Source organism: Hypanus sabinus, chromosome 5 (assembly GCF_030144855.1).
Source record: "Hypanus sabinus isolate sHypSab1 chromosome 5, sHypSab1.hap1, whole genome shotgun sequence".
Taxonomy (NCBI): Eukaryota; Metazoa; Chordata; class Chondrichthyes; order Myliobatiformes; family Dasyatidae; genus Hypanus; species Hypanus sabinus.
This window is the reverse complement of record NC_082710.1, coordinates 74,083,588-74,155,676: the sequence shown is the minus strand read 5'-3', so window position 1 is coordinate 74,155,676 and position 72,089 is coordinate 74,083,588. Positions and strand designations below refer to the sequence as shown.

General features: G+C 44.3%; 1 protein-coding gene across 1 annotated transcript; it reads right to left on the bottom strand.

The window, feature by feature from the left end:
* Nucleotides 1–25,735: 25,735 nt before the first annotated feature.
* Nucleotides 25,736–67,452, bottom strand: mboat4 (membrane bound O-acyltransferase domain containing 4). Its single transcript, XM_059971172.1, has 4 exons — nucleotides 67,325–67,452; nucleotides 62,854–63,078; nucleotides 26,597–26,687; nucleotides 25,736–26,308 (listed from the first exon to the last, which is right to left on the bottom strand). Exons 1-4 carry the CDS (start codon nucleotides 67,450–67,452, stop codon nucleotides 25,736–25,738), a joined length of 1,017 nt encoding a protein of 338 aa, XP_059827155.1.
* Nucleotides 67,453–72,089: the final 4,637 nt, after the last annotated feature.

The window sequence follows — 72,089 nt, the reverse complement described above, 5'->3', positions numbered from 1 at the left end:
TTTCACTTAGCTTATTTTTTATTATTTTTGTTCTTGGGTCCCTAATTCTATGAATTGCATTTTCTGCTATCTTTTCTTTCAGTTTCCATGCCAGTATTTTCATGGATTTCAATCCACTATCATAATGTCTCTGTTTCAGAAACATTATGTTTTTCCTGATTTCTTGCGTAGCCAATTTATTTATTTAATTCCTAATTCTTTTAATTTCCCCTAATTTATCCTGTGCCAAATTCAATTTGTGTTTTTTCTCTACTTCCTTCAGCCTATTTGGTAATTCCTCTAATGTTTTGTTCCTTATATTTTTCTTATATGAAGATATCGCTATAATTTTCCCTCTTAAGACCGCCTTTAGAGTATCCCATAAAATGGAAGGTGAAACCTCTCTATCATCATTAAATTCTAAGTAGAGACCAATTTCTTTTCTAATTTGCTCCTTAAAACACGGATCATTGAGTAGACTTGAATTTAGTTTCCAAAAAGTATTCTTAGATAGTAGGTCAAAATCAACAGATAAATATATAAGTGCATGGTCACTTACATCTATTGTCCCAATTCCACAGGTGTTTATTTTGTGTTTGCCTTTTCCAAATGTTATGAAATAGTCTATTCTTGTATATACAGAATGGGGAGCAGAATAATGAGTGTAATCCCTTCTGTCGGGGAAAAGGTACCTCCATATATCAATTAAACCAACATCCTCAAAAAGTGTATTGACTTTCTTATGTAGAGATTTTGTTTCATAGGTTTTTCTGTTGGAAGAGTCTAAGTTTGGTTGTAATTGTAAATTTAAGTCTCCCCCACATATCAGGAGACCTTCTGTTTCTGTTACCATAATAGTAGTAATTTTCTAAAAGAAAGCAATATCACTTCTCGGGGGTGCGTATATATTCAATAGAGTAACTGATTTTCTGTCTATATTCCCCCTTACCAGAATATATCTCCCATTTCGAATACTTTTTCAAAATTTAGCCTACTTGAGATAAGAATAGCAACTCCTGTCCTATGTCCTGATTTATATGAGGAGAAAAACAGATTAGTGAAGCCCATTCTCTTTAGTTTTTATGCTCATTATCACAAATGAGTTTCCTGTAAATATACTACATGGGCTTGTTCTTTTTTCATTTTGGATAAATTTCTCTTATGTTTGATTGGATTTAATAGCCCATTTACATTAAAAGAAATGAATTTTACCTTGTCCTTAGGTAAATATTTATCTGTCAATGTATCATTGAAATTAGAATAAAACTTAATCAATCTACTCCCTGAACAAATAAGAACCAACAAACGTAAATAGTAACAAAAATGGCAACAAACGTGTGATTCCAAGGGTGAGGTCTCGAGTAGATGACCCTGCATTGAACTAGAGGAAATGTCTAGCTGTGAGGGATAACCCCTCCAATTTGTATATGTGTGTGTATATATATGGGGAAAAAGGAGTAAGTGAGCGAATTGTTACGAACCCCGTAACTGGGTCACTTACCAGTAAAGATAGAGAGAGCCTTTGAAGTTGGATGGTACTATTTTTAACAGTATTTATTGGTAAAAATACACAAAAATAATATCAATGCAAACATACAGATACCATACGTCATCAATACTAAATCTAAAAGTGCAGGTATAATAATAAATAAGAAACAGCTCTATCATTGTCTAGGGGATAATGTATTGTCCGATGGAAATATAAAAGTCACTCAGTTCATTCAGGCTGCAGCCTTTGGTTGGAGTCAAGAGAGATTTTTTTTAGAAACTTGTCAGCTTTTCCTTTTTTTGATTTTGATCCTTCGAGAGTTCCATTGGTGTGGCCTCTCCTTTAGCTAAAGCTGTTCTTCTGTGGCGAGCCCGCCAATTCCCAGGCAAGGGAAAAGGACGCATGCAAGACCCACCAGCTGTCGCTATTAAATGCTGTCATGGGATTTCTAGCGTTTCTCCTGGTGCGTCTGAAGGGGTTGTTCCCCAGACCCTCTTTTATCCTTACTCACGGGGTCTCAGACGTCAGTCAGGTTGGGATGATGCAATCCCTCAACCAGCCCACTCTGGTCATCCCCCGAGGGCTTCACTGAATAATACAGTACTCAATACACAATTCTGTCTCCAAGAGACAATGGCCGTTATCCATGGCTTTGTCTTGCTGAGGTCAGGACACATTCCAAACCTTTGTATTCTGGACGTCTCTCTCTCATTTCCTGGGTCCCAGACCCGAATTACTAGCGATCTTGTGATTCTCAAAAAGGAGGGGGGCTACTTTGTACCCTTCGGCCCCTCAGAGTTGTGGCACATTCGTAACACCCCCTTCCTTCAAAACCTTTTTACCATTGGTAAAAATGAATTAATATGGAGTCTTACAGGATTTTAGAATCTAACACAATACAAAAGAGTTTTTTTTCACTACAGAGTAATACATTCAATTCAGCATCTGAACAGTTAACGATTACATTGTCACTTCCTTTAATATCTTAACATCTTGTACCTTAATAAATTCTTGTAGCATCAGACTCCAATTTAATAACAATCTATTTTTATTCCTTTTCTTCCGCAAACAAATGCTAAAAAGTTGTGACCTTAACTTACGTGTCTACCACAAAAGTTCATGCAAATACTAATCTTTATTGTTACTTTCAAACTTAACAGTCAAACTTCATGGGGGTTGTCTTTATTATTCACATGCTTTGTCGAAATCCCTTCAAACCGGATCCTGTTAGTTAAAATGGCATCCCGTCAACCCTCGCCCCATTTCCAGTTAACTCCCATGTGGTGAGCTGGTGCACCAGTGTGGAATAGGCTTTCGCCCGCTCCTTTCATAGGAGTTATTTTCTCAACAATGTGTTCCAAACTTAGACCATTTTCCGAATTTCCACACAATTCTTTAAGTTTAAGCAAGTTGCTAGTTTTCTCTTCAGGACCCTTCATGCTATTAGTTCTCAATTTAAGATCTGCACGCGATCCCTCTTTGTTCAAACAGCATTTTGAATTCCGCTTTTTCACACCACACTCTTGAATAACAATAGCGTGTGGGGCACCTTCACATTCCAACTCAACCTGTAATTGATTCGCAGGCACTGTGTTACCAAGCCATTGTCTCTGTAGCCTGGTTGCTGCTTCTGACATCAATCCAGACTTTAAAATTTCTTCATTCAATTTAGGAACTACACTTTTCCCTTTTCCTTCGATAATAATATTCACCTCACCACCTTTTATATATAACCATATAACCATATAACAATCACAGCACGGAAACAGGCCATCTTGGCCCTCCTAGTCCGTGCCGAACCCTTAATCTCACCTAGTCCCACCTACCCGCACTCAGCCCATAACCCTCCACTCCTTTCCTGTCCATATACCTATCCAATTTTACCTTAAATGACACAACTGAACTGGCCTCTACTACTTCTACAGGAAGCTCATTCCACACAGCTATCACTCTTTGAGTAAAGAAATACCCCCTCGTGTTTCCCTTAAACTTCTGCCCCCTAACTCTCAAATCATGTCCTCTAGTTTGAATCTCCCCTACTCTCAATGGAAACAGCCTGTTCACGTCAACTCTATCTATCCCTCTCAAAATTTTAAATACCTCGATCAAATCCCCCCTCAACCTTCTACGCTCCAATGAATAGAGACCTAACTTGTTCAACCTTTCTCTGTAACTTAATTGCTGAAACCCAGGTAACATCCTAGTATCTCCTCACTAACTTTTAAACACACCTTCGAGCACAAACACCTGGGAATTCTCACTTCCCACTATTACCAAGGTCAACCCTTTCTTCACTGAACCAAGTCCATCTGACCCACAAGGACTGCATTCCTTTTCAACTGAATCAAATACCTCAGACTTTTTCTGAGCTCCATTACTAGGTTCAGTACCATGTGCGTCCACATCTTGAACACACTGAAATGGGACATTTGCCTCTTCCAGGCTTTCAATACCCGTACCCTTTTCAAATTCTAAATTCCCCTGATCCTCCCAGCTACTCTCTGGGCAACTCCCTTCCGGAGTAAACTCAACCCCGCGGGCTGAAACAACTTCATCTGCCAACCCAGCAGACTTCTTCAAGGTAATGGCATCCTTTTCATCTAGGACTGCCCTCATTTCATTATCGGGAACACCTTTAGAATTTTCAACTTCTTCAAACAGTTCTGCCAAAGCAGACAGATCATCAGTGTCCAACCCTGGACCTTTTAACAGCCTTATCTGTTTCTCATCTTTACTCTGTGCCTCTATAAATTTCCTCCTCACTAAGGGCAGGTCTACCTCCTCGCCCTTACTCTCTTTCACTTTCCTATTCTCCGTTTTACCATCCTCCAACCCCTCTTGGTACAGGGTTGGTAAAAACGTCTCGGCCAAATCGATACTGGCCTGATTTAAACTGGTCTCGTTCTCAGCTGTCTTTCTCGACATGCTGTGAGTGATCGCACATGCGGGATAGATCTTGGAATTTAGGGGCGGGACCTCAACACTCACAGGCTGGCTCGTCAGCTTCATTGCTGACCAAACCGTACCACCGGCTAAATTGTTACCCAGAAGTACGTCCACGTCAGTTCTCGGGAATTCTGATCGCACCCCTATTTCAACTGGTCCAGATACCAGATCACAATTCAGAATGATCCTATGGAAGGGCACCACTTCGGTCCCTTTTCCTATTCCTCTCAAAGCTACCTCTGCAGTCTTGCGACCGAAGTCCAGTACCTTACTGCTGATCAACGACAGCTCAGCTCCCGTGTCTCTCCAGATCTGCACTGGAACTGGTGTGTCTCCCTTTCTCACAGACACGGTTCCCTCTGAAATACATTTCTCAGACCCTTCTCATACTCTGTCTACCTTGGGCTCTCTTGTTGATTTACTGAACACCACAGCACATCCTATAGGGACTGCTGCTTTCCATTTTCCTGTCTCCTTCAAGGCAAGGCACTTGGATGCAATAAGACCCACCTTTCCACAATTAAAACAGGTCAAGCCAGGACCTCTCCTGCCGTCTTGCCTCTCCTCCTCAATTTTACCACTAGCTCCCGGCGGGATCTCTGCCTCAGCCGGTGGGCTTTCTCTACCATTCCCACGGTCTCTCTGGTAGCTTTTATTTGAGGAAAACTTTGCCTTGTGGGTTAGGGCATATTCATCTGCGAACCGAGCAAATTCGGAGATGGACTTATTCGGCTTCTCATTCAAATACATCCGGATATCATCCGAAACACAACCTTTAAATTCCTCAATCAGAATTAACTCCCTGAGACGCCAGAAATCTTCTTCCACTATTTCTGCTGTGCACCAACGATCCAAGAGCACACCCTTCTCATAGGCAAACTCGGTATACGTCTGATTCCACCCTTTCTTTAAATTTCTGAACTTTTGTCTATATGCTTCAGGTACCAATTCGTAGGTCCGAAGAATGGCCTCCTTTACTTTTTCATAATTCTCAGACTCTTCCTCCTCCATGGACAACGCCGCATATGCCCGTTGTGCCTTCCCTTTTAACACGCTTTGTAACAACGCCACCCATTGCTCTTTGGGCCACTTCTGATTCACTGCCACCTTTTCAAAATGCAAGAAATAACTATCAACATCCGTCTCCTCGAACGGAGGTACTAACCTAAACTCCCGACTAACATTAAACCGCTCCTCTCGGTCTGACCCTTGAACTCTTCGCTCTTGCCTTAACTTCCCCATATCCAAGTTATGTTGCCTCTGTTTCTCTGCCTCCCTCTCCTTCTCGGCTCTGTCCTTTTCTTTCTCAGCTCTCTCCCTCTCTTTTTCAGCTGCTTCCAGCTGTTATAACTGAATTTCATGCTCCCTTTGTTTCTCAGCCCTGTCCTGCTCCTTTTCCTTTTCAGCTGATTCCAGCTGTTTCAACTTAATTTCATATTCCAACCTTAATTTCTCCAACTCTAACTGAGCTGTCCCACTAGTGGGTACCTTTTCAGGGATATTTTCCAATACCTCAGCCAAAAACACATTCTTCACAATATAATACTGAGTTATGGCCCTCCGCACCTCCTGCTTTTTCATTGACAACCTCACCTCCGCGAGTTTTAGTCCTTTCGCAATATTCATCAAGTCCGACTTTGCACCTCTAGTGCCTCCAGAGTCGGGTTTTCTATAAATTCCTCCACTTCCATCTTTGCTGGTTTCCTGTCTGGCTACCTGCGCAACCAGATCCAAGTTTGGACTTACAAGCCCGATTCACTGGCCCTCCAATTTGGTATCAAATCTCGAGATGAGGCCCCAAGTTGTTACGAACCCCGTAACTGGGTCACTTACCAGCAAAGATAGAGAGGTCCGTTGAAGTTGGATGGTACTATTTTTAACAGTATTTATTGGCAAAAATACACAAAAATAATATCAATACAAACATACAGATACCATACGTCGTCAATACTAAATCTAAAAGTGTGGGTATAATAATAATCAATAAACAGCTCTATCATTGTCTAGGGCGGGGGTCGGCAACCTGCGGCTCCCGAGCCATTTGTGGCTCTTTCACCTCTGTGCTGCGGCTCCCTGTGGCTTTGGGAAATAATTGGTCAGTATTTAATTAAAATGTATTTTATGTTAGTTTGTTAGCTTTTGAAATGTAATTCTAAATTTGAAGATTATGGTGATCTTGTACAATCTAAGTGTGGCTGGCACATCCGAAACGGCTCACAATTAGCCAGCATTCCGGCTAAGGGAGATAGCCTACGGGGGTTTGTGAGTACGCGTCTTTTGCAGCATCTGCGTCCATGGGGGCTGGGTTGAGGGAGGCTTAAAAGCAAGGCTGTTTAGTTCGAATAAAGCTATCTTTGACTGCAGTTTACTGACACCGCTACAACGTGTTTTTATCGCTGGCTGTCCAGACGGAAGGTGCTGAAACGCTTTGTCGCGTGTCTGGAAGAAGTGAAAACTTTCCTGGGCAGCAAAGGGCTCACCTTTCCTGAGCTGGAACAGCCAGAGTGGCTGGAAAAGCTACACTTCATGGTAGACATGACAGCGCACCTGAACACGCTGAACACAGCTCTTCAGGGGAAAGGACGCACAGCCCTGCACATGTTGGAGGATGTTTTGGCATTCGAGCGCAAGTTGACGTTGCTTGCCAGAGATTTACAGAAAGGCACTTTGTCTCACTTCCCCAATTTGAGAGAGTTCAAACAAGGTCACGCCATGATAATTTCGGAGTATTTACATTCTGCAATCATCGCAATGCAAACATCGTTTGGGAAACGCTTCTGTGAGTTCAGAGAGGAAAAAAACACATTATCCTTCCCGGTCACTCCCTTAAGCATCGATCCTTCCCTACTGAATACGACTGCATTGGCAGGTGTGAGTCAACCTGATCTTGAGATGGAACTGGCCGACATAGCCGACAAAGACATATGGGTGTCCAAGTTTAGACGCTTGACAGCAGACCTTGAAGATGTTGCCCGTCAGAAGGCCGTTCTTGCTCAGAAACACAAATGGAGTGATATTGAAAACCTTCCAAAACCGGACAAACTTGTGTTCGAAACATGGAATGCTATGCCCGACATTTATGTAAACATTAAAAAGTATGCGCTTTGAGTCCTGTCGATCTTTGGATCCACATATGTAAGTGAGCAGGTGTTCTCCAACATGAACTTTATTAAAAACAAACATCGCGCACGCCTCACAGATGACAGCTTGCGATCCTGTGTAAAGATGAAGGTGACGTCATACAGCCCTGATGTGCAGACGCTGTGCGCTGAGGTCCAGGAGCAGAAATCCCATTAACCAAGTATGATAAATATTTTAATTGCCTATTATTTTATGTATATTCATATTTTTTCATTGTTCAGTGAAATAGTCCTTTTATTTTTCAGGCTGACAGCTGGCTGATGTTATTTTTGGTTTGCTGCTGGCGGAAAATTTAAGTTCGGCGTTTTTCATAAATACAAGAAGGACTCAAATAGACGTTGAGTATTTTACTTAAAAGTAACTTTCAACCCAACGTCTTTTTTTCGGAGTTCAAAATGTTTTTGTTGCATGCAGAAATGTAATTTCGTTTTCTCTGCAGGAGTTCATCAATTTCATAAATGCAACACATTATAGTTTGTTTATACATAGCATAAAGGCAAAAAAAAAACGTTGTATGCAGTGTTATTTCATTTTAAATGTCAAACGGGTTTTGCGGCTCCCAGTGTTTTCTTTTCTGTGGGAAACGGGTCCAAGTGGCTCTTTCAGTGGTAAAGGTTGCTGACCCCTGGTCTAGGGGATAATGTATTGTCCGATGGAAATATAAAAGTCACTCAGTTCATTCAGGCTGCAGCCTTTGGTTGGAGTCAAGAGAGAGATTTTTTTTAGAAACTTGCCCGCTTTTCCTTTTTATGATTTTGATCCTTCGAGAGTTCCATTGGTGTGGCCTCTCCTTTAGCTAAAGCTGTTCTTCTGTGGCGAGCCCGCCAATTCCCAGGCAAGGGAAAAGGACGCATGCAAGCCCCACCGGCTGTCGCTATTAAATGCTGTCATGGGATTTCTAGCGTTTCTCCTGGTGCGTCTGAAGGGGTTGTTCCCCAGACCCTCTTTTATCCTTACTCACGGGGTCTCAGACGTCAGTCAGGTTGGGATGATGCAATCCCTCAACCAGCCCACTCTGGTCGTCCCCCGAGGGCTTCACTGAATAGTACAGTACTCAATACACAATTCCGTCTCCAAGAGACAATGGCCATTATCCGTGGCTTTGTCTTGCTGTGGTCAGGACACATTCCAAACCTTGTGTATTCTGGACGTCTCTCTCTCATTTCCTGGGTCCCAGACCCGAATTACTAGCGATCTTGCGATTCTCAAAAAGGAGGGGGCTACTTTGTACCCTTCGGCCCCTCAGAGTTGTGGCACATTCATAACAGAATAAAGAATAACAAGTAAGTAATATAAAATCCACATTATAATAAGTATTTCTCTAGATTGGTATATCACCGTGTACTTTTGCTTCCGTTTAGCTTCTCAACATTTTTAAAGTTAGCCAAACCTTATGGCTCTTCTGAAGGGAGTGAGGACTGTCTTTGCGAAACTCCCAGTCTCTTCCTGAAATTTTTCTCTCGGCCTCCTCCTGTCTCCTGCCTTCTCGATTCTCGCATTATTTCCCAAGCGGAGCGGGATAATTCTTTAGTCAGGCTTTCCCTTGTTTTGGTCATGCTGATGGGCAACCCTTTGGCCTTCATGTCTGTAGTTACCTCTTCCACTGTCTGGTTCAACCGCGTCCCATTGTCATAAAACACTCGAAGTTTAGCAGGGTGCGGAGTTTGAAATCTAATCTTATTTTGCTTTAGTACTCGCTTCGGAGTATTCTTTGCATTTCTGGAGGATTGCGGGGGGGGGGGGGGTAATCTTAGTCGAAATATATTAATTTATCCTCTAAAAACACTCTCTTCTTACCCCAGGCCCTTCATAGAATCTCCACCTTGGTGCAGTACCGAAGGAATTTAATTATTATTGAGCGTGGCTTTCTATCCTGGGTAGGTTTCGGGACTAATGGGGCTATTTCGACTTCCAGCTTCATAGCCGAAGGAAGATCCAGCGCGTCCCGCAGTAACTTTCCCCTAAACTCCATCATAGACGGGCCCTCCGCTCCTTCGGGAACGTTGTAGATTCTGAGTTTTTTTCTGCCGTGATCTTCCCTCCAGGTCAAGCAGTTTACCTTCTTGGTGATGTAATATTTTTATTGTCTTACTCAGTATCCGTTCCACGTTTTGAACGCGATCTTCCACCTTCTCAATTCGAGTCTCTGCCACCGCTATTTTTTGATTAACGCTGGTGAGCTCTACCTTAATATCATAGAGCTGCTGCTTTATATCTTTCTGGACCTCCATTATTTCTTTCAGGATTTCAACGACATTCGCCGCTTCGCCTGAACGAGGCCCAGCAGCCGCCTCGCTAGCACGTGGTCGGGTCAATGATAGATTTTTAATTGTTAAAGGAACAATTTGTAATAGAAAAAATTGCTCTGGTTAGCCTATATGGACCTAATGGAGATGATCCTTCTCTTTGTAAAAAATGTATTTGCTTTACTGCCGGATTTAAATGAATATATGTTGCTAATGGATGGTGATTTCAACTGTTGTTTAAGTCCTTTGATTGACAAGAGTTCAACTAATCAGTGGCTTCCGAGTTGTTCTGCATCACTAATTAACTCTTTTTTAATTGATTTTGGCCTGATTGAAATTTGGAGACTTTTACATTTTCTATGATAGAGATTCTTCTTTTTTTCACATGTTTACAAAAAATATTCGAGAATTGATTACTTTATAGTTGATCCCCGATTTTTGTCGAAAGTCCAGAAATGTGAATATGATGCTATAGCTCTCTCAGATCATAGGCCTTTAAATTTAGTTTTTGAATTGAATAATGTCGTTTTTGTAAATTTGCCTTGGTGTTTTCCAGAAAATTTATTACAAAGTCCAGACTTTGTAAAATTTATTGAGATTCAGATAAAAGATTTTTTTCTTTTTAATAATATGGGAGATGTGTTGAAATTGATTATATGGTATACATTTAAAGCATATTTGCATGGTCAGATCATCTCCTATTCAGCTAAGCTTAAGAAACAGATAAAAACAGAGTTAGGTAAGAATTCCAAACAAATTAAAGACTTGGATAATATTTATGCAATCTCTTCTAACATTGATTTATTTAAACAAAGAGTTGAACTCCAATCACAATATAATTTATAATTAACTTATCCTATTGAAAGAAATTTGCTTAAATTGAAAAGTCAATTTTTTGTGTTTGGAGATAAAAATAATAAGCAATTAGCATCTCAATTAAAAGCAACTAGAGCTAAAAGACAAATTTTAAAAATTCGTAAGAGAGATGATAGCTTAGCATGTAATTATGAAAATATTAACAAAATTTTTCAAGACTTTTATATTGAAATTTATAAATCTCAGTTTCCAGTTGATTCTTCTAAAATGAATGCCTTTTTACAAAAGATCAATTTTCCTCGAATTTCTGCTGAAGATCAACAAACTCTTGAAGCTCGTATTACTGAAAGCAAAATTCAGAAAGCTATTTTTTCAATGCAATCTGGTAAAGCTCCTGAACTGGATGGTTATTCTGTAGGATTTTATAAAAAATTTGAAAAATTGCTCTCTTCATATATGTTGGAGACACTTAAAGATTCTTTTTTGATAGGACAGTTACCTCCCACATTTTATGAAGCTTCTATTTCTTTAATTCTTAAGAAAGATAAGGACTCTACTGACTGTGCTTCATATAGACCTATTTCGTTATTAAATATGGATGCTAAAATTCTTTCAAAAATAATGGCTAATCAGCTGGAGAATATTCTAGCTAAAATTATCTCTCAAGACCAAACAGGTTTTGTAAAGGGCCGTTATTCCTTCTCTAATGTTTGGAGACTGTTAAATGTTATATATTCATCCTTTTCCAAGACCCCACAATGTGTTGTCTCTCTTGAAGCTGAAAAGGCATTTGACAGAGTTGAATGGAATTGCTTATTTAATGTTTTAGAGAAATTTGGCTTTGGTATTAATTTTAATAAGTGAATCAGAATGATATATAAAAGTCCTATTGCTACTGTTATTACTAATAATTGCAGATCTCCTTTTTCTCGGCTTTCACAGGGTACGAGACAAGGATGTCCGTTAGTCCTTTGTTATTTAATTTGGTACTGGAACCCTTGGCTGTTGCACTTCATGAAGTTAAAGATATTCATGGAATTTTCATAAATGGAACTGTTCATAAGATCTCCCTTTATGCTGATGATCTTTTAGTTTATATTTCAAATCCTGAAGAATCCATTCCTAGCTTATTGAAATTATTAAATGATTTTGGAAAGTTTTTGGGATATAAATGTAAAGGGGGTTTCTTTTTTTTTCTTTGTTACTGTTGGGAAAGGGTTTCCTTTTGTTAACTAGCAGGAATGCTAATTTACTGATAACGAGAATGGTATTCCTTTGTAAACCAAATGGGGATTAATGTTCTTTCTTCTGAGTCTGTAAGCTTTTGTTGACGGGCTTTTGGGCAGATCGGCGCGAGGGGGTCGAGAGAGAGGACGCAATGCTCTAAGCTGGGCGAGGATCGGACCCCAAAGGGGGGTCCGAGGCCGGGAGATTCTCCGAGGATGGGGGGGGGGGGGGGATGAAGCTAGATGTGCTTGGTTGACCACTCGGAGGGTCCTGAGCTGTTTGGAGAGTCGAGGAGTTCGGAGGGTCCTGAGCTGCGAGTCGAGGAGTTCGGAGGGGAGCAAATGGTGGCCAGAAGACTTCAGTAATTGAGCTCCAACGGCTGTGCACGAAGTGGTATGGACTTTGATAAGTTTGGCGCCTTTTCTTTATTTTTTTTCTCTTCATATATACTGTATCATTATTAATCACTTAGTTATAGTAACCTTTATAAATTGTACTCATTTAATCGCATATGGTGTACTGTCTGTTTTTGGGCGAGGCGGGGACATCACACAGCATCCACACCAGCTGATTACCCAGTTTGGCGGGGCTGAAGGCTGCTCCCCCTAGACAAGAATGAGCTGAGCGAGCCTGAGGCGACCCAGGGGGTTACATAAACTAAACCTTCATAAAAGTGAATTATTTCCCCTAAATGATTCTGCTTCTATATCTGACGACATTCCTTTTAGAGTTACAGACTCATTTAAATATTTAGGTGTTATTATCACTAAAAATCATAAAGACCTTTATAAAGCTAATTTTGTTCCTTTAGTGGATTTTATGAAGGAATTATTTTGTAGATGGAATCCACTTACACTTTCATTAGTCAGCTGAATTCATGCAGTTAAAATGATGATTTTACCAAAATTTTTATATGTATTTCAAAATATTCCTATTTTTTTAACTAGGAAGTTTTTTGATCAGGTTGACTTTATTATTTCATCTTTTGTTTGGACTAATAAAAGACCAAGAATTTGTAAATAGCATTTACAAAAATTAATAAAAGATGGAGGTCTTGCTTTGCCTAATTTAAGAATGTATTATTGGGCTGTTGATATATGTTATATGTATTTTTGGTTATATTGGGCTGCTAGAAATGAACAACTGCCTTGGGCTGATTTGGAATTGAATGCTGTGAAACAGTTTCATTTAACTTCATTATTAGGAGCTTCTCTACCTGTACAACTGGCCAAAATTACTAATTTAAATTTATAACCTGTGATTATACAGTCATTGCGAATTTGGTTCCAGTTTCGTAATTTTTTTAATCTCAAAAAATTTAAACCTTTTAGTTTAATTTATCAAAGTTATTTAAACCTTCATTAGGTGATCCTACCTTTCTTCTTTGGAGGAATAAAAGAGTTTATTCCTTCACGGATCTGTTTCAAGATGGCTGATTGATGTCTTTTGAGAAATTAGTAACTACTCTCTCTCTTGTATTCACATTTCCTGCAATATCTTCAGGTCAGACACCTCTCAGAAAAATACTTAAGTAATTTTCCATATATTCAAGATACTGACCTTTTAGATATTATTTAAAAAATGAATCCTTTAGTGAAGGGTTTTATTGGGAAAATTTATAATCTATTGTTACAATAGCATAATTACTCTTCACTTAAGATTAAGCAAGATTGGGAGGGAGAGCTTAACATGACCCTGATAACAGAAGATTGGTTGCGGATTTTGAAATTGGTTAACTCTTCTTCGATTTGTGCCAATCACTCTTTATTTCAATTTAAAATTGTACATCGTTACTATTTGACAAAGGAGAGACTATCTAAAATGTTTCCCAATGTTGATAGTCAGTGTGACAGATGTAAAACTGAGACAGCCACATTGACACATATGTTTTGGTTGTATTCTGTGCTGAAACATTTTTGGAAACCTTTTTTTTTACAATTTCTAAAGTTTTAAAAATTAATTTACAACCTAATAAATTGACAGCTTTATTTGGTATAATCACTCAACATATTCATGGTATTTCTCCATCAGACCAACATGTAATTGTATTTGTTGCATTGTTGTTCAGAAGGACTATTTTGTTGAAATGGAAAGATGCTTCTGCTCCTACTTTGATACAATGGTTTTCTCAGGTGATGCTATGTCTTAGTTTGGAGAAAATCAGAAGTCGAACTTTTGATCCTCGATTTGATTTTGAGAAAAGGTGGGGTTCATTCACTCACTACTAACATCTGATTTGAGTTAATTAATATGGTTTCCTTCTGGTTTTTTCTTTAAGTGGATTTGATTTGGCGGATTGATGTTTTTTCTATGGAAGCTTGTATGATGTATAGCTCCGGGGTTGTGCTCCCAATGGGCTTTTATTTTGGTTTTTTTTCAGTTAGTAGGTTTTTTTTAGTTAGTAGGGGTTCTTTTTTTTCCTTAAAAATTTAAAAATTATAAAAGAAAAAAAGAGTGGAGTGACATTTACAATTTTACAGTCCACTGGAATCATTTCAGAATCCTCTGATTCTTGAAAGATCATTATTGATGCCTCCACAATCACTTCAGCTACCTCTTTCAGAACCCTGGGATGTAGTCCATCTAGTCCAGGTGATTTATCTTCAGACCTTTCAGCTTCCCAAGCACCTTCTCCTTAATAATAGTAATGACACTCACTTCTACCCCTGACACTCTTGAATTTCTGGGATACTGCTGATGTCTTCCACAATGAAGACTAATGCAAAATATTTATTGAGTTTGTCCACTATTTCTTTGTCCCCCATTATTACTGCTCCACTGACATTTTCCAGCATTCCCGTATTCACTCTCACCTCTTGAATACTCTTCACATATCTACAAAAACATAATATCTATTCTATATTATTGGCTAGCTTACCTTCATATTTCATCTTTTTTTTCCTTACTGTTTTTTCTAGTTGCCTTCTGTTGAAAAAGTTTCTCAATTCTCAATTCTCTAGCTTCCCTCTAATTTCTACAAAAAGAATTGAAATTTCAAAGTGAATTTATTATCGAAGTACATATATGTCATGATAGACAACCTTGAGAATAGTTTTCTCGTGGGCATACACAGTAAATCCAAGAAACAATAGAATCAATGAAAGACCACATCCAACAGAATGAACAAACAATCAACGTGCACAAGACAACATATTGCACAAATACAAAATGTTAAAAAAGCAATAAATATCATAAGATGAAATGTCCTTGAAAGTGAGTCCACATTGTGGGAACATTCGCTGACAGGGTGAGTGATGGTCAGTGAATTTATTCCCTCTGGTTCAAGAGCCTGATGGTTGACAGGTAATGATCCTGGGGGTGTGGATCCTGAGTACCCTCTTCCTGATAGCAGTAATGAGAAGAGAGCATGACCAGGGTGGTGGGCTCTCTTTTGCTCTCACTATGCTATTATGCTATTTTGCTATTATGCTGTCTTTGACTTCCCTTGTCAGCCATTGTTGCCTCATTCTCTCTTTACAATACTTCACCTTCTGAATTGCTGCTGAAAACTTCAGCCATTGTTGTTCTGGCATCATCCCTTTTGGTGTCCCTTCCAATCAACTGTTGCCAACCCTTTTCTTATGCCTCTGTAATCCCTCTATAACACAGTAATATTGATTCATCTGACCTCAGCTTCTCCCTCTCCAACTGCAGAGTGAATTCTATCAAATTAGGATCAATGTCTCCTAAGAGTTCCTTTATGTTAAGAGGGTGCCTCTGGCACAGCATTGACTACCCTACTGTCTTACAACACTTCACCCATTGCTAATAATGGTGCAAATACTCAGCTAGGATTCCCATAATTTGCTCACTAGCTTCCCATAGTGTTACTGAGGCCCTGAAGATTTGACTAACTTCATATATTCTAAGACAGTCAAAATGTCCTCTGCTATAATGCAGACAATTCCAAGACCTCTCCATTAACTATTTCAAGATCTGGTTTATATGTTTCTCCACAGAAGAAGCACCAGAAGTATTCATTGAGACATTCTCCTCTTAATTTTTAAAATATGCCTCTTATGATATTCAAGTTGCTGTTGTAAAATGCTAAACTATTTTTCAGAATTTTAGCAAGTGTAGGATATGTTGTTTTGATATTATCTTTTTAAATTTCTTTAGAGGAGTGTACAAATGTGAAACACCAGAGAAAAGGCACAAACCAAGGTGCCACAAAGAGCAATGAGGTACTTCTCCTCACATGTGGAGATATTGTCAGAGGGAGATCTGAAGCAGCAACAGCACTGGATTTCTTTGAATAGTGCAATGGAACTTCACCTAGATTGTGAATTTAATGGATGAGGTTGCCCTGAAAAGCTACCAACTAACTATTATTGAATGCATCAGCATATTCTACACTTCAGTATTGCAGTGGAAAACTACTAAAGACTGTAGGAATCACAGAAACAGGCCAGTCAGCTCACCACATCTACTCTGGCCAGCAGGAATCCATCCATACTAGTACCTTCTTCTGGCACATGGCACATGGAATGGCAGCTCCTATGCCTTGGTGATAGAAATGCTCACCTGAAAATACATCACAGACTTGTAAGAGATGTTTGATAGGCACATGGATGTAAGGAAGATGGAGTGATACGGACATGGTATAGGTAGGTAGGAGGGATGAGTGTTTGGGTGTTTTTTGATTTGCTTTTTAGCTGGCTCAGCTCAACACTGTGGGCCGAATGGCCTGTTCCTCAGCTGTACTCTTCTATGTTCTATGTATTTCCTCTCATTCTCTTACACACCAGTGAATAAAGTCATAAACTATTAAACCTTTCACTATAACTGTGTCCTCAAGTCTTGGCAACATCTATTAAAATTTTCTCTGTACCCTTTCAAACTTATTGATATCTTTCCTGTAACATGGCATCTCATCAACTCCTATACACAATACACTAATTTATGGTCAAGGTACCAAAGCTCTCTTTACAGTCCCATCTATCTGTGACACCACTTTCAAAGAAGTATGGATGTGTATTCCTTGTTCTCTTTGTTCTACCATATTCCCTGGTGCCTTGGGATTCACTGTGTATGTCCTAGCCTAGTTTGTCATCTCAACATCAACACCTCACACTTGTCTGCATTAAATTCCGTTATTTTCAGCCCAGATTTCAAAGTTTAAAGTAAATGTATTATCTAAGTATATGCAAGTTTAAAGAAACACAATAGAATCAATGAAAGACTACGCAGAAACAAAGACAGACAAACGACCAATGTGCAAAGGACAACAAAATATACAAACACAAAAAGAAACACATAATAATAATAATAACAATAATAATAATATAGGTAAATAATATATAAAAGTGAGAACAAGAGTTGTAGAGTCCTTGAAAATGAGTCCAAATGTTTTGGGATCAGTTCAGTGTAGAGGTGAGTATCCTCTCTGGTTGAGGGGTAGTTGTCTCTGAATCTGGTGGTGTGGGACCTAAGGCTCTTGTACATATGGGTGGTAATGACATATGTAGGAAAAGAGAGGAAGTGCTAAAGAGAGAATATTGGGAGTTAGGTAGAAAGCCGAGAAGCAGGACCTCCAGAATAGTAACCTCTGGATTGCTGCCTCTGCCATGCACCAGTGAAGGTAAAAATAGGATGATTTGGAAGATGAATGCATGGCTGAGGAACTGGTGCAAGGGTAAGTGGCTTCAGATTTCTGGATCAACCTCGAACATTGCTTTTAGTTCCTGTCCTTATATATGGGCTTAACATCTACTTTCCACACAACCACTTCACTAGCTGCCCTGGGACTCTCGTTTACACTACTCTGCAACTCAAGTTTATACCCCTTACTGCTGCACCAGCAAATCTTCCCATGAGGATATTGGTGCTCCTGCTGTTCAGGTGCAAACCTTCCCATCTGCACAGATCCCACTTTCCCTGGAAAAGAACCCTCCCTCCAGCACCATCTCCTTAGTTTCATGTTCAACTGTATTATTTTCCTATTTCTAGCCTCACTAGCATGTGGCACAGGTAGCAGTCCTGAAGTCACCATCCTGCAAGTCCTGCCCTTTAATTTAGCAGCTGACTCCCTGAACTCACTTTGCAGGACCTCATCACCCTTTCTGCCTGTATCATTGTTACGGATGTGGATCACAATCCACATTACTCTCTCCTTTTAGAATGTTGTAGTCTTGAACCAAGATGTCCCTGACCCTGGAACCTAGGAGGCAACATAGCATCTGGGAATCTTGTACCTGTCCACAGAACATCCTGTCTGTTCCCCTAACCAGTGAATCCCCTGTCACCACTGCTCACCTCTTGTCTCCAATTCCCTCTGTATCACATATCCAGACTCTGTGCCAAAGACCTGGTCACAGCAGGCTCCCCAGTAGCTTGTGCTCCCCTTACAACAGTATCCTTATATATGGGCTTAATATCTACTTTCCTCACAACCACTTCAGTAGCTGCCTTGGGACTCTCATATGCATTATTGGTATACAAGTGGTGTACTTATTATTGAGGGGAATGACCACAGGGGTACTGTGTCCTATCTGCTGTTATCTTTCCTGACAATCAGACAAGGAGGTTGTTACCTGCTTCCTGCAACTTAGTTGTAACTACCACCCTGTAGCTCCTCCTTAGTCTCTTGAATAATGCAGACTTCATACAGACCCAGCTCCAGTTCCCTAATGGAGTCAGTAAGAAGCTGCTGCTGGATACACTTCTTGTAGATGTAGTCATCAGCGATACTGAAAGTCTCCTTGTCTTCCTACATCTTGCAAGAGGAGCACTACACTGCCATGACAGTCATTCCCAATCCTGTAACTGTGCAATAAGCAAGAAAGAAGGAGAAGCCTGACAGGAGCCCTCAAACAGTCCTTCCAGGTGAGGCAACACTTCACTTGTGAGTCTGTTTGAGTTGTCTATTGCATCTGGTGCTCCCGTTTGCGGCCTCCTCTACATCGGCGAGACCCGACGCATATTGGGGAACCGCTTTGTCAAGCCACAACAGACAGGATCTCCCAGTTGCCACTCACTTCAACTCTCCTTCACATTCCCATTCAGATATGTTCATACATGGCCTCCTCTACTGCCATGATGAGGCCAAACTTCAGTTGGAGGAACAACATCTCATATACTGTCTGGGTAGTCTCCAGCCCCTTGCTATGAACATTGAATTCTCCAACTTCTGGTAATTTCCTCCCTCTCCCTTCCCCATCCCACCTCTACTCTGTCTCCTCTTCTAGCTGCCTATCACCTCTCATGACTCTGCCTTCTTCTACTACCCATAGTGCTTTCCCCTTAGATTCCTTCTTCACCTCTCCTGCCTATCCCCTCCCTGCTTCCCCTCCTCCACCCCTTGATCTTTCCTCTGATTGGTTTTCCACCCTCTCCCCACCTTCTTTAAAGGGCCCCTGCCCCCTCCTTAGTCCTGACGAAGGGTTTCGACCCGAAACGTTGACTGCTTCTTTCAACGGATGCTGCCCGACCTGCTGAGTTCATCCAGCTTTTTTGTACTCTCTAGTCTCTGCCTCTTCATGCCGAATCTGCTTGAGTCAATGACTCAGTTTCCCACTTTGCCCCTGACCAACTCCAACAATGGCTTTTCTTACACTGGCCGATCCATTTAAACCTAACTTCTTTTTTTAGCCCTTGCCAATTGCCTAATAAGCTAAATACTCTCAAGCTCAGCCCTGCTGAGTTGTGACAGGCCCCACTCTCTTTTTAAAACTGGTGCTTAAACTCCAACAAGCAACTGTCTCCAACTGTCTCCCCATCACATGTGCTGTAGAAATTCCCAAGAGGGCCAGTTTGCTTTTTAAAACTGGCAATTAAACTCCACAAGCAACTGCCTCCAATTCTCTCTGTGATCTCAAGTAGATAAAAAGGCAGTCAGGGCACTGGAATTCTCTTCCTGCAAGATGTGTAAGTTAGGGAATCCTCAGAAAGAAGTGACACAGGATTGGAAGATATAGAATGGTTGTGGGTAGAGCTAAGAAACTGCAGAGCTCCAAACAGTAGCCAGGATGTGTGCTACTAATTACAATAGGAGATAGAAAAGGCATGTCAAAGGACAATGTTATAATAATCATGGGGAATTTCACTATGCAGGTAAATTGCAAAAATCAAGTTGGTGCTGGATCCCAAGATAGGGAATTTGTCGAATGCCTACAAGATGGCTTTTTAGAGCAGATCGAGGTTGAGCCCAATAGAGGATCAACTATTCTGGGGTGGGTGATATGCAATGACCCGGAATTGATTAAAGAGCTTAAGGTAAACTCCACTGGCTCCCTTAGGGGCCAGTGATCATAATTGAATAGAATTCACCTTACAATTTGAGAGAGAGAAGCTAAAGTCAGATGTATCGGTATCACCATGGAGCTAAGGGAATTTCAGAGGCTTGAGAGAAGAGCTGGTCAAAGCTGATTGGAAGAGGATACTGGCAGGGATGATGTGAGAGCAGCAATGCTGCCATTTCTGGGAGCACTCAGAAGCTGCAGGATCTATACATCAAAGTCAAAGAGGTATTCTAAAGTGACACAACTATGGCTGTCAAGAGAAGTCAAAGCCAACACAACAACCAAAAAAAGGGTATATAATGGAACCAAAATCAGTGGGATGCTAGACAATTGGGAAAACCAACAGAAGGCAACTAAAAAAGTCATAAAGAGGGAAAAGATGGAATATGAAGGAATGCTGGCCAATAATATTAAAAAGGATACCAAAAGTTTCTTCAGATTTATAAAGGGTAAAAGAGAGGTGAGAGTAAATATCAGACTGCTGGAAAATGATGCTGGAGCAGTAGTAATGGGGGACAATGAAACTGCGGATGAACTGAATAAGTATTTTTCATCTGTGGAAGTCTCTAGCAGTATGCTGAAAGATCGAATGTGTCAGGGGAAGAAGAGAGTGAAGTTGGCATTATTAGGGAGAAGGTTCTTGGGAATCTGAAAAGTCTAAAGATAGATTATTCGCCTGGACCAGATGGAATGCACCCCATGGCTCTGAAGGAGGTGGCTGAAGAGATTGTAGTGGTATTAGTAATGACCTATTGAAAATCACTAGATTCTTGACTGATTCCAGAATACTGGAAAATTGCAAATATCACTCCACTCTTCAAGAAGTGAGGGAGGCAGAAGAAAGGGAATTATAGTGTGTGTGTGTGTGTGTGTGTGTGTGTGTGTGTGTGTGTGTGTGTGTGTGTGTGTGTGTGTGTGTGTGTGTGTGTGTGTGTGTGTGTGTGTGTGTGTGTGTGTGTGTGTGTGGGTAGGGCTAGGAGGGATATGAATTATGAATGAAGGTGGAAATTTAATATAAAATGTATAAAGTGGCATCAAGGTCAGCACAAAATCATGGGTGAAATGACCTGACTGGTGCTGTACTGTTCAACGTTAATTCCTCCACTCCAGAGAAACAGACCTAGACTCTCCAGTCCGTCCTTGTAGCTGAAACGCTCCATCCCAGGCAACATCCTGGTAAATTTCTTCTGCACGTTCTCCAGCACAATAACATCCTTCCTATACATTGCTGACAATAACTGCATAGATGTGCTGTACTCTGAGATTTGTACAATGTTTTATGAATTTGGATTATAACCGCCCTGCTCTTGTATCCAGTGACCCTACTGAAGATGTGTGGCATTCTGTATGCCTTCCAGCTCTGCCACCTTCAGAAACCTTTGGACTTGTATGCCAAAGGTCTCATGTTTCTCAATAGTCCTTAATAACCTCTTGTTCATGGTATAGTGTATGTTCATTAGAACTTCAAATTCCATCACCTTACATTTATCAGGATTAAATTCTACTTGGTACAGTTCTTACTTCCTACAAAGGAAAACCAAATAGCATGAATGGCAGTGCTGCTTCACTACCAGATATGCCTGCTTTGAAAGGGAGAATGTAACTACAGCTATGAAGATCCCTGTGACCCGGTGACCCAGTGACTCTGTGATCTCTGTCTCGGAGGTCAATGTTAGGCAGTCTTTAAGGAGGATGACCCCTCGCAGAGTGAAAGGCCCTGATGGAGTACCTAGTAAGGCTCTGAAAACCTGTGCCATCCAACTAGCAGGAGTATTCAAGGACATTTTCAACCTCTCACTGCTTTAGTCGAAAGTTCCCACCTGCTTCAAAAAGGCAACAATTATACCAGTGCCTAAGAAATGTAGTGTGAGCTGCCTTAATGACTATCACCCAGTAGCACTTATATCTATGGTGATGAGGTGCTTTGAGAGGATGGTCATGGCTGGAATGAACTCCTGCCTCAGCAAGGATGTGGACCCACTGCAATTTGCCTATCGCCACAATAGGTCTATAGCTCTTCATGTGGTCTTATACCACCTGCACAATACAAACACCTATGTCAGGACTTTAACACCATCGTTCCCATAATCCCAATTGACAAGTTGCAGAACCTGGGCCTCTGTACCTCCCTCTGCAATTGGATCCTTGACTTCCTAACTGGAAGACCACAATCTATGCTGATTGGTGATAACATCTCCTCCTTGCTGACGATCAACCTCAGGGGTGTGTGCTTAGCCCATTGCTTTACTCTCTCTTTACCCATGACTGTGCGACTAGATCAAGAGTGTGATATACCAGCTAAATGCATGGTGTTGCAGCAACAACCTTGTACTCAACATCAGTAAGAGCTGATTGTTGACTTCAGGAAGGATAAGATGAAGGAGCACGCACTAATCCTCATAGAAGGATCAGAAGTGGAGAGAGTGAGCAGTTTCAAGTTCCTGGGTTTTAAGATCTCTGAGGATCTAACCAGGTCCGAACCAGGCTATAAAGAAGGCAAGGTAGTGGCTATATTTCATTGGGAGTTTGAAGAGATGTGGTTTATCAACTACAACACTTGAAAACTTCTATAGGTGCACTGTGGAGAGCATTCTGACAGGCTGCATCACTGTCTGGTACAGGGAGGGGGGAGGGCAGGCTACTGCACAGGACCGAAAGAAGCTACAGAAATCTGTAAAATTAGTCAGCTCCATCTTGCATACTAGCTTCTGTGGTACCCAGAACATCTTCAAGGAGAAGTGTATCAGAAAGGCAACATCCATTATTAAGGACCCCCAGCACCCAGGACATGCCCTCTTCTCATTGTTACTGGCAGGTAGAATATACAGAAGCCTGAAGGCACACACTCAGTGGTTCAGGAACAGCTCCTTCCCCTCTGCTAGCTGATTCCCAAATGGACATTGAAACATGAAAACTACCTCACTTTTTAAATATATATTATTTCTGTTTTTGCACTGTTTTAATCTGTTTAATATACACACTATATATTAAACAGATTAAAAAACAGTGCAAAGACAGAAATAATATATAAAAAAGTAAATCAATTACATTGTGTGTGTGATATATATATATATCACACACACAATGTAATTGATTTACTTTTTTTCTATATTGTCATGTATGGCATTGAACTGTTGGTGTTAACAGATTTCACAGTACATGCTGGTGATAATAAACCTGATTAAATGCTATTTTTCAGCTCATTTCAACTAATGCATCGATGTCAGCCTGACGCCTCTGTTCAATTGACAATTCCACCAACCTTCAAGCCATCTGTAAACTTAATGATCAAACCACCTACATCCACATACAAACTATTCAAATTAATCGCAAACAGCAAGAATCCTAGCACTGATACCTGGGGAACACCATGAGCTACAGGCATTAAATCATAATGCAAACCTCCACCACCACCCTCTGTCAGTTAGCTTAGGAGAAAATTTACCAACTTGCCTGGGATCCCATGGACAAAGTTTGAACAAGTTGCCCATTTTGGATAATAGCTAAAGGGCTTGACTTAGAGGGGTATAAACATGTTGAACAAACTGCCACAGGAAGTGGTGGATGTGGGTTCAATTTCAACATTTAAGACAAATTTGGATAGGTAGATTGGTGGGAAAGATATAAAGAGCTATGTTCCCAGTGTAGGGTAATGGGATGATGCAGAATAATAGTTCAGCATGGACTAGATGGGCTGAAGGGTCTGTTGCTGTGCATTATTGTTCTGAAACTATGAGCCCCAGTATTGGGGGTCCCAATACTGACCCCTGAGGAACACCACTAGTCACTGTTAGTCAACCAGAAAAGGTCTCCTTAATTCCCACTAGCTGCCTGCTGTCTGTCAGCCATTCCTCTATCCAAGCTGCTTTCTTTCCTGTAACACCGTAGGGTTTTATCTTGTTAAGCAGCATTATCATATATTTCCCAAACTGTATTCCATTCACCATTTTTGTCCAGTTTTCCAATTTCTATAAGTCCTCCTGCTATCGCATTGCTTCCTTAGCACTACCTACCCCTCTACCGATCTTCGTATCATCCACAAACTTTGCCACAAAGCCATCAATTCTATTATCTAAATCTTTGACAAACAATATGAAAAGTAGTGGTTCCAATACTGACCCCTGAGGAACACCTTTAGTCACTGGCAGCCAACCAGAAAAGGCTCCTTTTATTCCCACTCACTGCCTCCTGCCTGTCAGCCATTCTGCTATCCATGCCAGTATCTTCCCTGTATTGCCATAGGATTTTAGCTTGTTAAACAGTCTCATGTGTGGCACCTTATCAAACACCTTCTGAAAATCCAAGTAAATGACATCCACTACCTCTCCTTTGTCCGCCCTGCTTGTTACTACATCGAGGAACTCTAAAAGATCTGTCAGAAAAGGTTTCCTTTGACAGAAACCATGCTGACTTTGACTTATTTTATCATTAGTTTCCAAGTACCCTAAAACTTCATCCTTCATAATGGACTCCAACACTTTCCCAACCTCTGAGGTTAGGCTAACTGGCCTATAATTTCCTTCCTCCCTTCTAAAGGAGTGGAGGGACATTTGCAATCTTCCAGTCCTCTGAGACCATGCCAGAATCAAATGATTCTTGAAAGATCGTGACTAATACTTCTGTTATCTCTTCAGCAACCCTTCTCAGGACACTGAGATGTAGTCCATCTGGTCCAGATGACTTATCCACCTGAAGTCCCTCGAGTTTGCCTTGCAATTTTTCCTTTGTAATAGCAATGGCAGTCACTCCTGCTCCCTGACACTCACGAACTTTTGGCACACTGCTAGTGTCTTCCACAATGAAGACTGATTTAAAGTACCCATTAATTTCATCTGCCATCTGCCATTTTTCTTGACCCCATTGCTACCTCAGTAGCATAATTTTCCAGTGGTCCAATATCAACTCTCACCTCTCTTTTGAATAACTGAAAAAACATTTAGTTCCTGCTTTATGTTATCAGCTAGTTTTCCCTCATACTTTATCTTTTCCTTTCATTTAGCTTTTTTTAGTTGCCCTTTTAAAAGCTTCCTAATCATTCAACTTTCAATCACTTTTGCTACCTTATATGCCCTTTCCTTGGTTTTTTATACAGTCCTTAACTTCCCTTGTCAGCCACCGTTGCCTAACCCTGTCATTTGAGAACTTCTTCCTCTGTGGGACACATCTATCTTGCATCTTGTGAACTATTTCCCAGAAACTTCAGGCACCTCTGCTCTGCTGTCATCCCTGCCAGTATCCTCCTCTAATCTACCTGCGCAGGCTCCTCTCTTCTCATTTCCTTTATTCCATTGTGAGACTGATACATGCAACTTCTGCTTCTCCCTCTCAAATTGCAGTATGAATTCAGTCATATTATCATCACTGCCTCCTAGGGGTTCCTTTATCTTAAGTTCCTTAATAAGATTTGGATTATTACACAACACACGATCTAAGATAACCTTTCCCTGAGTAGACTCAAGTGTAAGCTGCTCCAAAAAAACATCTCATTGGCATTGGAGGAAATTTGTTGAATGCCTATCTGATTTTCCCAATCTCCTTGCATATTGAAGTCCCCCATTACAATTGTGACAGATTATTTAAAAGCAGGAAGTCACACTATCAGATTCAGGTGAGAAATAACGGAGAAGCATGTGATAAATTGATAATGACCTTTATTTTTTGTTTGCCAAGTAAATTAGCAATAGCACATACAGTAAAGGGGAGACTGCACATGCAGACTTGCATAGGATTAACACACAAGAAAAACTTCGTAGCTCCACAGCTACCAAAATATATGCAGTAATCAGCTGGGTTTGCACCCACATCAGAGGTTTATAGAAAAATCTCAGAAACCTAGATCTCACAGTAACAGAATTCAAATATTGATGAATATAATAGTCTGCTTGAACTGTGATAGCCCACAGGATAAATCCGAAGATCTGTCCTGGGTGAAGACCATGCCACCAAGCTGAAAAGGCAAACGTTGACAGCAGAGGCTGGACTTTGCTGCGTTGAAACACCATCCTTCTCAACCAAAGAGCTGTAGTTTTGTTCCAAGCTCGAGCAATCTCAGAAATCTTATCGGTTGTTTCAAGTGTCCAGATATCAGTATCAGAGAGTGTAGCTTTTTCAGTCTTGTTTTCCAGTCCCAAGCCAATTAAATTCATAAGAGATTCATTGAGAAACCATTGGGAATAATATGCTAACCTGAATGTTAAAGCTGTAATCCAGATTAATAAAATATCCTTAGGAGCATTCCACTGAAGGGGCCCTTGGTTAAGGATGTAGTTTCTAATACATATTCTCAAGCATGACAAGAAAAAAAATGACATGCACTTTTTAAAAAATGGCCACAAAGGACTGCTGATGCACTTCAGATCAGTTCTTACAAGATTTTCAACATGAATTTTGAATATTTTAAAAGTACACAAAGGCCCTCCAAATAGTGCAGGAAAATGCAGCATATAGCTCAGATGTAATAGAAAACTATGGAGCATTTCAGAATCGAGGAGGTTTTTCTGCATAATTCTAACTGGAACTGTGATTTCTCCTTCGTGAACATCCAATGACGTTGATGTTATTCTTTGTGTTAACAGCATCAGAGCTGACAGTGCTATTAAGAATCTGGAAGTGAAATAAAGCAGAGATCTCTCAAATGGGTGTATTACATTCATCTTTTACGATGGAAATTCAACTTTTGATGGAATAATGAATGAAAACAGAATGCACAAATACAAACACCAGAAGGAACGTTATTGTCAGGTGATTTTGCTTCAGTGTTGGTCTCTTAGCCCAAGCAGTCTGTCTATACATATGCACAATATGAAGAACAGATTATTCCCATCTGTGTACAGTACAGATAGGGAGGTCATTCAACCCACCTGATTCTCCATTTATCCTTAGCATTTGAGTACAGAAGCAACGTGTTGACGACCAATTTAGAGGCCAGGGCTGATGGACGAGGGATATGTACCAACGAGTATATGTAGCTGCCAGCACTATATGAATTTAGTAAAATGTTATTTATTTTATTGAGATAGCATGGAATAGGGCCTTCCAGCAATAGGAGCCACATCAGCCAGCAACCCCCATTTAACCCTGCACTAATCCTGGGACAATTTTTTACAATGAACAATTAACCTAGAAATCGGTATGTCTTTGGACTGTGGGGGAAACAAAAACCTTACAAACAATGGGGGGAATAGAACCTGGATCACTGGTACTGTAAAGCACTGTGCTGACTGCTATACTATCATGCCAATTTTCAAAATTAAATGGCTAGTGTCAACAAGAGTGGCCTTGTGGAGAGTAAATACACCAGACTTAAAAAGTGGAAGGGGTCTGTCAGGACTTTCCACAGAGCTTGAGATCGTTTGGGTTTTTGGTGTTTGGCAAGGGGCAATAAAAAAGTTAGGTTTGAGTGGAACAGCAACTGTGGGGGTGGGCCTGGATTAGAGAGGCAAGCTGAGGCTTTGGCTCAAGAGATGGAGACCAGGGTAGACTTCCTTCATTCCTTTCTCCCTCCCTTCCATCCGTCTCGCTTCCTTTCCTTTCCTATTGGAAAGCAATGAGATTGACAGTCAGTATAGTGGAGTGCTCCTCTTGCAGGATATGGGAAGACAGGCAGATCTCCAGTATCCGTGACAACTAAACAGTGCTTCCTGCCACAGCTTCTTACCAGCAGCATTAAGGAACTAGAGCTGGAAGTAAAAAATCCTCAGGTTATTAGAGAGATAGAGTGGTTGATATAGAGGAGATACAGGGATACAGTTATACCTAAAGTACAGCACACAAGTAACTGGGAAACCATCGGGAGAGGCAAAGGGGTTAGGCAGCCAGTGCAGTTCTCCTCAATAGCAAATATACTGCTTTGGATACTGTTGTGGGGTGGGTAATCTACCAGGGTAAACTGCAACAATCAGATCTTTCAAATGTCATTAGACATCTTTCAAATGTCATTAGAAACAGGGATGGTGCCGGAGGATTGGCGTATTGCTCATGTGGTTCCATTGTTTAAAAAGGGTTCTAATAGTAAACCTAGCAATTATAGGCCTGTCAGTTTGACATCAGTGGCGGGTAAATTAATGGAAAGTACTCTTAGAGATGGTATATATAGTTATCTGGATAGATAGGTTCTGATTAGGAACAGTCAACATGGATTTGTGTGTGGCAGGTCATGTTTGACAAATCTTATTGAATTGTTTGATAAAGGTTACAAGGAAAGTTGATGAGGGTAAAGCAGTGGATGTTGTCTATATGGACTTCAGTAAGGCCTTTGACAAGGTTCCACATGGAAGGTTAATTAGGAAGGTTCAATCATTGGGTATTAATATTGAAGTAGTAAAATGGATTCAACAGTGGCTGGATGGGAGATGCCAGAGAGTAGTGGTGGATAACTGTTTGTCTGGTTGGAGGCCTGTGACTAGTGGTGTGCCTCAGGGATCTGTACTGGGTCCAATGTTGTTTGTCATTTACATTAATGATCTGGATGATGGGGTGGTAAATTGGATTAGTAAGAATGCAGGTGAAACTAAGGTAGTGTCATGGTCCGGATTGGTTCCCCTTTAAATTCAGTTAGGCTGCGATCCTCACCATTGACGCCTTGTTCCCTTCTAATTCTGTTTCACATGTCCCTTGAGCTTGGCAATCAAGGTAATCTACCTGTGACCCGATCCGGCAGCTTATAAGCCCCAGGCTTTAGCCGTTCAGGGCGAGAGTGTTAAGAAGCCTTCGCAAGTCACCGCTGCTACAAGCCAGAGTGATCCAGCCCGCATCAGAGTACCAGCAATTTGCCTTCCGTCGCCAGACTGGGTCCGGGCAAGGTCAATCTACCAGGGGTGAGTTGAAAGTGGAGTCCTGACTCGACGTTTATGCCCCTTGTTTGTGTCTACCCCGAAGAAGAGACCCAGCTCCGTGCCTGAGCTGAAGGTGGAGTCCCGGCTCCATGTCATGCCCAGTGTCTGTGTCTACCCCCTGAAGTAGAGTCCCGGCGCGGTGCCTGAGTGGAAGGCGGAGTCCTGACCCGATGTTCCTGCCCGTTGTCTCCGTCGGGCAGGTCCGGCGGGACTGCCGCTGCCCAGTGGGGGTTCCTCCCTTTCTACCCATTGCTCCCCAAGGGCTGTGGCAGTCCCAGTCCCCAGGGTCCAAGTCCAAGGTCCGTGGCTGTCCACGTTCCCTCGTCCAAGTCCAAGGTCCGTGGCTGTCCACGTTCCCTCGTCCAAGTCCAAGGTCCGTGGCTGTCCACGTTCCCTCGTCCAAGTCCAAGGTCCAGGGCTGTCCACGTTCCCTCGTCCAAGTCCAAGGTCCAGGGCTGTCCACGTTCCCCCGTCCAAGTCCAAGGTCCAGGGCTGTCCATGTTCCCCCGTCCAAGTCCAAGGTCCAGGGCTGTCCACGTTCCCTCGTCCAAGTCCAAGGTCCAGGGCTGTCCACGTTCCCCCGTCCAAGTCCAAGGTCCGTGGCTGTCCACGTTCCCCCGTCCAAGTCCAAGGTCCAGGGCTGTCCATGTTCCCCCGTCCAAGTCCAAGGTCCAGGGCTGTCCACGTTCCCTCGTCCAAGTCCAAGGTCCAGGGCTGTCCACGTTCCCCCGTCCAAGTCCAAGGTCCGTGGCTGTCCACGTTCCCCCGTCCAAGTCCAAGGTCCAGGGCTGTCCATGTTCCCCCGTCCAAGTCCAAGGTCCAGGGCTGTCCATGTTCCCCCGTCCAAGTCCAAGATCCAGGGCTGTCCACGTTCCCTCGTCCAAGTCCAAGGTCAGTGGCTGTCCACGTTCCCCCGTCCAAGTCCAAGGTCCAGGGCTGTCCATGTTCCCCCGTCCAAGTCCAAGGTCCAGGGCTGTCCACGTTCCCTCGTCCAAGTCCAAGGTCCAGGGCTGTCCACGTTCCCCCATCCAAGTCCAAGGTCAGTGGCTGTCCATGTTCCCCCGTCCAAGTCCAAGGTCCAGGGCTGTCCATGTTCCCCCGTCCAAGTCCAAGGTCCAGGGCTGTCCACGTTCCCTCGTCCAAGTCCAAGGTCCAGGGCTGTCCACGTTCCCCCGTCCAAGTCCAAGGTCCAGGGCTGTCCACGTTCCCCCGTCCAAGTCCAAGGTCCAGGGCTGTCCACGTTCCCTCGTCCAAGTCCAAGGTCCAGGGCTGTCCATGTTCCCCCGTCCAAGTCCAAGGTCCAGGGCTGTCCACGTTCCCCCGTCCAAGTCCAAGGTCCAGGGCTGTCCATGTTCCCCCGTCCAAGTCCAAGATCCAGGGCTGTCCATGTTCCCCCGTCCAAGTCCAAGATCCAGGGCTGTCCACGTTCCCCCGTCCAAGTCCAAGGTCCAGGGCTGTCCATGTTCCCCCGTCCAAGTCCAAGGTCCAGGGCTGTCCACGTTCCCTCGTCCAAGTCCAAGGTCCGTGGCTGTCCACGTTCCCTCGTCCAAGTCCAAGGTCCAGGGCTGTCCACGTTCCCCCGTCCAAGTCCAAGGTCCAGGGCTGTCCACGTTCCCCCGTCCAAGGTCCAGGGCTGTCCACGTTCCCTCGTCCAAGTCCAAGGTCCGTGGCTGTCCACGTTCCCCCGTCCAAGTCCAAGGTCCAGGGCTGTCCACGTTCCCCCGTCCAAGTCCAAGGTCCGTGGCTGTCCATGTTCCCCCGTCCAAGTCCAAGGTCCAGGGCTGTCCACGTTCCCCCGTCCAAGTCCAAGGTCCAGGGCTGTCCATGTTCCCCCGTCCAAGTCCAAGGTCCAGGGCTGTCCATGTTCCCCCGTCCAAGTCCAAGGTCCAGGGCTGTCCATGTTCCCCCGTCCAAGTCCAAGGTCCGTGGCTGTCCATGTTCCCCCGTCCAAGTCCAAGGTCCAGGGCTGTCCACGTTCCCTCGTCCAAGTCCAAGGTCTGTGGCTGTCCATGTTCCCCCATCCAAGTCCAAGGTCCAGGGCTGTCCATGTTCCCTCGTCCAAGTCCAAGGTCCAGGGCTGTCCATGTTCCCCCGTCCAAGTCCAAGGTCCGTGGCTGTCCACGTTCCCCCGTCCAAGTCCAAGGTCCAGGGCTGTCCACGTTCCCCCGTCCAAGTCCAAGATCCAGGGCTGTCCATGTTCCCCCGTCCAAGTCCAAGGTCCAGGGCTGTCCACGTTCCCTCGTCCAAGTCCAAGGTCCAGGGCTGTCCACGTTCCCCCGTCCAAGTCCAAGGTCCGTGGCTGTCCACGTTCCCTCGTCCAAGTCCAAGGTCCAGGGCTGTCCATGTTCCCCCGTCCAAGTCCAAGGTCCAGGGCTGTCCATGTTCCCCCATCCAAGTCCAAGGTCCAGGGCTGTCCATGTTCCCCCGTCCAAGTCCAAGGTCCAGGGCTGTCCACGTTCCCTCGTCCAAGTCCAAGGTCAGTGGCTGTCCATGTTCCCCCGTCCAAGTCCAAGGTCCAGGGCTGTCCATGTTCCCTCGTCCAAGTCCAAGATCCAGGGCTGTCCATGTTCCCCCGTCCAAGTCCAAGGTCCAGGGCTGTCCATGTTCCCTCGTCCAAGTCCAAGGTCCAGGGCTGTCCATGTTCCCCCGTCCAAGTCCAAGGTCAGTGGCTGTCCATGTTCCCCCGTCCAAGTCCAAGGTCCAGGGCTGTCCATGTTCCCCCGTCCAAGTCCAAGGTCCGTGGCTGTCCATGTTCCCCCGTCCAAGTCCAAGGTCCAGGGCTGTCCACGTTCCCTCGTCCAAGTCCAAGGTCCAGGGCTGTCCATGTTCCCCCGTCCAAGTCCAAGGTCCAGGGCTGTCCACGTTCCCTCGTCCAAGTCCAAGATCCAGGGCTGTCCATGTTCCCCCGTCCAAGTCCAAGGTCCGTGGCTGTCCACGTTCCCTCGTCCAAGTCCAAGATCCAGGGCTGTCCATGTTCCCCCGTCCAAGTCCAAGTTTCTAGTCCACTAGTCCGAGGTTTGTGTTTCTCTTCGTCCTCGATTTCCCGATCTTCTGTGTAACGAGTAATAAATGCTATTTTATTATACCTAAGAAAGACGTGTTTGTGTCCCGCGTGTGGGTCCTCTCCCAGCACCCTTGTCCCCACCTCGTGACAGGTAGGTGGCGTTGTGGATAATGAAGTAGGTTTTCAAAGCTTGTAGAGAGATTTAGGCCAGTTAGAAGAGTGGGCTGAACGATGGCAGATGGAGTTTAATGCTGTTAAGTGTGAGGTGCTACATTTTGGTAGGAATAATCCAATTAGGACATACATGGTAAATGGTAAGGCATTGAGGAATGCAGTAGAACAGAGTGATCTAGGAATAATGGGGCATAGTTCCCTGAAGGTGGAATCTCAGGTGGATAGGGTGGTGAAGAAAGCTTTTGGTATGCTGGCCTTTATAAATCAGAGCATTGAGTACAGGAGTTGGGATATAATGTTAAGATTGTACAAGGCATTGGTAAGGCCGAATTTGGAGAAATGTGTACAGTTCTGGTCATCGAATTATCGGAAAGATGTCAACAAAATAGAGAGAGCACAGAGAAAATTTACTAGAATGTTACCTGCATTTCAGCACCCAAGTTACAGGGAAAGGTTGAACAAGTTAGGTCTTTATTCTTCGAAGCGTATAAGGTTGAGGGGGGACTTGATAGAGGTATTTAAAATTATGAGGGGGGTAGATAGAGTTGACGTGGATAGGCTTTTTCCATTGAGAGTTGGGGAGATTCAAACAAGAGGACATGAGTTGAGAGTTAGGGGGCAAAAGTTTAAGGGTAACTCAAGGGGGAATTTCTTTATTCAGAGAATGGTCGTTGTGTGGAATGAGCTTCCAGTAGAAGTGGTAGAGACAGGTTCGGTATTGTCATTTAAAGTAAAATTGGATAGGTATATGGACAGGAAAGGAATGGAGGATTATGGGCTGAGTGTGGGCCAGTGGGACTAGGTGAGAGTAAATGTTCGGCATGGACTAGAAGGGCCGAGATGGCCTGTTTCTGTGCTGTAATTGTTATATGGTTATATATCTTTGGGATGGAGTCAGGCTCTGTGAATCAGAAGGGAAAGGGGGAAAAAGACAAGTTGCAGTGACAGGGGATTCATACATCAGGCAAACAGAGAGGAGGTTCTGTTGTTAAGAGTGAGATTCCTAGATGGAATGTTGCCACCCAGGTGCCAAGGTCAGGAATGTCTTGGATCGAGTCCATAGCATTCTTAAGAAGGAAGGTGAACAGCCATTTGTTGCATTGGTGAAATAAGCTGGAAAATAGCAGGTAGAATTTAATCCTGATAAATGTAAGGTGATGGAATTTGAAGTTCTAATGAACATACACTATACCATGAACAAGAGGTTATTAAGGACTATTGAGAAACATGAGACCTTTGGCATACAAGTCCAAAGGTTTCTGAAGGTGGCAGAGCTGGAAGGCATACAGAATGCCACACATCTTCAGTAGGGTCACTGGATACAAGAGCAGGGCGGTTATAATCCAAATTCATAAAACATTGTACAAATCTCAGAGTACAGCACATCTATGCAGTTATTGTCAGCAATGTATAAGAAGGATGTTATTGTGCTGGAGAACGTGCAGAAGAAATTTACCAGGATGTTGCGTGGGATGGAGCGTTTCAGCTATAAATGGACTGGAGAATCTAGGTCTGTTTCTCTGGAGTGGAGGAAGTTAAGATGCGATATGATTAACGTTGAAGAGTACAGCACTGGTCAGGTCATTTCACCCATGATGTTGTGCTGATCTTGATGCCACTTTATATTAAATTTCCACCATTCATATCCCTCCTAGCCCTTTATATATATATGAATCCACAAAAACAGAGTTCATTATAACCACTGATAACCCATTCCTGGCATCTGCAGCCCTTTGTGTAAAAACAATTTGTCACCTTTAGCCTCCCCTCTTCTGACTTCAGGTGTTTGACATTTTTATCCTGTAGAGCTAATTCTGACTCCACCCTATCTACGCCTCTCATAGTTTTGAAAACCACTACTGGGTGTCCACTCAGCTTGAAGGAGAGCAACCCAAGTTTACCCTATCTACCCTTTAGCTCAGACCTTCCAATCCAGGAAACATCCTGGAAAACACATACCGCACCTTTTCCACAATCCCACAGTAATGGTGCATGGGAACAGCACACAATATTCCATTTGCAGTCTGACTAAAGTTTTATGTAAGGGCAGCATGACCTCTAATCCTACATGCAACAACCTTACCAATGAAGACAAGTGTTCATATGCCTTCACTGCCACCTTACCTACTTGCATATTTCTAAATAAAATAAATACATTATATCACAATCATAGGGATCCTCGCAAAACGCTACAAGTCACAGCCCTCCAGCCAGAAAAGCAGTCTTTCACCCCTACAATCAGTCTTCTATGAACGAGCCAGCTCTGCGTCTAAACAGGCAACTTACAGGATCTTATACATCTTTATACTGCACATCATAATGGACCCTGTCAAATGCATTAATAAAGTCCATGTAGACCATTGCTTAACCCTTATTAACCTCCTCTGCCATTTCCTCAAAAAACATGACCTGCCCCACACAAAGCCATGCTGACTGTCCTTAAACAGGCCATGCCTTTCCAAATGTGCGTAAATCTTACTCATTATTATCCTCTCCAATGACTTCCCTATCACTGTTGTGAGCCTCTCTGTCTTATAATGACCAGGATTATCCCTATTTCCTTTCCTGAACAAAGGCACAATACTTGCTACTCTCCAGTTCTCCTAGACCTCGCTTGTGGGAACACAAAGGTCACTGTCAAAGCCCAAACAGCCTCCTCACTTGCTTTGATCAATATTCTGGGATATAGGCTTCAGACCCTGGGCACATCCACCTGAATGCTTTTCAGAAGATGTTGCACTACCTCCTCCCTATTCTCAAAATGTCCCAGCACATTAGCATTCTTGAATCTGTTTCACTATCCTCTAACCTCTTCTCCTCAGTAAGTACTGACAATAAGTGTTCATCACTGGCTCTGACTCCAATCACAGATTCCTCCATTATTCTTCAGTGCACATAACTTCTTTTTAGTTATCTTCTTTTTCTTCGGCCTTGCTCTACAAGGTCATTTTGTGATCCCAAAGGTTACTAGGAAGCTGATGAAGGAAAGACAGCGGACATTGTCTACAAGGACTTTACCAAGGTTTTTGGCAAGATCTCACATGGGAGGCCGGATCAAAAGGTTCAGTTGCTTGTCATCATTATTCCCTGGAGTGTAGGAGAGTGAGGGAAGATTTGTTTGAGGCATACAAAATTACGAGGGGCATAGATAGGGTAAGTGCAAGCAGACTTTTTTCACTGAGGTTGTGAGAGACTAGAAATAGAGGTCAGAGGTTTAGGGTGAAGGGTGAAATAGGTTAGGGTAAACCTGTGTGAGAATATCTTCCTTTAGCGAGTGTGGATATTGTGGAATAATCTGCCAATGAAAATGGTAAATACAGGCTGGATTGCAGCATTTAAGTCAACCTAACATTCATCTGAGAAGGACATAAGAGCAAGAGTAGGACAACTGGGCTGTCGAGCCTCCTCCCTCTAATGGCCAACATTCCTCTACCTTCTTAATAGCCTATTGCACTTGCTAACCAATGATTGAAGTCGGGTCACTGGGCCATGAGGCTGCAGTTCTACCAGCCATGTCACTGACCCACCACTGTCCTTTGGTGAAGAAAATTTTAACTACACTTATCCCCAGTGTGACATCTGCTGAATTGGACCATTAGCTGCTCGATTTAAGGGTAATTAAATGCTGACACTTCCTATCAATACCCTTCTCCACCTAGTCAACAAAGCACATTCCAAGCACTAAATTGTCCCTGTAGTATGAGCTTCCTGTGTAGACTTCCTTATCAAGGAGAATCATAGAATGATTCTACACAGGAAACAATTTGACCTACCTTACTTACATCAGCAATTTAGTATTCTTCAGTTAATTACCCTTGTTCTTTCCCTACGGCTCTATTTAGCTCTTCAAGTATATATCACCTTTTCACATGAATGTTCCATTTTAACCTGTGTAACACTTGCCCAACAGGCTGGTATATGTCTAGGGGAAAAGGAGATCCAGCCACACACCAATCCCACCGCCCGTACACGCAGGTGCTGTGAGAATCGAGTTTATGCCTCGCGCCTGCCCACAGCATCAAACCCACAACGAATACCATTATGAAATACACTTTAAAGAGTTTACTAAAATTAAAAGAGTATTAGGCAATACAATATATATGCAAGGTAAACAAACAAAAAGGCGCCAACTTATCAAGGTTCAGTCAGTTTAGTGCATATCGTTGGAGCTCAAACATCGAACCATTCGACCGCTCGTCGCTTGCCTCCGACCTCCATGTCTTCGCACCTAGGACCACGCCCGATGGTCTTCCGAGCAGTGCAGCGCACGTCCACCTTCCTCGACGTCTTCCTCCCGCTCTCTCCCAAAAGCCCGCGAAAAACCCCTCCCCCAAGTTCCCAGCCTCACAAGACAAAATAACATTCCCCATTGGTTAACAAATGAATACAATTACCATATCAACAAGTATAAAGCAAAACAACTGCGAGAGAAACACTTATCAAAGAAGCATTCCTACTCTTAACAAACCAAAAAAACCCATTTTGAGTAACATACACAGGACATTGTACACCTGGTTCAGCAGATGCAATCATAATTAAAACAATTTGCTGAGTAAAACTTGTTTCATCTTGCCACATTCAAAATGCTGGAGGAACTCAGAAGGCCAGCTAACATCCATGGAAAAGAATATACAGTCAACAATTCAGACCTGATGAAGGGTCTCGGCCCAAAATGTCAACTGTTTACTCTTTCCCATTTTGTTGTCTGGCCTGCTGAGTTCCTCCAGCATTTTGTGTGTGTGTGTTGCTTGGATTTCCAGCATCAGCAGATTTTCTCCAGTTTGTGTTTCACTTTGCCACATTTTGGTCTTTTATGATTCACTTTAAACTTTTTTAACTAGTCAAAACAATTAATAATTTTAAACAGTTTTATTGAGTTCACATCTAAACTTCTGTTTTAATTGGAACCATGCCAATTTCTCTGCATTTAATAATCCCATTTCCTGCCATTTTTGCCAATTTCTGCCTTAACCTCCCCAGTGCTTTGTCATCATTCCAAAAGTGTGTAAGTCTGAACTGAACACAGAGCTTCATTTGAGGTCTAACCAATATTTTATTGAGGTATAGCAAAACTTACTTGCTTTTACAGACGTAACAAGGATATTACTGAGAGTAGAGAGTTTGGACTATATGCAGAGCTTGGAAAGGTGAGTACGTCTTCCCTGGAGTGGAGAAAGCTGAGCAGTGATGCTGTCGAGGTTTATAAAATCATGATGGGCATAAATAAGGTAAAGAATCTATCTTGTTTCTGAGGGTAGGGGAGTCTAAAATTAGGCATTTGTTTATAGTGAGAAGGGGCAACTTTTGCCACACTGATGGTGCACAGATGCAACAAGCTGGCTGAGAAAGTGGTAGTGGCATGTACAAATATGACATTAAAAGACATTTGGATGGGTACATAGATGAGAAAGGTTTAGGGGGATATGAGAAAATGGGACAACTTGGTCGGCATGGGCTTGTTGTGCTGTAGGATCAGTTTCTGTGCTGCAGCCCATTGACTAACTTTAGGCTTCATGGAACTGGAGATTATATATTGACATAAACTAGAGATAATATATTGACATGAACTAGAGATAATACATTAACATGAACGAGAGGTAATATATTAACATGGAGCTAGAGATAATATATTAACATAAACTATAGAAAATATATTAACATGAACTAAAGATAAAGATAATATATTGCAACACGTACAAACAAGCTGGAGGAACTCAGCAGGTCAGGCAGCATCCATGGAAACAAACAGTCAACGTTTTGGACTGAGACCCTTCATCAGGACTGAAGAGGGAGGGGGCAGGGGCCCTATAAAGAAGGTGGGGGGAGGGTGGGAAGGAGAAGGCTGGTGGGTGTAAGGTGAAAAACCAATCAGAGGAAAGATCTAGGGGTGGGGGAGGGAAAGCAGGGAGGGGATAGGCAGGAAAGGTGAAGAAGGAATGTGAAAGCGCTGTGTAGTAGAAGCAGAATCATGAGAGAGATGATAGGCAGCTGGAGGAGGAGGTAGAGTGAAACTGGGATGGGGGAAGGGAGAGAGAGGGAATTACCAGAAGTTGGAGAATTCAATGTTCATGCCAAGGGGCTGGAGACTACCCAGACGGTATATGAGGTTGCTCCTCCAACCTGAGATCCTATGCTCCAAATCTATACTGGTGCTGCTCCTCAACTTTTCCTTGCTACATTGATGACTACATTGGTGCTGCTTCCTGCTGAGCTCGTCAGTTTCATCGACTTTGCCTCTAACTTCCACCCAGGCTTCAAATTCACTTGGTTCATCTCTGACACTTCTCTCCCCTTTCTCGATCTCTTTGTCTCAATCTCTGGAGACAGACTGTCCACTGACATCTTCTATAAACCCACTGACTACCATAACTGCCTTTATTACACCTCTTCCCACTGCCAAATGTAAAAATGCTATTCCCTATTCCCAGTTCCTCCGTCTCTGCCGCATCTGCTCCCAGGATGAGGCTTTCCATTCAAGGACATCTCAAATGTCCTCTTTCTTTAAGGATCATGGTTTCCCTTCTGCCATAATCAATGATGCCCTGACCCGCATCTCCTCCATTTCCCGCACTTTGGCCCTCACCCCATCCTCCCGTCACCACAATAGGGACCGTGTTCCCCTTGTCCTCACCTACCACCCCACCAGCCTCTGGATCCAGCATATTATCCTCCACAATCTCTGCCACCTTCAACAGGACCCCACCACTAAGAACATCTTTCCCTCTCTACCTTCTCTGCTTTCCGCAGGGATCGTTCCCTCCGCAACTGCCTAGTCCATGCGTCCCTCCCAGAAGACCAGAAGTTGAAGAATTACCAGAAGTTGAAGAATTCAGTGTTCATACCAAAGGGCTGGAGACTATCCATATGGTATGTGAGGTTTTGCTCCTCCAACCTGAGTTTGGCCTCATCATGGCAGTAGAGGAGGCCATGTATGGACATATCCGAATGGGAATGTGAAGCAGAGTTGAAGTGGGTGGCAACCAGGAGATCCTGTCTGTTAGCTGACGGAGCGGAGGTGCTTGACAAAACGGTCCCCCAATCTGCGTCGGGTCTCATTGATGTAGAGGAGGCCACACCGGGAGCACAGATCTCCCAACTGGTACTTATCCCTGCAAGCAAAAGTGCTACACCTGTCCCTACACCTTCTCTCTTACCACCATTCATGGTCCCAAACAGTCCTTCCAGGTGAGGCAACACTTCACTTCTGAGTCTGTTGGGGTCATCTATTGAATCTGGTGCTCCCGGTGTGGCCTACTCTACATCGGCGAGACCCGACGCAGATTGGGGGACCGCTTCATCGAGCACCTCCGCTCCTGGTTGCCACCCACTTCAACTCTACTTCACATTCCCATTCGGATATGTTTATACATGGCCTCCTCTACTGCCATGATGAGGCCAAACTCAGGTTGGAGGAGCAACACCTCATATACCGTATGGATAGTCTCCAGCCCCTTGGTATGAACACTGAATTCTTCAACTTCTGGTAATTCCCTCCCTCTCCCTTCCCCCATCCCAGTTTCACTCTGCCTCCTCCTCCAGCTGCCTATCACCTCCCTCATCATTCTGCCTTCTTCTACTACACAGTGTTTTCCCCTTACATTCCTTCTTCACCTTTCCTGCCTATCCCCTCCCCCACCCCTTGATCTTTCCTCTTACTGGTTTTTCACCTGGCACCTACCAGCCTTCTCCTCATCTTCTTTATAGGGCCCCTGCCCCGTCCCTCTTCAGTCCTGATGAAGGGTCTCAGCCCAAAACGTTGACTGTTCATTTCCACGGATGCTGCCTGACCTGCTGAGTTCCTGCAATGTGTTTGTACGTGTTGCTTTGACCACAGCATCTGCAGTGTAGTTTGTGTTTAAGATAATATATTACCATGAACTAGAGATAATACATTAACATGGAACTAGAGATAATATATTAACATAAACTAAAGATTTTGTTAACAAAAACAAAAGCAACTGTGGTTGTGATGACTATTCACAGCTATTTCAGAGATGACAGGGTATGCCTATGAAGAAATTACCTGAACAGTTTCACATTGTTGTAAATTTCTATAATGACTACACGTCAGAAGTACATTATTGACTATGATGTGATTTAGAATGTCCTAAGGCATGAATCGGCCTTTTTAAATACCTCCAACACCATCAAATAAACCTCCAGTTAAATACCAGACCTATGAAGTCCAACTCCCCAGACTCTCAGAAAACACTGGAACTATGTTGACCTCCATCAAGCAACACTGGCATTGCAAGATCTTTAAAGATCTTTGTCTGCACAGAGACTCCAATCAGGTACACAGTTGCTAAGATAAAGCTGAGTTAGATGTGTAACCCTTACCCAACAGGCTGGTATATGTCTAGGGGAAAAAGAAGATCCAGCCACTCTCCAACCCACCTCCCGTACACGCAGGTGCTGTGAGAATCGAGTTAATGCCTCGCGCCCACCAACAGTATCAAACCCACAACAAATACCGTTATGAAATACACTTTAAAGAGTTTACTAAAATTAAAAAAATAGTAGGCAATACAATATATATACACAAGGAAAAAAACAAAAGATGCCAACTTATCAAAGGTCAGTCTGTTTAGTGCACTCGTTGGAGCTCAATCAACGAACCAATCGACCCATCCGGCCGTCGCACCTGGGACCACCCCGGTGGTCTTACGAGCAGTCCAGCACACGTCCACCTTCCTCAGCGTCTTCCTCGGCCTCTCCAAAAAAACCCGCGAAAACCCCTCCCCCAAGTTCCCAGCATCACAAGACACAATGACATTCCCCATTGATTAACAAATGAATACAATTACCATATCAGCCATTCTAAAGTGAAACAACGGCGAGAGAAACACTTATCCGACAAAGAAACAGTCCTACTTGTAACAAACCAAAGAGGCCATTTTGAGTAACATACCCAGGACATTGTACATTCTCTCCCCACCAGCAAATGTCATGCCCTCATGGCATTACTAGAGGTCCCCAAAGCTTCTTGCAACACACAAAACCCAATCCAGGTGCAGAAAGCAGTGACATAACTACCCAGAGCAGTAGAAATCACACTCGGTTCTCCTGGTACCACATATGTCAACCGCTCCGGGGGGCGTCTAATCCTCTGAGATCTCCATACCCCTTCTGCCCCACTGGGCTCCCTCGTCACCTGTGAACCCACTGTCTCGGACACCCCAGGTCTACCTGACAGACCCGCACTCCCTTCCTCACAGGGGTCCTCCCTCACCTGAGATCTCTCCAGCTCACGCTCGGGTTCCACCCTCTCTCCCACCAATGTAGGCTGCCTCTCCATCTGACCCTCAAGACCTTCCCTCCTCTCACCCAATTCAGTATGGGAAGGGCCAGGAGCCTCCTCTCCTGGTACTGGAGCACCAGCGAATGGGAACAGGACCCACTCATCTGAGTCGTCCTCCTCTGAATCGGTAGCCATTCCCGGGTGAGGGACCCGTCCCCGCTCTTCAGCAGCAGGCTCTTCCCGTTCTCTGCGCCCTCGCAGAGTCCTTGTACTGGGCGTAACCTCCCACTTGGGCTCCTTATCCACCTGCACCGCTTGACCCAGTGGCAGCAGGTGATTCCTATGGAGTACCTTGATAGGCCCTTTTCCATCCTCAGGTTTCACCCGGTAAACGGGCAGGTTCGGCATCTGGCTCTCTATTACATAGGGGCTGGCCGCCCATCGATCTGCCAACTTGTGCTTACCAGGGAGTCCCAAATTCCGTAAAAGGACCCGGTGGCCCGGTAATAATTGTACAAACTTCACCTTTCGATCATACCGCATCTTATTCTTCTGATTTTGTTTGGTAGCCGCCGCCTCGGCCAACTCGTACGCCTGCTGTAACTCCCTCTTCATGTTGGACACGTACTTTAGATGGGACTTCCCGGGAAATTCACCCACTCCACCTCCAAAACACACGTCAATGGGCAACCTCGCTTCCCGCCCGAACATCAGATAATAGGGTGAATACCCTGTAGCCTCATTGCGAGTACAATTGTAACGGTGAACCAATTGTCCAATATGACGACTCCACCTGCTTTTCTGCCCAATCTCCAGCGTCCCGAGCATATCCAACAGGGTCCTGTTGAATCTCTCTGGCTGAGGGTCTCCCTGTGGGTGGTAAGGGGTAGTCCTGGATTTCTCAACCCCAAGCATAGTCAGTAATTCCTGGATAAAGCGGCTCTCAAAGTCCCGCCCCTGATCACTATGGATTCGCCTGGGAAGGCCGTAATGCACAAAATACTTCTCCCATAACACCTTCGCCACTGTCGTCGCCTTCTGATCCTTGGTGGGAAATGCCTGAGCATAGCGAGTGTAATGATCGGTGATGACTAATACATTTGCGGTGTTGCTGGTGTCAGGCTCAATCGACAGGAAATCCATACATACCAGGTCCAGAGGTCCTGCACTCTGCAAGTGCGACAGTGGAGCCGCCGACGCTGGCAGGGTCTTCCTCTGGATGCAACGACGGCATCCCCTACAGTATTCTTCGACCTCCCCCCTCATCCGGGGCCAGTAGAACTGGTCTTTGAGTAATCCATATGTCTTTTCCACCCCCAAATGTCCAGAATCATCATGTAAGGCCTGGAGTACAGCCTGGCGATACTCCTCCGGCAGGACCAGTTGCCAACAGCGGGGTTGGTCCGGAGGCGTCGTTATCCGGTACAAGATTTTGTTCTTTAACTTCAACCGAGACCACTCCTTCAACAACAGAGGCACGCATGGGTGTTTCGCCTTCCCCATCCCCCTTCTCAAACGCTCTCCACCTGTGCCAATGCCTGGGTCATTTTGCTGAGCAGTTGCCACTTCCCCCGGACTCAGTTCCGGCAACTGTTTAGTCCCCAGAGCGGTCAGGTCACAGTAAACTAGGGGTATGGCGTCGTCAAAAACCCCCAAATGGTCCACGGCTCGTTCCAGCCTCCCTTTTCCCTCGGTCTTCACGGTGATAACAAACTGACACATCGCCTTCACTCCAGGGGCAGGGACACTCTCCCACTCCTCGTCCCTCTCCTCCTCCCCCGGCTCCCGACGATCCGCATCGACATTCTTGCTTCCGGGGCGGTACCTCAGGCTGAAATCATATACCGACAAGGCCGCCAGCCACCGATGTCCTGTGGCATCCAGCTTCGCCGAAGTCAAAATATAAGTGAGAGGATTGTTATCCGTTCTCACCTCAAACTTGGCTCCGTACAGGTAATCGCCCAGCTTGTCCACCACCGCCCACTTCAGTGCCAGGAACTCCAACTTGTGAGTGGGATAGTTTCTCTCCGATGGCGACAAGCTTCGGCTGACAAAGGCTACCGGCCTCAGTGCTTTGCCATGCTCCTGGTACAGAACAGCCCCAAGACCCTCTCGGCTGGCATCCGTGTGCAGCACATATGGCTTCTGGGGATCAGCAAAAGCCAACACCGGGGCCTGGGTCAGTGCCCTTTTCAAAGATCGGAACGCCTCTTCACATTGATCATCCCATCTCGAGCCAAAAGGTTCCGCCGGGTTCCAGTATCCTCCAGCGTCCTGCCTCTGGTTCCCCGTCCTCTTCTTCCCCACCGGGGGATAGCCACACAACAGCTGAGTCAACGGGTGACACACTTTGGCGTATCCTTTCACAAATCGCCAGTAATACCCACAGAACCCCAAAAATGAGCGCAGAGCACCCACTTTCTGGGGTCTCGGCCAGGTGGTCACGGCCTCTATCTTGGTTGGATCAGTAGCCACTCCCTCTCACGAAATGATATGGCCAATGTAGTTAACCGACGACTTGCAAAACTGGCATTTGTCCAGGGAAAGCTTCAACCCTTCTTCATTAAGCCGGCCCAACTCCTTCAACAGCCTCTCCTCATGTTCCTCCAAAGTCGATCCAAACACTATCGAATCGTCCAGGTACACCAGCACCTCTAACAGATTCATATCCCCCACAGTTCTCTCCATGAGCCTCTGGAAGGTGGCTGGGGCTCCCGATATGCCTTGGGGCATTCGTTCAAACTGAAAGAACCCCAGCGGGCAGATAAAAGCGGTCTTCTCTTTATCGGCCGCACTCATCGGGATCTGGTAATACCCACTTCTTAAGTCCAGCACACTGAACCACTTCGCACCGCTCAGGCAGGCCAACGCATCCTCGACTCTTGGGACAGTATATTGATCAGGGACAGTTCGCCGATTCAACGTCCTGTAGTCAACACACATGCGCATTCGCCCATTCTTCTTCCATGCCACCACTATTGGGGACGCATAAGGACTTCGAGACTCAGCTATGATTCCTGCCTCCTTCAACTTGCACAAGTGCTGTCGCACGTCCTCAACATCTGCCGGAGACAGCCGCCGGGATCTCTCTCGGAACGGGGTGGTCTCCGTCACCCAGATGGTGTAGCGAGTGCTTTTGGTGCAGCCAACATCAAACTCGCCCCGAGAAAAAACAGTTTCCATCTTCAGCATCTTCTCCACTAGCCGGTGTTTTCACTCTGGCGACACAGGGGAATCCCCAAAGTTAAAGGCTTCAGCGGTCAGCTCCCTTCGATGCTCCGATCCCTCCCCGTTAGGGGTCCTCACTGGTGCGCTAGACATTAGCGTCACCGGGAACAGATGTGCCAGCGACATTCCCCTCTTAAAGGTGATTTCTCTTGCCGTGGTGTTCCTGACACTTATAGCTATACGCCTTGCATGTACCACCCCTGGTCTCTGCACTTCGGGCCTCACCAGCGCCCCGCCGGAAATCGTGTCTCCCCTTCAAGATCGTCCGGGGCGTCTACTAACAGGGCTTCTCCCGTCGGCACTCCTGGGAATCTGGGGGTTCCCATCACTAGTGCTACCTCCCCTGGTCGGATCACCTTGGGCCTCGCCTGCGTACACCACACCGTCCCTCGTTTACACTCCGGGTCCAGCCCTTGGGAGGCAACCCCTTCTTCGAACACTGCTCGAAACACTGGATGCACCGAGAGGGTCACCAGAAAGTCTTCCCTCCCTTTCTACTTACAAGCTCCCAGGAGCCGTCGCACAACGGGGGAGTTAGTCCCCACCAGGAGGGCAGCACCACCGGTTTCCACCGGGTCAGGACACACCAACACCAACGTCTCAATAGCTTCCGACAATCCCACATCGCCCTCCGAGAACTCCAACCTCACCGATAGGTACCCATCGTACGGGTAGTCACCCTCGCTCACACCCCAAATCTGCAGGGCGTCAAATGGGGTTACGGGCAAATGCTTTAGATATTTGTTGTCGAAAGACTGGTACAATAAGGTCACCTGCGATCCCGTATCAAGAACGGCTTTTGCGTAAATTCCCTCTATCCGTAGACCCACACTGGCACGTCCTACCAGCCCATCCGGAATAGAGGCGTGGGCACCTGGTGGTCTTCCGGCTGATCTCTGGTAACGTGTTCCTCCAGAGGCTCCAGTCCATTCCCTCACTGAGCCTCTCCTAAGTTTCCCGACACCTCTCCCTTTTTTAGTCATAGGGGGGCTTGTCCTCCGCGGGACTCCTTGTCTCTCACAATCCCACCTAAAGTGTCCCTCCTCTCCACAGCTACAGCACACCCTCGGCCTTCCACAGTCCCGCCTGAAATGCCCCTCTTTCCCACAGTTAAAGCACACGCTGCCTGCCACCCCTCCTCTCCCAGGATGGCTCCTGCTCCCAATCCACTGCACTGATCGCCCCTGAGAGTAGGTACCTCCCCTGTCCCTCCCCTCCAAAGGGGGTTCCCTACTCCCCGGGGGATTGTCATTCCTCCACCCAGCCACCACTTCCTGTATCGCTGAGTATCGCTCCCGTAGGCCCGCGCCCCTTTTCTGCCCCAACGCTCTCTCTTCCTCCCACACCTCTCTGACAGTTGCCTGAACGATGGAGGGGGACCTTTCCTATAAGCCTGCCAGATAGTCCACGCCACCTTGTCCTCCTCCAGAGAGCCACTGAATAGCTGACTCATCCTCACGCTAGCCACGTCAGTCGCCTTCACTACCCCCCGGCGCCGCAGCCCCGAGAGCATCCCCTCCATCCTAAATATGTACTCGGAGAGCTTTTCCCCTCTCCATTGTTCCAGGCGTTGGAACTCTGCTAAAAGCAGCCAGGGTTCCCCTGACAACCCAAACGCTCCCTCCAAAACTTCTAGGCATTCCTCCACTGAGGCTCCAGGCTTCTCAGCTTTCAACTCCCGGACGGTTTTGGCTGCTAAACCCCTCAAACTTCCCACCAATCGCTGCCTCTTCACCTCCTCTGAGCCTGGCCATTCCTCTAACATCAAAGACGTATGCTCGATCCAGGTCTCATAGTCCACCTCCCCATCTGAAGTAGGCTTGGCTCCGGAGAACACCCCTAGCTTCAGCCGTGGCCTTTCGGCCACCTGCACCAGGGAATTAAGTGCGGCTACCAGCTCCGAGGCTTCCACCCTACCTGGGGAGCAGGGCTTAGTCACGACTCTCTCCTCCCACCTCCCTTTACTAGTGCCGGGCACCTCTCTGGGGTCCACCTCTAGCTCTAGCTCTTCCCCTGATGTCTCCTCAGCCTCATCCTTGTAGAAGTGGAGCCCGCACAGCCCCTCCTCCCCCGGTACACTGACCGTCGCCGGCAGTTCCACCGTCCTGACTTCAGCACTCGTACGAGCCAACACCCAGCTAGACTCTACCTCTTTACCACACCATCTAGCTACCAATTCTACCTGCCCAATACCCTTCACCGAACTCAAGCCCCGCACTAACGCGTCTCCCGAAACTCGAACATCCACTCCGCTCACTACGCATGTGTACTGTACTGGTACACCTTCAAACTGGCACCAACGAACAAACTTATCTCTGTCCATCTCCGCTCTGCTGCCTGCGCGAATCCACAGCCCCTGACAATCCAATCCAGGACGAGCACCCCACAAATGTAACCCTTACCCAACAGGCTGGTATATGTCTAGGGGAAAAAGAAGATCCAGCCACTCTCCAACCCACCTCCCGTACACGCAGGTCCTGTGAGAATCGAGTTAATGCCTCGCGCCCGCCAACAGTATCAAACCCACAACAAATACCGTTATGAAATACACTTTAAAGAGTTTACTAAAATTAAAAAAATAGTAGGCAATACAATATATATATATATATATACAAGGAAAAAAACAAAAGGCGCCAACTTATCAAAGTTCAGTCTGTTTAGCTGTTTAGTGCACTCGTTGGAGCTCAATCAACGAACCAATTGACCCATCCGGCCGTCGCACCTGGGACCACCCCGGTGGTCTTACGAGCAGTCCAGCACACGTCCACCTTCCTCAGCATCTTCCTCGGCCTCTCCAAAAAAACCCGCGAAAACCCCTCCCCCAAGTTCCCAGCATCACAAGACACAATGACATTCCCCATTGATTAACAAATGAATACAATTACCATATCAGCCATTCTAAAGTGAAACAACTGCGACACTTATCCGACAAAGAAACATTCCTACTTGTAACAAACCAAAGAGGCCATTTTGAGTAACATACCCAGGACATTGTACAGATGTAAACATAAAAGCACTGAATGTAAAATGAAAGAAACAAAGGAGAGCTGTAGAGACAAACAGATTCCATTGCAGATAGAATTTAATGCAGTCACGTGTGATATGATACACTTTCGGGAGGACAAACTAAAGTAGACTTACACGTGAATAGTAGGGCACATGAAGAGTGTGGTAGAACAGAGGGATCCTTAATTCCTTGGAAGTGGTGTCATTGGTAAGACTAGCACAACTTGGTTATTCAGCCCATCGAGTCTTTGCAGCCCTTGGATATTGGTTGATTTTCTCTCTCAACTCCATTCTCTTACCTTTCCCCCATAACTTTTGATGCCCTTCCCAATAAACCTCCACTTTAAATACACCCATTGAGTTGGACTCCACAGCTGTCTGTGAAAATAAATTCCACAGATTCACCACCCTCTGGCTAAAAGATATGTAGTGATGCATTCAGAACATCACCTGTATCAGCTCTTCAAGTCGAAACAGGGGAAATGTCATTAAGACTTAGAAGAATAAAGTTAATGCTACATTACTGGGTTGCCATCATGGGGCATAACAATTCACATCCAGCTAAAGCTATACTAAAAGACTGCTAGAAACATAATAATTCAAATTATAATAGCTTTGGATGGATCGGAGATGCAGTAGCACAAAAATATGGTTTACACGAGATGGAATACAGCCCTACATTTCCATTATCTGATGGTGCTCCATAGCTCTTTACAATACATACAGTAGATATAATCCTGCAACATCTTTTTAAAAAGTCTAAATGTGGAATCAAACTGATAGTACAAGAATATATAGACCTGCATTTTAGAAACAGATTAGTAATATTTATGGATGGATCAAAAGACCCTAGGTCTGGCCACACAGGTACTGCAGTCTACATTCCTCAGTGCAAAACTAGCATTAGGAAAAGAACATCAAACCATTTATCGGTGTATACAACAGAATCAATGGCAATACTGAGTGCATTATACTGGACAGAAGAAAATAATGTGAAAAAGGCTGTCATTTGTTCAGACAGTTTGTCTGCATTAATCTCTATCAAATCAAGAAAATCAGAAAGTAGACAGGGTATTTTATTGAAGATTCTATGCAAGTCATATATACTGACCGAAAATGGGGTAGAAGTAAGCTTCCTTTGGTTCTTGCTCATTGTGGTGTGGAGGGTAATGAAAAAGTGGACATTATAACTAAACAATCACTCAAATCGTCTATAATAGAGGTCCAGATCCCTCTAAACAAAGTGGAGGTCAAAAACATTATGAAAACACGTATTGAGGAGACATGGCAGAAGCACTGGAATGAGAATGAAACAAGGAGACAACTGTACAAAGTCAGATACCAAAGAATATCAGGTGGGCATAGAAAGATAGAAGTGATCATCAGTTGTGTAAGAATTGGTCACACAAGACTTAATTACACATTATACAAAATAGGGAAACATCCAACGGGGTTGTGTGAATACTGTAACCAACCAGAAACAGTTGAATATGTACTGATAAAATGTAAGAAGTACCAAAGTGTAAGAGTGAAGATGATAGGAGCGCTTCAGATAAACAAGAAAACTGTTGTGGGTATAGAAGACATTTTAGGTGGGAGTTCAAGAGAAATACGGACCTATATCAGAGTACCTGAAAGACTCTGGTTTATTATGTAGAATTTAAGGAATGCAATTCTTTTCATTCTTCCTGTTTATCAAACATCCACATTCCAGTCTAGCAGGTGGCAGTAATGTACCTTAAAGTTGGTTTGCCAACCGCCATAAAACAACACAAGAAGAAGATAATAAAAACACCAAATGCTGGCAGAACTCAGCAGGCCAGACAGCATATACGGGAGGAGGTAGTGACAACATTTTGGGCCAAAACCCTTCATCAGGAGTGAAGTAACATGGGATGGTCGAGGGGGGATAAGAAGTGGGGGTAGTGATGAGGTAGAGAGCTGGGAAGTGATAGGCTAAAAGGAAAATGGGCTAGGGTGGAGAATTATGAGAAATAAAAGAGAAAGAAAGGTAGGACTGGGGGGAGATTATAGTGAGGGGGAAAAGAGAAAGAAAGAGAACCAGACTAAAATTATAGATAGGGATGGGGTAAGGGGGGGCAGGGGTATTAACAGAGGTCTGTGAGTTGAATGTTCATGCCGGCAGGTAAGAGGCTACCTAGGCGGGAGATAAGGTATTGGTCCATCGACCTGTGTGTCGCCTCATCCTGATGGTAGAGGAGGCCATGGACAGACTTTTCAGAGTGGGAGTGGTCTGTGGAATTGAAGTGTGTGGCCACAGAGAGATCCCGCCACTGCTGGAGGACTGAGTGCCGGTGTTCGGCGAAACGGTCTCCCAGTCTGCGTCAGGTCTCCCCAGTGTATAAAGGGCCACATCGGGAGCACCGGATACAGTATATCACCCCAGTTGACTCGCAGGTGAAGTGGTGCCTCACCTGAAAGAACTGACTGGGGCCTAGGATGGTGGTGAGGGAAGAAGTGTAGGGGCAGGTGTAGCACTTCTTCCGTTTGCAGGGATGAGTGCCTGGAGGGAGGTCGGTGGGGAGGGATGGGGGGGATGAATGGACAAGGGAGTCGCGTAGGGAGCGATTCCTGCGGAAAGCCGAGAGTGGGGGGGGGGGAGGGGAAGATGTGTCTAGTGGTGGGATCCCATTGGAGGTGGCAGAAGTTGCGGAGGATTAAGAAGAAGAAGAAGTTTTTGATTCGGAACAAGATGGCAGTGGGAGAGCACCTAAGGATTTCCAGTGGGAAGACATTTTGAGTTCTCGGGGGAAGAGAGAGGCCAGACTGCACAGGCGCGTGACATCAGCCAGTTGAATGTGAACAGTTTAAAAAGAAGGCAGCCATATCCAGCGGGCAGCGGAGTGAGAGGCAGCAGAGTGAAAGGGCTTTTGCTCCACGGGCTTCGGCGGTAACGGGACGAGGTGAGGCAGTTGTTGATTGCTAAAGGATGTAGTATGTGTGTGAGGCCAGTTTTCTGTGGTCGGTGTCAGATGTGGGAGGTCCTGGAGTCTCCTGGTGTCCCGGACGGCCACATCTGCACCCGGTGCATCAAGATGCACTCCTAAGGGACCGTGTTAGGGAACTGGAGCTGCAGCTCGATGACCCTCGTCTGGTCAGGGAGAGTGAGGAGGTGATAGAGAGGAGTTACGGGCAGGTGGTCACTCCGGGGCCATGGGGGACAGTGAAATGGGTCACAGTCAGGAGAGGGAAGGGGAAGAGTCAGGTACTAGAGAGTACCCCTGTGGCTGTACCCCTTGACAATAAATACTCCTGTTTGAGTACTGTTGGAGGAGACAGCCTACCTGGGGGAGGCAACAGTGGCTGTGCCTCTGGCACAAAGTCTGACCCTGTGGCTCAGAAGGGTAGGGAAAGGAAGAGGAAGGTAGTAGTGATAGGGGACTCTATAGTCAGGGGTTCAGACAGGCGATTCTGTGGAAGCAGGAAAGAAACTTGGATGGTAGTTTGCCTCCCAGGGATGTTTCTGACCGTGTCCAAGATATCCTGAAGTGGGAGGGAGAACAAGTAGAGGTCATGGTACATATTGGTACCAATGACATAGGTAGAAAAGGGGAAGAGGTCCTGAAAGAAGACTACAGGAAGTTAGGAAGGAAGTTAAATAGCAGGACCTCAAGGTAGTAACCTCGGGATTACTGCCTGTGCCACGCGACAGTGAGAATAGGAATAGAATGAGGTGGAGGATAAATGCGTGGCTGAGAGATTGGAGCAGGGGTCAGGGATTCAGATTTCTGGATCATTGGGACCTCTTTTGGGGCGGGTGTGACCTGTACAAAAAGGACGGGTTGCACTTGAATCCCAGGGGGACCAATATACTGGCGGCCAGGTTTGATAGAGCTGTTGGGAAGGGTTTAAACTAGTTTGGCAGGGGGGTGGGAATCGGAATGTGAGTGCAGGGATTAAGGTAGAAGGACAAGGGCATGATGCGAAGAGTTCTGAGTTGATGAGGAAGGACAGGCAGGGGACAGAACATAATTGTAACCAGTTAAAGGGGTTGAAAAGTGCCTATTTCAATGCTAGGAGTATTAGGAACAAGAAGGACGAACTTAGAGCATGGATTAGTACGTGGAACTATGATGTTGTGGCCGTTATTGCAACTTAGTCAGAGAAAGGGCAGGATTGGATGATGCAGTTCCTGGGGTTCAGGTGTTTTAAAAGGAATAGGATAGGAGGTAGAAAAGGGGGGGGGAGTGGCATTGCTGGTCAGGGATAGTATCATGGCTATAGAAAGGAAGGACGCTGCAGAAAGAGAGTCCACGGAGTCAGTCTGGGTGGAAGTCAGAAATAGGAAGGGATCGATCACTGTGCTGGGAGTAGTCTACAGGCCCCCAAATAGCCCTTGGGAAACCGAGGAGCAGATAAGCAGGCAGATTTTAGAATGGTGCAGGAAATACAGGGTAGTAGTTATCGGTGATTTCAACTTCCCTCATATTGACTGGCACATCCTGAGTGCAAGGGGGATAGATGGGGATGAATTTGTCAGGTGTGTTCAGGAAGGATTCCTGACACAGTATGTGGACCGGCCAACGAGAGGAGAGGCTATACTGGATCTAGTTCTGGGTAATGAACCTGGTCGGGTGACAGACCTCTTGGTGGGGGAGCATTTTGGTGAGAGTGACCACAACTCCCTTAGCTTCAGCACAGCTATAAAAAAGGATAAAGTCAGATGAAATGGTAAGTGCTTAACTGGGGAAGGGCTAACTTTGAAAGGATGAGGCAGGAACCAGTGAGAGTAAATTGGAAACAGATGTTCAAAGGCGAAAGCACAGAAGTAATGTGGGAGAAGTTTAGGGACCACTTGAGCTGGGTTCAGAATAGGCTTGTCCCACTGAGGCAAGGGAAAAATGGTAGGAAAAGGGAACCATGGCTGACGAAACATGTGAGGCAACTCGTCAAGAGGAAAAAGGAAGCATATGTTAGATATAAGAAGCAGGAAGTAGGAGGGGCTTATGAGAAATATAGGGTAGCCAGGAAGGAGCTAAAGAAAGGACTTAGGAGAGCTCGAAGGGGGCATGTAGGATTAAGGAGAACCCAAAGGCGTTCTATGCGTATGTGACGAATAAGAGGATGACGAGAACGAAGGTGGGACCGCTAAAGGATAAAGCGGGCAACACGTGCTTGGAAGTGGAGGAGGTTGGGGAGGTCCTAAATAAATACTTTGCTTCAGTATTCACAAGTGAAAAGGATCTTGATCAGGATGAGGTCGAAGTAGAGCGGGCCTGTGTGCTGGACAATGTGGAGATTAAGGAAGAAGAAGTGCTGGATCTTCTTAAAAACATTAAAATTGCTAAATCCCCAGGGCCGGATATGATACACCCAGGTTGTTGTGGGCATTGAGAGAAGAGATCGCAGGAGCATTAGCTATGATCTTTGAATCCTCTTTGGCTGTAGGGGAAGTGCCGGAGGACTGGAGAATGGCAAATGTTTTAAAAAGGTAATAGGGAGAAACCTGGGAACTATAAACCAGTGAGTCTTACGTCAGTGGTATGCAAACTACTGGAAAGGATTCTTAAGGATAGGATCTACGAGAATTTGGGGAAGTACAGTCTACTCATGGATAGTCAACATGGCTTTGTGAAGGGAAGATTGTGCCTCACGAGCCTGATTGAGTTTTTTGAAGAGGTAACAAAAGAAATTGATGGGTAGGGCAGTGGATGTGGTCTACATGGACTTTAGCAAAGCATTTGACAAGGTCCCTCATGAGGGACTCATCCAGAAAGTCATGAGGCATGGGATAAGTGGAACCTTGGCTGTTCGGATAAAAAATTGGCTTAAAGAAAGAAAGCAGAGGGTAGTTGTGGAAGGAAAGTATTCTGCCTGGAGGTCGGTGACTAGTGGAGTGCTGCAGGGATCTATCCCCGGACCCCTGCTATTTGTGATTTTTATAAATGACCTGGATGTAGAGGCGGAAGGATGGGTGAGTAAGTTTGCAGATGACACGAAGACTGGAGGAGTTGTGGATGGAGCTGTAGGTTGTTGAAGGTTACATGAGGATATAGAGGCTGCAGAGTTGGGCAGAAAAATGGCAGATGGAGTTCAATCTGGACAAATGTGAGGTGCTGCATTTTAGAAGGACAAACCAGAAGACTGAGTACAGGATTAATGGTCAGTTACTTAAGAGTGTGGATGAACAAAGGGACCTTGGGGTTCAAATCCATACATCCCTCAAGGTCGCAGCACAGGTTGATAGGGTAGTTAAGATGGCCTATTGGATATTAGACTTCATTAACAGGGGGATTGAGTTCAAGAGTAGAGAGGTCATGTTGCAACTCTACAAATCTCTGGTGAGACCGCACTTAGAGCATTGTGTTCAGTTCTGGTCACCTCATTACAGGAAGGATGTGGAAGCTATGAAGAGGGTGCAGAGGAGATTTACCAGGATGTTGCCTGGATTGGAGAACAAGTCATATGAAGCAAGGTTAGCAGAGCTGGGAGTTTTCTCTTTGGAGCGTAGAAGAATAAGAGGGGACTTGATAGAGATCTACAAGATTATGAGAGGCATAGATAGGGTGGATAGTCAGTACCTGTTTCCCAGGGCACCAGTAGTAAACACCAGAGGGCTTATGTGCAGAATCAAGGGAGGAAAGTTTAGGGGAGACATCAGGGGTAAGTTGTTAAGTTTTTTTACACAGAGGGTTGTTGGTGCCTGGAATGACTTGCCAGGGATGGTGGTGGAGGCTAAAACATTAGGGATATTTAAGAGCCTCTTGGCAGGCACAAGGATGAAAGAAAAATGGAGGGTTATGGGGTAGTGTGGGTTTAGTATTTTTTTAAAGGATTATATGGGTCAGCACAACATGGAAGGCTGAAGGGCCTGTACTGTGCTGTAGTGTTCTATGGTTCAATTACCTCCTCTCATTCTTCTGAATTCCAGTGAGTACAGTCCCAGGCAAGTCATTCGCTCCTCATAGTCTGGAATCAATCTGGTGAACCTCCTCTGCACTGCCTCCAAAGCCAGTATATCCTTACTGAAGTAAGGAGACCAGAACTGCACACAGTACTCCACGTGTGGCCTCACCAGTACCCTGTACAGTTGCAGCATTACCTCCCTGCTCCCAAATTCAATCACTCTAGCAATGAAGGCCAACGTTCCATTTGCCTTCTTGATAATCTGCTGCACCTGTAAACCAACCATTTGTGATTCATGCAGAAGCACTCCCATGTCCCTCTGCATAACAGCATGCTGCAGTATTTTTACCATTTAACTAATAATCTGCTGTTTAATTTTTCCTTCCAAATTGGATAAATTCATATTTACCAGCATTGTACTCCATCTGCCAGACTCTTGCCCACTCACTTAACCTATCTATATCTCCCTGCAGACTCTCTGTACCTTCTGCACAATATGATTTTCCACTGAATTTAGTATCATCAGCAAACTTAGATTCACGACACTCAGCCCTTTCTTCCAGATCGTTAATGTATATCTTGAACAGTTGTGGGCCCAGCATCGACCCGTGGCACACCACTCACCACTGATTGTCAACTAGAGTATACCCATGGATCCCATCTCTCTGCTTTCTATTAGCTAACCAATCCTCTATCCAAGATAACACATCACCCCAATTTTATGCATCCTTATCTTATGGATAAGTCTTTTATGTGGCATCTTATCCAACGCCTTCTGGAAATCCAAGTAAATAACCTCCATCTGTTCCCCTCTATCCACTGCGTTCATTATATCCTCAAAGAACTCCAGGAAGTTTGTCAAACAGGAGCTGCCTTTGCTGAATCCATGCTGTGTCTCCTGATGGATCCATTTCTTTCCAGGTGCCTCGATATTTGTTCTTAAATGATAGCTTCAATCATTTTCCCAACTACAGATGTTAAACTAACTGGCCTATAGTTACATGCCTTTTGCCTACATCCTTTTTTGAACAGTGGCATGACATTCACCATCTTCCAATCCGCTGGGACCTACCCAGATTCCAGAGAATTTTAGTAAATTATCACCAAAGTCTCTACTATAATTTCTGACATTTCTTTCAGTACCGTGGGCTGTATTCCATCAAGACAGATAGACATATTTTATTGATCCTGAGGAAATTGGGTTTTGTTACAGCCACACCAACCAAGAATCGTGAAGAAATATAGCAATATAAAACCATAAATAATTAAATAATAAGTTAATCATGCTAAGTGGAAATAAGTCCAGGGCTAGCCTATTGCTCAGGGTGTCTGACACTCCGAGGGAGGAGTTGTAAAGTTTGATGGCCACAGGTAGGAATGACTTCCTATGACGCACAGTGTTACATCTCGGTGGAATGAGTCTCTGGCTGAATGTACTCCTGTGCCTAACCAATACATTATGGAGTGGATGGGAGTCATTGACCAAGATGGCATGCAACTTGGACAGCACCCTCCTTTCAGACACCACCGTCAGAGAGTCCAGTTCCACCCCCACAACATCACTGGCCTTGCAAAAGAGTTTGTTGATTCTGTTGGTGTCTGCTACCCTCAGCCTGCTGCTCCAGCACACAACAGCAAACATGATAGCACTGATCACCACAGACTCGTAGAACATCCTCAGCATCATCCAGCAGATGTTAAAGGACGTCAGTCTCCTCAGGAAATAGAGATGACTCTGACCCTTCTTGTATACAGCCTCAGTGTTCTTTGACCAGTCCAGTTTATTGTCCATTCATATCCTCAGGTATCTGAAATCCTCCATTATGTCCACACTGACCCCTTGGATGGAAACAGGAGTCACCGGTGCCTTAGCCCTCCTCAGGTCCACCACCAGCGACTTAGTCTTTTTCACATTAAGCTGCAGATGATTCTGCTCACACTATGTGACAAAGTTTCCCACCGTCGCCCTGTACTCAGCCTTATCTCCCTAGCTGATGTATCCAACTATGGCAGAGTCATCAGAAAACTTCTGAAGATGGCAAGACTCTATGTTGTAGCTGTAATCCGAGGTGTAGATGGTGAAGAGAAAGGGAGACAGGACTGTCCCCTGTGGAGCCCCACTGCTGCTGACCACTCTGTCTGACACACAGTGTTGCAAGTGCACGTACTGTGGTCTGCCAGTCAGGTAATCAATAATCCATGACACCAGGGAGGCATCCACCTGCATCACTGTCAGCTTCTCACCCAGCAAAGCAGGGCGGATGGTGTTGAACGCACTGGAGAAGTCAAAAAATATGACCCTCACAGTGCTCGCCGGCTTGTCCAGGTGGGCGTAGACATGGTTCAGCAGGTAGACGATGGCATCCTCAACTCCTAGTCGGGGCTGATAGGCGAACTGGAGGGGGTCTATGTGTGGCCTAACCACAGGCCGGAGCTGCTCTAGAACAAGTCTCTCCAGGGTCTTCATGATGTGGGAGGTCAATGCCACTGGTCTGTAGTCATTGGAGCCACTGGGGCACGGCATCTTCGGTACAGGGACAAGGCAGGACGTCTTCCACAGCACAGGAACCCTCTGGAGACTCAGGCTCAGGTTGAAGACATGGTGAAGTACTCCACATAGCTGGGGGGCACAGGCTTTGAGCACCCTGGGGCTGACACCATCCGGTCCAACAGCCTTGCTTGGGTGGAGACGTTTCAGCTGTCTTCTCACCTGTTCAGCTGTGAAGCCCACCGTGGTGGTTTCAGGTGGGGGAGGGGTGTAGTCACGAGAGCCGGGTAGGGGGCTGTCAGGAGGGGTAAGAGGGGAGAGTGGAGTATGTGTTGATTGGGTGCCGACAACAGATGAATCGTGGGGGATGGGCAGGGGTCACAGTGTCAAATCTGTTGAAGAACAGGTTAATTTCATTGGCCCTGTCCACACTGCCTTCAGGTCCTCAGTTGCTAGTTTGCCGGAACCCAGTGATGGTTCTCATCCTACTCCAGACCTCTCTCATGTTTTTCTGCTGGGGTTTCCACTCAAGCTTCCTCCAGGGATAGACAAGACCAGGGGTCAAGACCAGGGGATAGACAAGACCAGGCCCGCAAGTTTGCTCAGCACTACCTCTTAAGTGATAACTATTGCATCGAGGTCCTCACCTGCTATCGTATCCATTACATCTCTCTTTGGCATGTTAGATGTGTTGTACACCGTGAAGATCAACATAGGATAGTCACTTAAAGTCTCTGCCATTTCCTCATTACCCAATATCAATTCCCTGTTCTCACCTTCCAAGTGATCCAAGTTCACTCTTTCCCCCCTATATAATTCTAAAAACATTTACTATCCATTTTGATATTTTGTGCTAGATGCAAAGTATTCCTGCACACAAACTTCTGTCACCTGCCCTGCCTCATTCCCTAATAAGAAATCAAGTATCACACACTCTCTCATTGGGACCTCTAATTTTCTGATCATGTCTGACAAACTCTATCCCATCTGGACCATTTACAGTATGGGAGTTTCAGTCAATATGAGGAAAGTTAAAATTACCTACTATCACAACCTTGTGTTTCTTGCAACATTCAGTGATCTCTCCACAAATGTTTTCCTCTAAATCCTGTGGACTGCTGGGTGGTCTGTAACATAGCCCCATTAATGTGGTCATACCTTTCTCATTCCTCAGTTCTACTCGTAAAGCCTCACTAGACAAGTTTTTTAGTCTGTCCTGAATAAACACTGCTGTGACATTTTCTCTGACTAGTAGAACTACCTTTTAATCCATCCCACTCTGTCATGTCTAAAACAACAGGACTCTGGAAGACTGAGCTACCAGTCCTGTCCCTACTGCAACCAAGTCTCAATGATGGCTACAATATCATAATTTCTCATGCTGATCCATGCCCTGAGCCACTCCTACAATACTTCTTGCATTGAAATATATGCAACTCAGAACATGAGTCATACCGTGCTCAACCTTTTGATTCCTGACTTTGTCTGAGGTCTTAACAACATCCGTCTCCACCACTTCTCTGTGATCAGTGCTGGAACTATGGTTCTCACCCCTCCCCCCACACACCCCTGGAGTCTCTGTGGGTGGAGGTTAGGAACAGGAAGGAGTCAATAACTTTACTGGGTGTTTTTTATAGGCCACCCAATAGTAACAGGGATATCGAGGAGCAGATAGGGAAACAGATCCTGGAAAGGTGTAATAATAATAATAGAGTTGTCGTGATGGGAGATTTTAATTTCCCAAATATTAATTGGCATCTCCCTAGAGTGACAGGTTTAGATGAGGTGGAATTTTTTTGGTGTGTTCAGGAAGGTTTCTTGACACAATATGTAGATAAACCTACACGAGAAGAGGCTGTACTTGATTTGGTATTGGGAAATGAACCTGGTCAGGTGTCAGATCTCTCAGTGGGAGAGCATTTTGGAGATAGTGATCATAATTTTATCTCCTTTACCATAGCATTGGAGAGAGATAGGAACAGACAAGTTAGAAAAGCATTTAATTGGAGTAAGGGGAATTATGAGGCTATCAGGCTTAAATTGGAAACAGATGTTCTCAGGGAGAAGTACGGTTGAAATGTGGCAAATATTCAGGGGATATTTGTGGAGAGTTCTGTACAGGTACATTCCAATGAGACAGGGAAGTTATAGTAGGGCACAGGGACTGTGGTGTACAAAGGCTGTAATAAATCTCGTCAAGAAGAAAAGAAAAGCTTACAAAAGTTTCAGAGAGCTAGGTAATGTTAGAGATCTAGAAGATTATAAGGCTACTAGGAAGGAGCTTAAGAAGGAAATTAGGAGAGCCAGAAGGGGTCATGAGAAGGCCTTGGCAGTCAGAATTAAAGAAAACCCCAAGGCATTCTACAAGTATCTGAAGAGCAAGAGGATAAGATGTAAAAGAATAGGACCTATCAAATGTGACAGTGGGAAGGTGTGTATGGAACCGAAGGAAATAGCAGAGGTACTTAATGAATACTTTACTGCAGTATTCACCATGGAAAAGGATCTTAGTGATTGTAGTGATGACTTGCAGCAGACTGAAAAGCTTGAGCATGTAGGTATTAAGAAAGAGGATGTGCTGGAGCTTTTGGAAAGCATCAAGTTGGATAAGTCGCCAGGACCAGATGAGATGTACTCCAGGTTACTGTGGGTGACGAGGGAGGAGATTGTTGAGCCTCTGGCGATGATCTTTGCATCATCAATGGGGACAGGAGAGGTTCCCGAGGATTGGAGGGACACGGATGTTGTTTCTTTATTCAAGAAAGGGGGTAGAGTTAGGCCAGGAAATTACAGACCAGTGAGTCTTACCTGAGTGGTTGGTAAGTTGTTGGAGAAGGTCCTGAGAGGCAGGATTTATGAACATTTGGAGAGGTATAACATGATTAGGAGTAGTCAGCATGGCTTTGTCAAGGGCAGGTCCTGCCTTACGAGCCTGATTGAATTTTTTGAGGATGTGACTATACACATTGATGAAGGTAGAGCAGTAGATGTAGTGTATATGGATTTCAGCAAGGCATTTGATGGTACCCCATGCAAGGCTTATTGAGAAAGTAAGGAGGCATGGGATCCAAAGAGACATTGCTTTGTGGATCCAGAACTGGCTTGCCCACAGAAGACAAAGAGTAGTTGTAGATGGGTCATATTCTGCATGGAGGTCAGTTACCAGTGGAGTGCCTCAGGGATCTGTTCTGGGACCCTTACTCTTCATTATTTTTATAAATGACCTGGATGAGGAAGTGGAGGGATGGGTTTGAAAGTTTACTGATGACACAAAGGTTGGAGGTGTTGTGTATAGGGTGGAGGGCTGTCAAAGGTTACAACAGGACATTGATAGGATGCAAAACTGGGCTGGGAAGTGGCAGATGGAGTTCAACCCAGGTAAGTGTAAAGTGGTTCATTTTGGTTGGTCAAATATGATGACAGAATATAGTATTAATGGTAAGACTCTTGGCAGTGTGGAGGATCAGGGGGATCTTGGGGTCCAAGTCCATAGGACGCTCAAAGCAGCTGTGCAGGTGACTTTCTGGTTAAGAAGGCGTATGGTGTATTAGCCTTCATCAATTGTGGAATTGAATTTAGGAGCAGAAAGGTAATGTTGCAGCTATATAGGACCCTGGTCAGACCCATTTGGAGTATTGTGCTCAGTTTTGGTCGCCTCACTACAGGAAGGATGTGGAAGCCATAGAAAGGGTGCAGAGGAGGCTCTCCACAGGGATCGCTCCCTACGTGACTCCTTTGTCCATTCATCCCCCCCATCCCTTCCCACCTATCTCCCTCCTGGCACATATCCTTGTAAGTGGAACAAGTGCTACACCTGCCCTTACACTTCCTCCCTCACCACCACTCAGGGCCCCAGACAGTCCTTCCAGGTGAGGCGACACTTCACCTGTGAGTCGGCTGGTGTGGTATACTGTGTCCGGTGCTCCCGGTGTGGCCTTTTATATATTGGTGAGACCTGACGCAGACTGGGAGACCGTTTTGCTGAACACCTATGCTCCGTCTGCCAGAGAAAGCGGGATCTCCCAGTGGCCACACATTTTAATTCCACGTCCCATTCCCATTCTGATATGTCTATCCATGGCCTCCTCCACTGTCAAGATGAGGCCACACTCAGGTTGGAGGAAGAACAACTTATATACCGGCTGGGTAGCCTCCAACCTGATGGGATGAGTATTGACTTCTCTAACTTCCGTTAATGCCCCTCCTCCCCTTTTTACCCCATCCCTGATATATTTAGTTTTTTTTTGTTTTTTTTTATTCTTTTTCCCCCTCCTTTTTTTTTAATTTCTCTCTCTGCCCATCACTCTGCCTGTTCTCCATCTCCCTCTGGTGCTCTCCTCCCCCTTTTTTTCTCCCGAGGCCTCCCGTCCCATGATCCTTCCCTTCTCTAGCTCTGTATCCCTTTTGCAAATCACCTTTCCAGCTCTTAGCTTCATCCCACCCCCTCCGGTCTTCTCCTATCATTTTGCATTTTCCCCTCCCCTTACTACTCAAATCCCTTACTATCTTTCCTTTCAGTTAGTCCTGACGAAGGGTCTCGGCTCGAAACGTTGACAACGCTTCTCCCTATAGATGCTGCCTGGCCTGCTGTGTTCCACCAGCATTTTGTGTGTGTTGCTTTACAGGGATGTTGCCTGGATTGGGGAGCATGCCTTATGAAAATAGGTTGAGTGAACTCGATCTTTTCTCCTTGGAGTGAAGGAGGATGAGAGGTGTCCTGTTAGAGGTGTACAAGATGATGAGAGCCATTGATCGTGTGGTCAGAGGCTTTTTCCCAGGGCTGAAATGGTTGCTACAAGAGGACACAGATTTAAGGTGTTGGGGAGTAGGTACAGAGGAGATGTCAGGGGTAAGTTTATTACTCAGAGAGTGCTGAGTGTGTGGAATGGGCTGCCTGCAACAGTGGTGGAGGTGGATACTATAGGGTATTTTAAGAGCTTTTAGATAGGTAAATGGAGCTTAGTAGAACAGAGGGTAAGATAGGGGCATGTTTGGCACAACTTTGTGGGCCAAAGGGCCTGTATTGTGCTGTAGGTTTTCTATGTTCTATGTTTCTAACTCTAGTTTAACCCTCCTCTCCCCCATTCTGTACAACACTAGTAAATCTTTCTTTCGTTATACAGATTTCTCCCAACTCTGCAACTTACTGCTTTCTCAATTCTGAAGAAAGATTTTCAACCTGAATTATTAACCATTCTTCAACAGACATTTCCTGACCAACAGAGCATCACAATATTTTTTTGTTGAGACCAGGATCATAAATAGATCTTTTGGCACATTGACTTTCATAAATCAAAGTTGGGATTGTACTTTTGAAGATGGTGAGGCCTAATTTGGAGTACTGTGTGCAGTTCAGGCCATCTATCTACAGGAAAGATATCAATGATATGCACAACAAGAGTTCAGAGAAAATGTATGAAGATGTTGCTGCGACTCTAGGACCAGAGTTATAGCAAAGAGTGAATAGGGTAGGACTTTATTCCCTGTAGTGTAGGAGAATGAGGGGAGATTTGTAGAGGTATACAAAATTAGAAAGATATAGATAGGGTAAATGTAAGGAGGCATTTTTCATTAAAGTTGTAAGTCACTAGAAATAGAAGTCATGGTCAAGGGTGAAAGTTTGAAGGGAACATGAGAGGGAACTTTTGCACTCTGGGATGGTGAGAATGTGGAATGAGTTGCTAGTGGAAGTGGGTTCAATTTCAACATTTAAGAGAAGTTTAAATATGTACATGGATGGGAGGAATATGTAGGGCTATCATTTGGAGAGTTTGATGGCATTAGGCAGAATAATATTTCAGTACAGACTAGATGGGCTGAAGGGCCTGTTTCTGTGCATGTAACCAAGTGAGGGTAACACCATAGTAATAATGAGTCAAATTATTTCCAAGGGATTTTTTCAACACGTTTAAAAGTTACACACTTACTTAATGTCTGTTGCTTCTTGAAGGTAATAATCATTGTAGTGTAGCCAAAGATGGCAGAGGGTCTGCCATGTCATCTGAGTGAGGAAGGTCCACTTGTGAACACTCCTGGGCTCCAGCAAGTGTAAGAGCATCACCGAGAGAACAGCAGATATGAGTAGCAGAATGGTGTAGGGTCCCATACTAACAGCGGTCATAAGTAAACCTCCACTCAGAAGAAACGCATGACTGGAGGGAGATGATAAATTATCTCCTTTAAATCAACTACATGCAAATTCCTATTTCATGCAAAATAGTATTCAAACATAAATAGATTTTTCAGAAAAAAACATTCATTGAATTTTCACTCACAATTGATAACCCCTTTTCATGTCTTCAACACACTTCTTGCTCTTGGACTTCCCCAATGGAGCTTTTACACTCTCTTGACTTCCACATTTTAAATTGCCATTATGATATTAACCATCTCTACTTCTCCACACCCCTCATCCACTCTTCTTCACCACTTCACCATGCAGCTTGCAGCTTGCAAGAATGCAAGTTGCATTCAACTTGCAGCTCTGTTCATATTAGATAAAGACCAACCTGGTCATCAAATCCACAGGCAAGGGCAATGGTGCTGTAGGCCAATATACACACTCTACTTTGCATTGCCAGATGGCAACTCTCTGACACCTCCCTCTCTCCTTTCTTGATCTCTCCATCTCTGTCACTGGAAACAGACGGTCTACTTTTATCTTTTATAAACCCGCCAACTCCCATGGTTATCTTGACTATACCTCTTCTCACCATATCTCCTGTAAAAATTCCATTCCCTTTCCTCAGTTCCTTCGTCTTCACTGTATCTGTTTCTAGGATGAGGTCTCCTTTTCCAGGACACCAGAGATATCCTCCTTCTTCAAAGAAAGGGGCTTCCTTTCCTCCACCATTTATGTTTCCCTCACCTGCATCATCTCCATTTTCTGGACACCTGCACTCACCCTTAATGAGGATATAGAGTTCCTCTTGTCCTCACACACCTCCCTAAGAGTCTCCACACCCAACACATCATTCTCCGCAAGCAGAAGTCCCAAATCTACCCATTCACTTACCTCCTTCTTCACTTCCAATGAGGGCCTCAAATAGACCTTCCAGGTGAGACAATACTTAGCTTGCAAATCTGTTGGGGTATTGTATCTAGTGCTCTTGGATCAGCTTCCTCTACATTGGTGAGATCTGATGTAGACTGGGGGACCACTTTGTCAAGCACCTCAGCTCCATCCACAAAAAGTGGAATCACCCAATGGCCAACCATTTCAATTCTTACCCCAATTCCTGTTCTGATACATTGGTCTATCACCTTCTCTTCTGGCATGATGAGGCAACTCTTAGGTTGAAAGAGAAACAGCTCATATTTCATCTAGCTAGCCTCAAACCTGAAGTCATGAATAATGATTTCTCTAACTGCTGGTAATTTTACCTCTCCCCTTTCTTTACTTCCCCACTCTGGCCTCTTACTTCTTCTCCTCACCTATCACCTCCCTCTGGTGCTTCTCCTCCTTTCCTGTCTCCTACCATTCTCTTCCCTTATCAGAATCCTCCTCCAGATCTTTGTCTTTACCAATTATCACCTCCCAGCTTCTTACTTCATGCCATCTTCCTCACCCATCTGGCTTCATCTTTCAGCTTGCACCCCCCACCCCCCCCCCATCCACCTTCTTATTCTGGATTCTTCTCTTTGTTTCTAGTCCTGATAGAGGGTCTCAGCTTGAAACATTGACAGTTTATTCATTTCCATAGATGCTGCCGGACCTGCTGAGTTCCACCAGCATTCTGTGTGTTGCTCTGGATTTTCAGCATCTGCAGGATCTCTTGTGTTTATGGAAATGCTCAGATATCTCCTCCTACCTCGCCCTGGACCAGGACCCCAGCAGGCCACATCTGCCGTACCATCACAGATTTCAAATTATCAGTTCTCCACTCCATACCTGATAGATCTCTGAGCAGGACTGTTATGAAAAGCCCACTGAACTATCCCCTCCTACATTGACTCTATTCAGTCTTCCTTTTCCAGTCATTTCCAGCTACCAACCCCTTTTCTATTTTGACAACTTCTGATCTCCTGACCCACAATGCCTTATCTTCATTCTGTGTGTTGAGTCTTAATACATCTCTATCCCATCAGGAAGGTCTTAAAGCCTTTCAGCAACAAAGATAGGACTACTACCAGTTTCCTTCTACTTATACTCTCATCCCCTGGCAGAGGTGTTCTTACTCTTTTGATTCCTCTCTGTTCCTACAAATCAAAGGTAGGAGGAGAGGTACCTATGGGAACTTGGATGGGTCTTAGCTACAGTATGTCTGTCTTTTCATTGGTTACATGGTACCGCTCCTGTTCCAACGTTTCTGATAACACTCCCCAAATCTTTCTCCATTATACTGGTAACTGCACTCATGTTTATCCCCTCCGTTTTACCACCAACTTCCACCCCACTCTCAAATTTACTTGACCACTTCCGAAACATCTCTCCCTTTTCTAGATTTCTCTGTCTCCATCTCAGGAGACAAATTATTCTGACATAACAAAAAAATTCAGAGACTCACACAGTTACCTTGACTATATCTCTTCCTACCTTGTCCACTGCAAGGACACAATTCCCCTCTATTATCACTATGTATTTCATTGTGTGCTGTGACTGTGAGACTGAGTCGGGCGGTGCCGTGGAAGTCCATAGTGGGGGTATTCCCTTCTGCCGCCTTCATGGGATGACAAGTCTATTGGAACCCTGAGGACTTCTGGAAACTGTGTGGTGATTTCTTTCGAACTTATAGTCTTTTAACATCTTTGGACTATTTTTACTGTGCCCATGGTCTGTTTTTGTTTTATCAATTATGCTATTGTTTGCACTGTTGTAACTATATGTTGTAACTATGTGGTTTTGTGCAGGACTTGTAGCTTTAGTTTTTGGTCTTGTTTTGTCTGGTGGATTTGGAGCTCCTTTCCAAGGCATGCGCTAAGATGGTAGCGTGATATTAATATGCAGCAGCCTCTCCGGACTCTGGACTGGGGATTGCCAAACGTTATGTGGATTTTCTGGTGTAGTATGTTTTGTCACTTGCTTTTGTGATATCATTCTGGAGGAACATTGTCTCATTTTTAACAGCATTGCATTTGTGGTTTCTAAATGACAATAAACTGAAACTGAACTGAACTGAGCTTCTGAAACCTATTGTTTCTGCTTCATTTTTCTGTTTCCCTGTTTTAAAAATTCCTTTAGTTTAGTTTATTATTTAAATGACTCAGGAAAATCCCTATGTTAGGCTGGCAAGTGCTGTGGACGAGGACAAGGACCGGCAAGGATGATGGCAGATGGCCTACTGGCTCTGATAGTGCCCTTGGGATCTGGTCTGGGATCAGATGTCCATGTGAGAGAGGGCATGAGAGCTCACAACCCACGAGATATGTGAATCAGCAAGTCAAAAGTTCGAGGCCTCAAGTTCAGAGACCCTGCTAGTCCATGGGTCGAAGCTGAAGATCGAAGCCCAAAGGTCAGTCAGAAGTCTGCAAGCCAAAGCCCTCGGAGGGAGGGAAAGGGCTTGCTTTTGTTGTTGTAGTTGTGTTGTGTTCTGTTGAGAGCTTGGATTAATGAAATGTTATATGTGATTACTCCATTAAAATTATTCATCTGTCAAAGAAATTCTATTTAACAAGAGTGGGCATTATTTTAATGATGAACTCAATCTTTTAACCTCCATACCTTTTTTCAACTATGCTTATCAAATTACCAATTGCAATTAGTTAATTAAACTAAATTAAGTAGTAAACCTTGATTACAATTAGTAACCAATTATAACTGATCATTTTTACCAGTTACAGTTAGAAAGATCTCTAAGTCACTTGAACTGGCGGATTGTCATTTGACAAGGCACATTACTATATACAGTTGAGCCATTTCATAATGCAGAATAGCTGGCAAGTTTTTTTCTCCCATTAACATGGATGTAAACAGTATTACCAAATTCAGACACAGCAAGTAAATCCCAATTTTCACTTTTGATCATTACTAAAAATGCCATTGGAAGAGTTTACACCAAATATTCTTAATCTTGCTTCCTTAAGCTGAAAAAAAATCTACAGATTTGTTTTCTACAGATTAATCTGAGTTTTTGCCCAGCTTCCCCCCCCCCCCCCCCCACCGCCGGATTGTGTTTGTACATGGTGTCAGTGGAGATTTGTAAATAAATCTGCAAAAAAAGTTACAGAACACACATTTTCCTTTCTCTCCATTCAACATACTTGCATTTTTTCAGCTTTTAAAAGAATTTGTCAACTGAATCATGGAGTTAATAATGGATAATTGCCTACAGCTCTATTACTTTACCTTGTCACCAAATAATTGACTAAAAGCTTCTCTGTGCACACAAGTGTTCAAGTTTAAGAAATTAGATACCAGGATCACCATTCAAGTGATAGAACTTACTACTCCGTGCTTACCTTGCAGTTAAAGAAAGGTGTCCTGTGATGGAGAGGAGGTAGAAAATAGAAGCAAGTGGAACACACATAAATTGGTAAATGGTAACTGGGTAGCAGTCTAACTCGTACTGTAGAATCGCTGAATCCATCCTACGACAGGTATGCACTTACACAACCAGTTTGAGTATCTAATTCTTAAAGCTGATGATCAGTACAGTTGACAATACCCAAAAAGATCCACAATTTGTATCATTTCATGACATCATACTAACATGTCACAAGCTTGCTAATATTTAAACTGTCTGTTTGAGATAGAATTAAAAACATGCCAATTCTAAAAGAAGGGAAATAACAGCTTATTATTCTTGTTTCTCAGAAACTGAGCAACTCCAGCAACTAATTCAATCAGTGTGCTAGATAACAGTGTGAACCATCTGATCCATAATATTCCTACCATGAAGAACATGTACTTTGGACAAATTAATTGCCTTCCAACATCCATTATGATTAGTTAAAAATTATATTAGCAGCAAAATATGTTAGTTTTCCTGTTATGTTGGGAACAAAGCTGTTTCCAGAGATTATGGTTTCGTGCATCAGAGTAATTTCGCCTATGCATTTTAGAGTCACCATGGAGAAAGGAGAAATAGAATTCAAACTGAAATAATAGATATTTTATTGATCCCAAAGGAAATTACAGTGTCACCATAGTATTATAAGTGCACAGATATACAAATATTAGAAGAGAAGTAAGAAAGAATAAAAAATAAGTTACCACAAACAGTCTAACAGGAAGGAGTCATCACTTCCCTGGCTATAGGTTGACTCATTATAGAGCCTAATGGCTGAGGGTAAGAATGACCTCACATAGCACTCTTTGGAGCAGCAGTGTTGTCTTAGTCTATTACTAAAAGTGTTCCTCTGTTCAGCCAAGGTGGCATTCAGAGAGTGAGAAACATTGTCCAGAATTGCCAGGATTTTTCGTAGAGCCCTTTGTTCTACCACAGCCTCCAGTGTGTCCAGTCAAGACCTTTCCCAGGCTGAGACTCAAAACTGAAATGCACTGGAGAACTCCACACAGCTGCTCAGATATGTTCTGTTCAGATATCATGATGTGGAAAGAATTTGTTGGAACCCTGGTAGAAATTTCTGTAGTCAATGTTTTGTGCTGAGATCCTTTATCAAGAGTCTTCATCAAACTGTCCTGATGAAGAGTCTCAGGTCACAACATCAACTATTTTTTTTTGCCTCTATAGATGTTGCCTGGCCTGGTGAGTTCCTCCAGCATTGTGTGTGTTGCTTAATATTTTGAGTATCTGCAGAATCTTTTGTGTCTCAAAAATATTTATATCTTTATTAGTATTGGGTAAGGTACTGTAAAACAGTCTCATGTTGTGTCTTTATTTGAGACAAGCTGTAAGAAAAAGACACAGCCTAGTGAGTTTAACATCAGTGGTGGGGTATTACTGGAGGGTATGCCAAGAGACAGAATCTACATGCATTTAGAAAATGCATTACGGACAAGGACGTAACTATGTTGGGTTGAATTGTTCTTCAATCTTTGCAACTTGCTTGCAAACATTTCATTACCAAACAAGAAGACATCGTCACTGATGAAATGTTTGGTGATGAATCATTTGCTGCCTACACATTTTCTGAATAATTTCCAACATAGCTTTATGCACAGTAGATCATGTTTCATGAACATGAGTCTACAATGAGTCAGCAATATTCCAACTGCCGTCTTTCCAACATATCATACAGTGATGATATGACAACCAATGAAGGCAAGCATGCCATATGCCTTCTTCAAAACTTTGTCCTCTAGTATTGCTACATTGAGGGTATAATGGACTTGTATCCCTAGGTTTCTCTGGTCTACCATTCTCATCAATGACCCTGTTGTTCACTGTGAACTGTATGGTCTATCTGGCTAATGTCATGGTCAAGAAAACTTACCAATGCCACCATTTCCTTTGGAAGCTGAAGAAAATTGACAAGCCCAATTGACCCCTACCAATGTTTATCAATGCAGCATAGAAATCATACTACCTAGATGCAAAATGGCTTGGTATGGGGAAAGTATGACCTATGGGCAGGGCTCGAGAAGGACCAATGTCCTTGTGGGCAGGTTGGTTAGAGCTGTTGGGGGAGATTTAAACAAGGTTGGCAGGGGGATGAGAACTAAAATGATTGGTCAAATGATGGGGTAGTTGGTGTAACACGTAGAGAGACTGAGGAAGGATAGGGTATAAATACAGTCAGCTGAATGGCTTGAAATATATATATACCCTAATGCGAGAAGTTTCAGGAGCAAGGGCACTGAAGTGAGGGCATGGCTCAGTACATTGAACTACAATATTGTGGCATTTACTGAGACTTGTCTGTCATGAGATCAAGAATGACTGTTGGATGTTCCAGGGTTCAGATACAGGGAGGGAGCCAAAAGAGATGGGAGGGTGGCATTGCTAATCTGGGATAATATGATCACTGCAGTAAGGGTTATCTACTGACTCAGTGTAGGTGAAAGTCAGGAACAGAAAAGGAACAATCACACTATTGGGAATAATCTACAACCACCACCTCCCCCCCCCCCCCCCCCCGCCACTCCACCAATGCAAAAGGAATACAGAGGAGCAGATCAGAAGGCAGATTTTGGAAAGATGCAAAAAAAAATCCTTAGTACAAGAGGTTTAGATGAGGCAGAATCTGTTAGGTGTGTCCAGGAAGAATTCCTGATACATTATGTAGACAAGCTGACTAGAGAGAGACAATACCGGATCTAGTATGAAGCAATGAACCTGGTCAGCTGGGCATGCATTTTAGAGATAGTGACAACTCCCTAACTGTTAACATAGCTTTGGACAAGAAAAGGAGCAGATGGCATGCAAGAGTAATTAATCAGGGGAGAACTTGTTATGATGCTATTAGGCATGAAGTTGAGAGTACAAATTGGAAACAGATGTTTTCCAGGAAATGAGAGGGTTTTTAAAGAAAGGATCTGTTTAAGAGATAGTTATCAAGAGTAAGTGGGAAGTGAGAGTTGATATTGGACCACTGGAAAATGATTCTGTTGAGGTAGTAATGGGGGACAAAGAAATGGCAGATGAACTTAATGGGTACTTTGCATCTGTCTTCACAGTGGAAGTGTGCCAGAGGTATGTGAGTGTCAGGAGCAGAAGTGAGTGCCATTGTTACTACAAAGGAAAAAGTGCCAGGCCAACTCAAAGGTCTTCAAGAGGATAAGTCACTTGGACCAAATGGACTACTTCCAGAGTCCTGAGAGAGGTTGCTGAAGAGATAATGGATGCATTGGTAATGATCTTTCAAGAATCACTTGATTCTGACATGGTCCAGGAGGGCTGGAAGATTACAAATGTCACTCCAAATCTTTAAGGGAGGAAGGCAAAAAAAAAGAAAATTATAGGCCAGTTAGCCTAACCTCAGTCATTGGGGAAGTGTTGGAGACAATCATTAAGGATGAGGTTTCAGGGTATTTGGAGACTGATAAGAAAGTAAGTCAAAATCAGCATGGTCTCTGTCAAGGGAAGTCTTGCCTGACAAATCTGTTAGAATTCTTTGAGGAAGTAACAAGCAGGGTGGACAAAGGAGAGGCAGTGGATGTCATTTACTTGGATTTTCAGAAGGTATTTGATAAGGTGCCACACATGGGGCTGTTTAACAAGATAAAATCCTACAGCATTACAGGAAAGATATTGGCATGGACAGCAGAATGGCTGACAGGCAGGAGGCAGCGAATGGGAATAAAGGGGACCTTTTCTGGTTGGCTGCCAGTGACTAGTGGTGTTCCTCAGGGGTCAGTATTAGGACTGCTACTTTTCATATTGTCAAAGATTTAGATAATGGAATTGATGGCTTTGTGGCAAAGTTTATGGATGACATAAAGACAGGTGGAGGGGTAGGTAGTGCTGAGGAACCAATGGATTACAGCAAAACTTCGACAAATTGGAAGAAAAGACAGAAAAGTGGCAAATGGAATATAGTGTTAGGAAATGTATGATAATGCATTCTGGTAAAAGGAACAATAGTGCAAACTATCATCTAAATAGGGAGAAAGTTCAAACATCGGAGGTGCAGAGAGACTTAGGAGTCCTTGTGCAAGACTCCCAGGTTAATTTACAGGTTGAGTCTGTGGTAAGGAAGGCAAGTGCAATGTTGGCATTTATTTCAAGGGGAATAGAATATAAAAGCAAGGAGATAATGCTGAGGCTTTATAAGACACTAGTTAGGCCGCATTTGGAGCACTGTCAACAGTTTTGAACCCCATATCTCAGAAAGGATGTGTTGTCATTGGAGAGAGTCCAGAGGAGGTTCATGAGGATGATTCTAGGAACGAATAAGACCCTTATGGGGTTATCATATGAGGAGCATTTGGCAGCTTTGAGCCTGTACTCACTGGAATTTAAAAGAATGCGAGGAGATCTCATTGAAACCTACCAAATGTTGAAAGGACTAAATAAGTTGGGTGGTTCCTATGGTGGCTGTATCCAGAACTAGAGGGCACAGCCTCAAAATTGAGGGCTGACCTTTTAGAATGGAGGCAAGTAGGATTTTTTTGTAGCCAGAGAGTAGTAAATCTGTGGAATGCTCTGCAGTGTGGTGTGGAATGACTATGGTGGAGGCCAAGTCCATGGGTATATTTAAGGCAGAAGTTGATAGTTTCCTGATCGGTCAGGGCATCAAATGATATGGCAACGTAGGCGTATGGAGTTGAGTGGGATCTGGGATTAGCCAAGATGGAATGGTGGGGCAGACTTGATGGGCT

Excerpts from the sequence above, each read along its gene's own strand:
- mboat4 (XM_059971172.1), bottom strand. The coding sequence starts at position 67,452 with ATGGATTCAGCGATTCTACAGTACGAGTTAGACTGCTACCCAGTTACC. Across the intron at positions 26,688-62,853 it reads CAAGAAGCAACAGACATTAA|ATTCTTAATAGCACTGTCAG; the intron begins GTAAGTGTGTAA and ends TTTCACTTCCAG. Across the intron at positions 26,309-26,596 it reads AAGGAGAAATCACAGTTCCA|GATATTTTATTAATCTGGAT; the intron begins GTTAGAATTATG and ends AATGCTCCTAAG.